Source organism: Miscanthus floridulus, chromosome 18 (assembly GCF_019320115.1).
Source record: "Miscanthus floridulus cultivar M001 chromosome 18, ASM1932011v1, whole genome shotgun sequence".
NCBI lineage: Eukaryota > Viridiplantae > Streptophyta > Magnoliopsida > Poales > Poaceae > Miscanthus > Miscanthus floridulus.
In genome coordinates this window covers 83,292,186-83,364,093 of record NC_089597.1, presented here as the reverse complement: position 1 = coordinate 83,364,093, position 71,908 = coordinate 83,292,186, and the positions used below count along the sequence as shown (strand labels likewise).

The 71,908-nt window shown below is 45.6% G+C and overlaps 4 protein-coding genes and 1 pseudogene across 4 annotated transcripts; 2 read left to right on the top strand and 3 right to left on the bottom strand.

Annotated features, from left to right (window-relative positions):
- The first annotated feature begins 13,451 nt into the window (after positions 1 to 13,451).
- On the top strand, positions 13,452 to 13,979 carry LOC136524107 (uncharacterized mitochondrial protein AtMg00810-like). The gene has a single exon (XM_066517575.1). The coding sequence runs from the start codon at positions 13,452 to 13,454 to the stop codon at positions 13,977 to 13,979; it is 528 nt and encodes a 175-aa protein (XP_066373672.1).
- A 4,338-nt stretch (positions 13,980 to 18,317) lies between these two features.
- LOC136524835 (uncharacterized) lies at positions 18,318 to 19,840 on the top strand. The gene has a single exon (XM_066518077.1). It carries the CDS (start codon positions 18,324 to 18,326, stop codon positions 19,728 to 19,730), a length of 1,407 nt encoding a protein of 468 aa, XP_066374174.1. The 5' UTR covers positions 18,318 to 18,323; the 3' UTR covers positions 19,731 to 19,840.
- A 19,745-nt stretch (positions 19,841 to 39,585) lies between these two features.
- Positions 39,586 to 40,791, bottom strand: LOC136524106 (uncharacterized). Its single transcript, XM_066517574.1, has 5 exons — positions 40,761 to 40,791; positions 40,256 to 40,401; positions 39,960 to 40,175; positions 39,685 to 39,882; positions 39,586 to 39,594 (listed from the first exon to the last, which is right to left on the bottom strand). The coding sequence occupies exons 1-5, from the start codon at positions 40,789 to 40,791 to the stop codon at positions 39,586 to 39,588; spliced, it is 600 nt and encodes a 199-aa protein (XP_066373671.1).
- A 128-nt stretch (positions 40,792 to 40,919) lies between these two features.
- Positions 40,920 to 43,462, bottom strand: LOC136524105 (uncharacterized). The gene is made up of 3 exons (XM_066517573.1): positions 42,223 to 43,462; positions 41,157 to 41,282; positions 40,920 to 40,996 (listed from the first exon to the last, which is right to left on the bottom strand). Exons 1-3 carry the CDS (start codon positions 43,460 to 43,462, stop codon positions 40,920 to 40,922), a joined length of 1,443 nt encoding a protein of 480 aa, XP_066373670.1.
- A 24,208-nt stretch (positions 43,463 to 67,670) lies between these two features.
- LOC136522294 (glutathione S-transferase T2-like) lies at positions 67,671 to 69,501 on the bottom strand (annotated as a pseudogene).
- Between the last annotated feature and the right edge of the window lie 2,407 nt (positions 69,502 to 71,908).

The following is a 71,908-nucleotide window of genomic DNA, read 5'->3' as shown; positions in this document are numbered from 1 at the left end:
TTAGAGTAAGCACATCACCCATTTCATTTTAAAGCTGCAACTTTTCCAGAAATAGGATTTTGAATGCATCTTGATTGAAAACTTCTTGTTTCAGTAATTGTGTATGCAGGTCACTTTCTACTTTCCAGTATTCTTCCATATGAGATGGAGCTACCATATTTCAATAAAAATTCCCAACAGCAGCTTGGAAAGCTCTCACTTGATAGTTGTGCACGACATGTTTCTTTACTAAGGCCTTGTAGAATCTATTTATGGAATCTGACCTTCATGCTAGTGCCTAGTGCTCCAATTGACTATTGGAGTTTCTGTCTATGTAAGTGTATCTTTGCATGAGGACAATTACAGGCGGCATTGTTTGAGGTTGAAATATTTGAGTAATTTAGAGATTAACAACCCCTCTCTGGCCCTCATTCTTCCAAAATGTAGGTCATTTTAGTTATGTTCTAGGTCAAACTTCTCTAACAATTGTTGTGGCCCTCATTATTGTTGTTGTATATCTTGTGCTGATCATTCGAGCACTTTCTGGGCAATTTCATTGCCAGATGCATCCTACTTGTCTTTTTTCCCCTGCTTTTAGAATATTTGAATTTGACTGTCAATTGCTATGGTACTTATTGATTGTGCCTTCCCTTTTCACTTGGTACTTTGGCCTGTTCATTTTGTGCCTTCCCTGCATACTAAATTCAAGTAGTTGTTGTCAGTACCTTTATCTGTTCATAGTATTTTCTACTTATGTAGTGTGTAAACTTTTACTTCTTGCTTCTGATGGAGTTTGGCTACTAATTGTTGTACTAATTGTTGTACAATTCTAATAGTCTTCTCTTTTTTTGATAATCTTAGCATTGCTGCAGCTTGGGGGCATATGACCAGTGGGCCACTGCTGTTTTTTTGGCTATTTTTGCCATCAGCTGCTGCTCTATGTTTGCTAAGTAGCTGTTGCTTTTTTTGCCAAATCTCCCCTCTGCTCTCCTCTCCTTTGTTTTGCCGATGATGAAATTGTCCAAGTCCATACATTATATGGAATATGAGCCAATGATCAAGAACTTGTGAGGAACTTGGCATCATTACCAGCCGCCCCTACATTACCTTCTCCTATCTTCTCTGTTATGATGCCTTGATGCTCCAAGTTCATGATCAAATGATGATTGATACTACACTACTACTTGTTTTTTTTTATATATTGTTGTTTTATAGGACTACTTTGGTTTATAGACCTTTTTTATTTCTTATACCTTCTCGCGTACCTAAAGCACACTTTCTTGCATCTATTAGAACAAAGGGCAAAATAATGTCGCTGACACCAGATAGTGCAGCCCGATGCCTCGAGAATGATGAGTAGCCAACCTATGAGGAGCAAGCACTAGAGGACCAGCTTACTCAAGAGCAATTCGATAACAAGTTAGAAAAGGATCTAGAAGTGATGCTTACTCAGGAGTAGTGTGACGAGGAGGAAGGGAGAGCAGAAGAAAGAGGGGGAGAGGCTGCTGAAGGCGAAGAAGAAGAGGATGATGATGATGAGGACTCAAAAGAGGGATATGTAAGTGTTGAGGATCATTTCCCACGTGAAGCTAGAAGGAGGCCAATGGAGAAAGATTTGGACAAGGATTTTGACCTGAACGAGGAGGTAGGGAAAAAGCCTTAGCTTGTAAATTTTGCTAAAGCTTTGGCTGTGTTACCTCTGCTAACACTTTGACCTATCGTATATATAGGTCCTTCCTGAAACTTGAAAAAGATGACGTCAACGTCCGCGACATCTCGCCAGACAAGACAAAGTAGAGGAAAGGAGAGTAGAGGCAACAACCACAGAGACGGACATTGAGGCCTCTGCTCCACAACCTCAAGACACAACCATGAACATGACTACCAAGCCAAAGAGGAAACGAGGGGATAGAAAAGTAAACCAATATCCAGATAAGGCATGCTATGTGATAATGGAGGTCGGGCCAGCAGGGGAGATCCTTGAGCCGAAGGAATTCAGAGGACGATTCTGTAATGCGATCGAGGGTCTTAGTAAGAGATAAATTGAATGTAGCAATCCCTAACTGGAAAGAGGTACCAGAGAAGAAAAAGGATGAACTATGGGATAAGCAGCTGAAGCTCAATTTTAGATTTCCGGAGGGTAACCACAAACTAGTAAAAAAATATTTTCAGGATCATGGGAGAGTCATTCCGATGTTGGAGGTCGGAGCTCAACAAGAAGTATATCCAAAAGGGGTTAACTCCCTTCAACGAGTTTGGCAACATAACTCCTAGTCAATGAGAGGAGCTCATGGCTTAGAAGACTTCACCAGAGGCATTGGAGCTCAGTGCCCGTAACACCGAGCTTGCGAAGAGGAACAAACACCACCATCATCTAGGCCCCCGGTGGCTACTATGCCAAGGAAGAGCAATTTAGGAAGATGGACGAAGAGGTCGCAGCTTCTGGGAATATCGATGTGAAGAATTTGAAGGTACGCTCAAGAAATTGGATATATGCGAGGAGTACAGAATCATTCGGTAGTAATCTTAAGTTTGATAAGCCGAAGACCCAAGAGGTAGTACCAAGGATACTGAAATATGCTGAAGACATGGAGAATGGCTCATTCAATCCTTCTAGAGAGAGGGACGAGCTTAGCCTTGGCTTGGGAAACAATGAGCACACAGGCCGCACCAAGGGAGCTAGGGAAAAGAATGACCTAGAAGCACGGATTCGAAGAGGACAGGCACATGTACAAGAAACATGGCAGAGACCTGGAGACTAATCTTGAGCTCTAAGTGAAGGCTCTAGTTGTGAAGGCGCTGGAGGAGCAAGGACTATCTATGGAGCCATGGACATTAATGACGTTGCTGAGAGAATTGGCATTAGTTGGCAGCCCTCCAAAAGTTCCTAGCAGCCAAGGTTCCACTACAGCCACCACCTCTATCGATCGCATACGGGAACCAACTAGTTGCACCTTGGTGTTTATTAGCAGCCAACAGAACATTGTGATGAAGGTGGCAACGGGTGTGGCACATCCTCCTAGTGGCTTACACCACATTAATAAGATACCACCAAACTACACTAGGGTCGAGGTGCATACCGTGAAGCCCAAGTTCATGCAGTGGAGGATAGACTATGCAACTCCTGAGGGGCTGGTGTTACTTGGAGACGTAATGGGGCAGTTCATCCTCTAGCACAAATGGGACATTATATTGATTGCTTTTTCGCCGCCTCCCCCTCTCTCAAATTTGGAGCGAGTTGTTGAGGACAGGGAGATATTTTCACCATCTCATGACCACCACATTCCTCCCCGCCTCCTAGCGAGCATGTGCCTAATAAGCCACAACCTTCTCCAGCTTGTACCGAGCAAGTGCATAATGAGATGCCACAGTGTTCTCAACAAGCATAGCCGATACATGAACAACAAGTGCCTTCTAAAGAAGGTGATGCACAAGAAGATGAGGACATGCCTCAATGGGAACTTCAAAAGAAGCATCCAATCACCATAAGACCAATTTATATTCCGATGAAAGACGTCTCGTCGGTGCACAAGTGGTATTCCCATGACCAGTTCAAGCTTGAGAACCAAGTTAAAAAAGTCCCATCACGGGCTTCTGAGGAGGCCATCACTAGCAAACTCCACCAAACAACAAAGCAGTATCCAAATGTTGATGCCATCAAATGGTCAAAGGATTGCTTGAAAACATATGAAAGAGGCAAGCCCTTCCTACCAAACCAGGACATCCAGCACCTACCACTTGGAATGAGAAGGTTCCATGATTGGTACTTATGTGTTCTCCTAACAAGCATAGACCTCGTACAAGCATGCTTCCCCACCGGCACATTTGGAAGCCCAGCCGAGAAAATCATCTTTGACTTCAATGACATGCAGACATGCTTTCACCTCGGATAATGGAAATGAATCTAATTTGCATGTGGTGCCTATAAGTCCTTGTCCTCCCGATATGATATGAATGTAATCTTTGGATTTTGTTGTAACTAACCCACGCCGAGATTTGTAGAATACAAGTGCACATTGTAAAACAAATGCCAAGTGTGAAAGCCGGGTATATAGACCCTCAAGCTATAGCACAAACAAATTTTAATTATCCTAGATAGTGGAAACTGGATGACATAGAGCTAGCTGCTGGAAAGACCCTTTGGGAGAAAGAGGACATCCATGTGAAGAAACTAAGGCAAGAGTCCCTTAAGGTTTCGGCATACATTATCCTGGCTTTTAAAAATCTCCAACAGCACTCTACTATATGGCTACCATACAACTTCGAGTAAGTTTAACTCTATACTTAAAGCTTTGTTCGATATATTTTATTCAATGTAAAAGAGCTTATCTAGTTCTATGATTAACTCCATGCAGCAACTACTGGATTTGTATAGGCGTCGATGTCGGGAGGAGCATGGCATGGGTCTTTGATTCAATAGATAGGGACCCGGTGACATATAAAGACTTCATATCGATTCTCAAGACGTATACATATTGACAATCCTCATTAGCTTATATGTTTGTATACATACTTGTAATGTTCACTTTTAGATGCTAACAAGTTGTATTTGCTAAAATAATTCGAACATGGCATTTAGGTTCTATGTCAATCAACATCACGGAAGGCATGATCTAGTAAGGAAGGAAAGACTAGCTATAAAAACATTATATGCGGTAAGTGTAACTTACTTTAGTACTCCATTACATGGCTGTCAAAAGCATTGCTTAATATTTTCATATGGAAAGCACACAGTGCCCTAAGCAGAAGCCTAGGAGTGTACATTGTGGATACTATGCATGTTCTATGATGAGTAACATCGGTGCATACAGGAGACACCCCTTAAGGGTAAGTTTGAACCTCTTCGCCCGTAGTATAAAAACTTCGCACATGATATGAAATACTAAACTGAAACTTGTTCTCTTGTAGTGGAAAGAACAGAAAGAAATGAAAAAGAGACCCATACAAGGATGACCAACTCTTAGAGCTCGTCGGCGACCTTTGTAATTTCATATTGGACCAGATTATACACGTCAAAGGCACCTACCATGACCGAGATTCTGACTTAGGTAGAAATCCCCAGTACCAACACCTTCGTGAGACTGAAAGGCTAGCTCTAGGCCGTTGATAACAATGTGTATGGAATTTGACATTGGTCTTACCTTGTGGGGTGGTTTGGACTTGTGGAACGAATTAGACTTGTGAATTATATCTATTTAATCATGGATTGTACATATTCTTGTGAATTGGACTTGTAATGGTAGTTTATATAATGCTCTTGTGCTTGTGGTCATATTTGAATTATATATGTTCTGTTCATATTTGAATTATATATGCATATATATATGTTCTGGTCAAATTTGAATTGTAAATTTGATTTTTTTTGGCGAAAAAATGTATTGTAGGGGCGGCTGGTACTACAGCTGCCCCTACAAATCGATGTCGTAGCACCAGCCACCCCTACAAATCGATTTGTAGGCGCAGTCTGGGAACCGCCCCTACAAATGCATGATTTGTAGAGACGGTTTGGCAGGGGCGGCTGGCCAAACCACCCCTACAAATGGTCTTGAACCACCCCTACAAACCCTATGTGACATAGTGACATGTAGTAGGAAGTATGACAAAGTGTTGGAAAGTGTTTGCAAGCTAGCTGCTGATATCATTAGGCCTAAGGATCCTCAGTTTACTACTGTGCATCAAAGGTTGAGAGGTGCTCGTTTTACTCCATACTTTGATAATTGTATTGGAACCATAGATGGGACACATGTATCTGTAACTGTACTAACTGAGAAGGTAGTTCAGTACACGGGAAGGAAAGGAATTACCACTCAGAATGTGTTGGTCGTTTGTGATTTTGATATGAGATTTACTTTTGTGGTGACTGGATGGCCTGTCTCGGTTCATGCTATGAGGGTGTTCAATGATGCAATTGAGAAGTTTGGTGACAAGTTTCCACATTCACCTGAAGGTATACATGTGATCTATGATTTTTTTTTTTGCCTACTTGAATTATTTCGCATGATACTTATTCAAGGATTATATTGTGCAGGAAAAATTTATCTTGTTGACTCAGGATACCCAAACCGACCGGGTTACCTTGCACCCTACAAAATATCATGTCCCTTAATGGAGGTAAGGACCTGTGCCAAGAGGTAAAAAGTTGTTTAATTATGCACATTCTTCATTTAGGAATATCATAGAGAGATCTTTTAGAGTTATAAAGATGAAGTGGAGGTTTTTGTTAGATTTACCTAGCTTTCCAATGCCTAAGCAAAGCAAAATAATTATGGCATTCATGGCATTACATAATTTTCATTAGACAGAGTGGTACGATGAATGATCTCTTTGACTTATGTGATTAAGATGAAAAATATGATCCAAATGGTGAAGCATCTTCTTCTCAAGCAAATAATCCCAATAGATGTTACGGGGACGAAAATCAACGCATGAATCAATTTCATGATTGGATTGCCATTGGTCTGTTTAGTAGGCCGTAGCTGTCAAGAGTGAAATAATTTGTAATAATAAAGATTTTTGTACCTGTGAGTTATAATAACGATTTGTACATTATTTGAGAGTGCAAAATTGTTACTGCTGCTGCCAGGTAGCAGAGCAGCGCGCCTAGCAGCAAGCAGGGGCGCCCAGCGTGGCAAACTTCCCAGCACGCGCGGCCAGCAGTGCGTCCAATGCGCCAAATCTCCTAGGGGTAGGAGTTAGCATTTAATTAGGGACGTTTTGGTCATCCTACACATTATGCTATCAGATTTAGTCCCCTTTAGTCCACGCATCTAAACAGGGGGTGAGTTTAGCTGGCTAAAATTAGCAGCTTCAATCTAAAGCTCTACAATAATTGAGGCAACGAGGGCAGCTAAGAAGCTGACCGGGTCTAGGTGTGCTCTCGCCAGTCGCCATAATATTGCTGCGGCTAGTGCAGAGGCGAGAGCACTCCGCTTCCACTTCTGGGCTGTGGCACCAAGATATGTGGGCAGGCCAGGCGTCCGGTGTGGTTAGGATGGAAACGTGACTTTTGTTGTCAACGGTGTGGGCAGGAGCCGCTGATATTTTATACAAGAAAGCGTAATTGTTATGGGACCCACTACACTCCGATTTTTGTTAACCAATCTGCTCACATATTGCGATTGCATTAATAATAATCTTTAGAGGTGTTGAATCTCTTCTGTGAGATAGGACTATTCATTATTACAAGAAGACGACGGAATCTTATCTTACTATTATTAATAAGCACTTTACAAAAAAGATACATAAATCCAATAAATTATCTTAATAGTCAAAAACATTTGTCCTTTAATTTCAGAAATCATCAACGTAAATAATAGCCATTAGAGATTTATTTTGTTTCATAAAAAACTTACCCAGTCTGCCTTTTAAGAAAAATGCATAAAGTACCCCCTATACATAATCAAAGTAAATCATAAAATTTGTATCTAAATTGCCTACCTCCATTACTGTACTCCCTCCGTTCCAAATTATAAGTCATTCCAACTTTTTTGAAGAGTCAAAGCATCTCAAGTTTAACCAAAATTATAGAGAAGATTATAAAGATTTATGACATCAAATATGTATACTATAAAAATAGAATTAATAAAGAATCTAATGATATTTGTTTGGTATCATAATGTTATTATTTCATTATATAAATTTAGCCAAATTTGAGATGGTTTGACTTTTCAAAAAAGTTAAAATGACTTATAATTTAGGATAGAGGAGTAAAAGATTTTCCATTACTATCATTCTGAAAGATAATTTAAAATAAACCATAGATACTTTTTTTATAAATTACATGTGTCTGCTGTAATGTAAAATGACCCCGTATATTTGCATTTATCTTTTATAGACATAAATTGATAAATTTTAATTTATATATAAATTATCCACCTATAAGCTATCCAGAAAAATAATTCAATCTCTATAGAGTATGCTATATATATATTTATAAATTACAAACTTCTACAATTGTTAAGTTAAAATAAGCATAATGATATTTTCTATCATGTAGATCAAGTAAACATGTATATATAAGAATAAATATTTGTTTTTATAGTTTATCAAGCACAAAGTATTTCCTTAACAAACTACATAGTAATGACACCAACAATTCAATTCAAGTTATATTAATACTCTACCATAATAAGTTTTGTAACTTGTTATTCTAAACAAGTTAAACATTTCACTAAAACATTATGTCATATAAATATTGGTAATTTAATTTTAAGCCCTCTATTTTTTATAATACAATGTTACTATATATATAATTGTTTGATACAACAAATGCAACATGTTAAGTGCCACGGTCCAAGTTTAAACTACTATTTATGCCATTGCAAGAACCAAGAGAATAATGACCTATGATCTTTTTTAGCAAATTTTGAATAAAATAGATATAACAAGCACTAGAGTTTCAACTTAACAAGCACTAAAGTTTCTAACCTTGTCTTCAACCTCGAGCTCTTCCCTGATTATTTGTCATAACACACCACAACCGCCGATTCATTGCTGTCCTTCTCCGACCACCTGTCCCTGCGCGATAAGACCTAGGCGGGGGTAGGCATGGTCGGGATTCTTGCCGCCCTTCTCCATGTCGGGATTCTCGATGTCCTTCTCCATGTCGGGATTCTTGTCGCGATCGCGTCGACAAGCGGCTGCTCATCCGCCCGCGTGAGCCTCGACAAGGACAGCGGTATTCCAAGGTACTTGCATGGGAACACGGTGATCACACATGGGAACACCTGCTGCACCGTCGCGACCATCTCCTCAGTACATCGAATTGGTGTGGCCACGCACTTCTCGATGTTGGTCACCAACCCGGACGCCCCAGCAAATAGCTGTAGGATCTATAGGAGGCAGTCAAGATCCTCGCTGCGGGGGATGAGTAGGAGCACCAGGTCATCAGCATACAGAGAGGCACGGTGTGCAATAGCATGACCAGGGAGTGGTGACAGGGCGTTGCGCCGATCGGCCTCCTTAATGAGGGCGTTCAGCGCTTCGATGGCTATGACAAAAAGCATGGGCGAAATTGGATCGCCCTGCCTCAATCCACGAGCATGGATGATCCTCCTGCCTGGGTGACCGTTCAGCAGCACCTTCGTGCTCGCAGTGGAGAGCAAGATCGCTATCCATTTAGTCCATCTTTTCAGGAATCCAAGGAACTGCAGCACCTCAAGGAGAAAAGCCCAAGCTACTGAATCAAAGGACTTTGCAATGGCAATCTTCAGCAGCACGGACGCAAACCGCTTGCAATGCAGCCATCGGCAGGCCAACTATACGGAGCGAAAGTTGTCGTGGATAGATCGATCTTTGATGAAGGCGCTCTGGTTAGGTGCCACAATCAACTTGAGCTTTGGAGCCAATCGCCTAGCCAGACAATTGGCGAAAAGCTTGCTGAAACTATGCATTAGACTAATTGGCCTGTAATCCTTCAATGTTGTTGGCGACCAATTTTTGTGTAGCAAGATCTGTTAAGTAATCTGCTGCTCTCCTGTATGAACGCACGGCAGGGACAGGCACTAAAAGGCACCTTGCTGTTGCACTGTAGCTACTGTAGGGGCAGACGCCAAAAGGCTCCCTTGCCATATTGTAGCCATAGCAGGGGCATGCACCAAAGTCAGCCCTGCTGTCACATCTAGCACTGTAGTAGTATGGCAGCCTGACATGTCTGTGTACTAGTATTAGATGGGTAGAGTTGTATATATAGCTTCCCACTGCAACTCAGTAAAGAGCGAGTTCAGTTTTACCATCTTCTCTACAGAGCTTCGGCCAACGCTAGTGCTTGTGCCGTGTGTGTGCTCTATTCTCCCTTCCTTCTTCTACCTCTAGCCATAGTGTGTGGTCGGCATCGCCGGTGAGTGGTCGGCTCACCCATTCCGAAGATCGAGGGGCTAACAAGTGGTATCAGAGCCGTACAAGCGTCATTGTCGGACTAACCGCTGGCGATGATGGATAGTTTGGAGATGGGCGACAGCAGCGGCGCTGCTGTGGCTCCCCAGCCACGACAGCAGGTCATTGTGCGCACAGTGCGGGAGGTCAGCGGCACCAGTTGGTCGACGCTGACTCGCACCAACTATGGCGAGTGGGCGGTGACCATGAAGGTCAAGCTCAGAGCCCGATGGCTCTAGAATACTATTGACAAGGGCACCGACAATGAAGAAAATGACATGTCAGCGTTGGAGGCTATCCTCGCTACTGTGCCAGTGGAGTATAGGGAGCCGTTGGGGGCAAAGAACTCTGCTAAGGAGGCGTGGGAGGCCATTGCGGCGATCCGCGTCGGTTTTGACCGTGCAAAGAAGGCGACGGCCCAGCTGCTGAAGCAGGAGTACGCCAACCCCAAGTTTAAGGATGGTGAATCGGTGGAGGACTTCTCCCTCCACCTATAGACGCTCATCAGCAAGCTGAGGAGCCACAGCATCACCATCGACGAAGAAGAGGCGGTCTCCAAGTACCTCCACTCCGTGTCGATGAAGTACATCTAGATCGCTCTTTCCATAGAGGCGATGCTGGACTTGTCCACCCTCACCATTGAGGATGTGACAGGCCGTCTGTGGGCGGTGAACGAGCGCATGGAGCAGGCCATAGCAACAACGGACATCGGCAAGCTGCTGCTGACAGAGGAGGAGTGGGCTACCCAGAGGAACTCTGGAGAAGCCTCCTCTAGCCACGATGGTGATGGTAAGCGCCGCAGCAAGGCTTCTTTGGAGAAGAAGAAGAAGGTCGACCCCAACGCCTACTGGCGCTGCAAGAAGACGGGCCATTGGGCAAAGGAGTGCCCACATCACAAGCAGGCGAAGAAGGCTGAGGCTCATCTGGCGCAGGCTGATGATGATGATGAGGCCACTCTCCTAATGGCGATGTTTTGTGCACTGCACAATGTTGAGGCCAAGGAGAAGGGAGAGGTGATGGCGGTGGAAAGGCTTGGGAAGGCTCTGAAGGCTGTCAACCTCGTCAAACCGCGCGCCCAAGTCCACCTCGAACGTGTGGGTGGTGAATAGGAGCAGTGGTAGTACCTGGACTCTGACACCAGCAACCATATGATGGGCTCCATGGCAGCCTTCTCTGAGCTCGACGATGACGTGACCGGTACGATGAAGTTCGGTGACAACTCAAGGGTGGCGATCCGAGGACGCGACACCATAATCTTCAGGTGCCAGAACAGCGAGCACCATGCGCTAACGGATGTATATTACATCTCGCAGCAGCGTTCAAGCATCATCAGCATTGGCCAACTGGATGAGCGCTGCAGCGAGGTACTGATCAAGGATGGCGTCCTTAAGATCAGGGACTAGGAGCAGCGGCTTCTTGCCAATGTGAAGAGGTCCCGGAATTGGTTGTACATGCTTGACCTCAAGGTGGAGCAGCCCATCTGCTTGGCTGCACGACACACGGAGAAGCCATGGCTATGGCATGCCCGGTATGTACATCTTAGCTTTGACGCTCTCCGTCGGCTAGAGAAGATAGTGACTAGGCTGCCTCACATCAAGCACGTAGGTGAGCTGTATGATAGCTGCCTGGCCAGGAAGCAAAGGAGGTTGTTGTTCCCAAAGATGGCGAAGTACCACGCGGTAGAGACCCTCAAGCTGGTCCATGGTGACCTTTGTGGGCCGATCACGCCGGCAACGCCTGGCGGACACAAGTACTTCATCTTGCTGGTGGACGACTGTAGCCGGTACATGTGGCTGTAGCTTCTGACCAGCAAGATCGAGGTGGTGAAAGCGATCAAGAAGTTCAAGGTGCGCGCGGAGGCGGAGAGCGGTAAGAAGCTACGCGTGCTGAGGACTGATCACGGTAGCGAATTCACTTCGATGGAGTTCGCTACGTACTACATGGATCAGGGTGTGGTATGACACCACACCACGCCATACTTGCCATAGCAGAATGGCATGGTGGAGTGGCGGAACCAGACGGTGGTCAGCATAGCTTGATCCATGATGAAGGCCAAGGGCCTGCCGGTAAGGTTCTGGGGTGAGGCGGTGACCACGGCGGTGTTCATCCTCAACCGCGCGCCCACCAAGGCCCTGAAGGGTAAGACGTCGTTCGAAGCTTGGTATAGGCGTAAGCCGAGCGTGTCCTTCCTATGGACATTTGGCTACATCGCCATGTTAGGAAGACAAAGCCGGTCCTCTCCAAGCTGGAGGACCGGAGCACACCGATGGTGCTCCTGGGCTACGAGGAAGGTACCAAGGTGTATCGGCTCTACGACCCACGCGGAGGCAAGGTGATTGTCTCGCGTGATGTCGTGTTCAACAAGAAGGCGGCCTAGGATTGGGACAGTCCGGGCACGGGGGAAGCTGGCGGCATCACCAGCACCCTCATCGTCGAGCACTTGGTCATCCACGGTGGTGGAGACGCTGGAGAGGAGGTGCCAACCACTCCAGCAATGGAGCCGAGCACTCCTAGGGCAGTGCCGAGCACTCCAGGAGTGGTGCCGAGCACTCCAGGAGTGGTGCCGAGCGGTCCTGCAGTGGTGCCGACCACTCTAGGACGGGTGCCGAACGCTCCCGTAGCGGAGCCGAGAGGCCTTGCAATGGTGTCGACCACTCCAAGATTGGTGCCGAGCACTCCTATAGTGGTGCCAACCACTGTAGGAGTGGTGACGAGCAGTCTAGGAGTAGTGCCGAGCACTGCAGCTGAGGTGCTAAGCACTCCAGGTATTGTGCTGACTCCGGCGGAACAGGGGACTCCATTGACGCCGATCGAGTTCGCCTCACCTCCAAGCGACATCACAGAGTTCATGGATGCTTTCCACGATGGTGAGGAGGTGCGGTTCCATAGGCTGGACGACATTGTTGGTGGCACAGGGTCCTCAGGCTTGGTGGGTCGGCTGCGTAATGACCCAGAGCTGCTTCTCATCAGTGTAAAAGAACCACCCACGTCCGCGCTGACTAAGCGCGATGCAAATTGGCGACGGGCGATGCTGGAGGAGATGAAGGTGATCAAGGAAAACGAGACTTGGGAGCTCGTCGATCCACCTCTTGGATGCCGTCCGATCGGCCTGAAGTGGCTGTACAAGGTCAAGCGGGACGAGCGCGGCGCCATTGTCAAGCACAAGGCGCACCTCGTCGGACAAGGCTTTGTCCAGCGCGAGGGCATCGACCAGTGCACATGGAGTCTATTCGACTACTGCTGGCTTTGGTAGCAGCGAAGGAATGGCGCATCCATCATCTGGACGTAAAATCGGCCTTCCTCAACGGCGAGGTGGCAGAGATGGTCTTCGTCAGGCAACCTCCGGGTTTCACCATCAAGGGAGCGGAGCACATGGTGCTCTGACTGCGCAAGGCGCTCTACGGGCTACGACAGGCCCCGCGAGCGTGGAACACCAAGCTTGACGCCACGATGGGCGAGCTTGGGTTCACGTGGTGCGCAACCGAGCATGCGCTCTACACACGGCGACGGGGGAGGAGGAACTCGTCGTCGGCGTGTATGTGGATGACTTGATCGTCACCGGCGTGCGTGCGGAGGACATCGACAGCTTTAAGCACGAGATGGCGGCTCGTTTTCGAATGAGCATTCTCAGTACGCTCTCCTACTACCTTGGCATCGAGGTGAGACAGGGGAAGGAGGCGCTCATGCTCTTTCAGAGCACGTACACCTTGAAGCTGTTAGAGCAGAGCGGCATGGCTGAGTGCAAGCCGTGCGTGACTCCGATGGAAGAGCGGCTAAAGCTAACGAAGGCCTGTACTGTGGCGAAGATAGATGCAACACTCTACCGGAGCATCGTCGGCTATCTGCACTACCTAGTCCACACGAGGCCAAACATTGCGTTCGCTGTAGGCTACGTCAGCCGCTTCATGGAGGATCCTCGAGAGGATCACTGGGCTATAGTGAAGCGGCTACTACGTTACATCAAGGGGACGATGGATCATGAGATCGTCTTTTCCAAGACCGGCGGAAGTGGGCTCAGCTTACTGTGTTCAGCAATGCAGACATGGCGGGGGACATCGATGAACGGCGGAGCACCTCTGGCGTGCTCGTCTTCCTCGGGTCGGCTCCAATCTCATGATTGTCGCTGAAACAGAAGGTGGTGGCGTTGTCCACATGCGAGGCGGAGTACGTGGCGGCGGCCAAGCTGTGTGGCTACGCCGGCTGCTAGGCGAGCTAACCGGTGTGGAAGCTCACCCACCAGCACTGATGATGGATAACCAGCCCGCCATCGCCCTCTCAAAGAATCAGGTTCTCTACGACTGGAGCAAGCACATCGACGTCAAGTTTCACTTTCTCAGGGACTGTGTCGATGGAGGGCAAATCGTCATCGAGTTCGTCAAAATTGGTCGGCAACTCGCGGACGTCCTCACTAAGCCGCTCAACCATCTTCGGTTCACGGAGTTGAAGAAGATGATCGGCATGGTGGAGGTTCTAGGGTTAGCAGCAGGATTAGAGGAAGAATTGTTAAGTAATCTGCTGCTCCCCTGTACGAACGCGCGGCAGGGACAGGCGCCGAAAGGTTCCCTGATGTTGCACTGTAGCTGCTGCAGGGACAGGCGCCGAAAGGCTCCCCTGCCACACTGTAGCCACAGCAGGGGCAGACGTGTTGTCACATCTAGTCACTGTATGATAGCCTGATATGTCTGTGTATTAGGTTTAGATGGGTAGAGTTGTATATATAGCTTCCCACTACAACTCAGTAAAGAGCGAGTTCAGTTTTGACATCTCCTCTGCAGAGCTCTGACCAACGCTGGTGCTTATGCTGTGTGTGCTCTGTTCTTCCTCACTTCTTCTATCTCTAGCCATAGTGTGTGATTGGCAACACCGGTAAGTGATCGGCTCACCTGTTTCGAAGATCGAGGGGCTAACAAGATCATCAGAGCATCATTGAGCAGATGAAAGCTTCTGGAGTTGAGTGACCATAATGCGTTGAAGGCGTTGACAACGTCGTCCTGGATGGTGTCCCAGGCGACCTTGTAAAAAAGGCCGGTGAACCCATTCGACCCGGGCGTGCAGTCCGGGGGCAGCTCTTTGATTGTTGCCCAAATCTCCTCCTCAGAAAAACAGGAATCACTACCGGCCAAATCCAACTGTGGCAGGGGGCCGTCCAGGTGAAGCGAATGGAGGCGGGAAAACGGTGTGCCTAGAATATTGTTGTAGTAACTGTACACCAGATCTTCCTTAGACCTCGTTCGGTTAGGGCATTTTGATGTCCGGAATCCTTCCGGATAACGAAAACTTATATAAATTAAGTAACGGCCCGCTGAGAATTATTCCCGGTCTCTATTCTCCGGGAAACGAACAGGGCCTTAGTCTCTTCATCCGAAAACCACTGACCCTCGTGCTGGATAGAGGGGATGTAACTCTTCCTGCTACGGTGACAGGCTTGTAGGTGGAAAATTTTGGTGTTAGCATCCCTTCCTCCAAGAACCTGATTCTAGAGCGATGTCGCGCGATCGTACGCGCCAACGACGCCAGGCCGAGGCACTTGTGTTTTAGATCACAATGAAGCGGCCTCTCTTCATCCGACAGCTCCCTGGGCTCCTGAGCGGCGTCGAACTGAGCGACCAGCTCTCGCGCCATGAAGAGTTGGAGCCGAACGCGCTCCCAACATTCCGCATACTCCAGCTCTTGAGTGCATTAGCCGTGCGCCTTAATTTGTAGTCGATCACCCTGCACGCGTCAACGTTGGATAGGGAACAGGACCAAGCCTCCTTCGCGACCTCCTCGAACCCCTCCAGGGGTACCCAGAACCCCTCAAACCGAAACCGCGGCTTAGCCCAGGGCACGGATACAAGGGCGAGTGGTCAGAGCAGTCTGAAGAAAGTGCTCTCAGATGATGATCAGCGAACTGCTCGAACCACTGAACGGTGGCAAAAGCCCTGTCGATCCGCTCCATGGTTGGGCGACGTCGCTGGTTAGTCCAGGTGAACAACCTGCCGTGCAGATAGAGCTCGTCGACCTGCATATCGTCTAAAGCTCGCCGAAAGCGTCGCATGGATCACAAATTCAGCCGGTCGTTGCTCTTGTCCGCAGCTCGATAAATCAAGTTGAAGTCCCCGACAAGCGGCAAGGCACCAGCACAGCCAGCGCGTATCTCCCGGAGCTCGACCAAAAAATCATGCTTTAAGCTTTCATCCACAGGGCCGTACACCGTGGCCAACGACCAAGGCGCGTCGGCCGAACACAAAGGAGCTAAATCAATCCGAATCCGAATCCACACATAACATCCGGCCCATCAGCACGCCCAACAGGCACGCTCTTCCCCAGGCCTGTCCAAAGCTCGAACTCGGCATCAAGGGCCGCCCCCACCATGCCCCGGCGGTGGCAAGTTGAAGGGCAGACGTCGATAGACTGCGCCGGATCCCTGCCGTTACTGACGACCGGGACAGGCGTGCACAGTGCAGCCTCAGCAAGCAATGGGTCGGCATCTGCGCTCTTGACAGGAGAGGGTGAGCTGGCCCGCATGAGGGCGTAGTCAACGGTCGAATCCAAGGAGGGGACGACAGGCGCCCGCCCTGGCGCAGGAGTCCCGCTGCTCTGGTCTTGACAGGGCGTGGCGCCGCGCGGCGATGCGACCGGCTCGACACGCTTCCGCCGCCCAGCGGGAATCTTGCTGCCGTAGCCGCGATAGGACATGGCGCCGCGCGACGACGCGACCGGGCAGGCCACACCCGCGACCAGGATGGCAGCCCTCTTTCCCGTGCGCGGAAAGCGGGCCCGGACCCACGTCCCAACCGAGGCTCATCGCCGGCGGCGAAACGGGTCGTACGCGGCCGCGCACCGCCTCCATCCTGGGTGATAGCCATTGAAGTTGCTGTCGCCACTGTCGTCGCTGTCGTTGCCGGCGTAATACTCATCGTCATCGGACGTTGGAGGAGTATGCCAATCCTGGAACTCGGAACTCGACGATCCGGAGGCGGACCAGGTATCGCAACGCAGGGACCTCGTCATGAATGATCTCATGGGGTCGGAGATAGAGCGGCGAACCACCATCATGCTCCTCCTCCCATTCGGGTACCGCCATGATCTTCTCATCAGGTATGAGATCGGGGTGCGCACACCACGTCGCCACGAAGAGCTCCCGCTCGTCGCCGGGGTCCGCCACCGCCTCGGGGTTCGCGATGTCGACGCGAGCGCAGGAGGAACCCAGAATGGTTTGCGCCACCTCCTTGGAACGAGCATGCGCCGGAATGCCCTTCATACCGACCAACACCCGGAACCGGAAGGCCCCAGCCGACGCCATGAACAGGCGGCTCCATCTCCGCCAGCGCAGGGTGAACTAGGCCTCCGGAGGCGGAGCAGATCCCAGGACAAGCTCGAGGTCCTCGACCCGGGAGAAGCGGACAATGAAATCATCAGGCTTGGTTCGGCGAACGAAGACCCGGTCCTCCGCAATGCCGTAGTGACGACCGAGGTGCTCGAGAACCATCGCCGGAGAGACATGCGTCCGCGTACCAAGCACCAGAGCGACCAGGGCCATGGAGAGCGCATCCTCCGCCGCCTGGAGTTCCGGGGTACGCGGAACGACGACCAGCTCAAGTAGAGGCGTCCGAGCACGTGTACATGGAGAAGCCGGTCGCTCCTGAACCCTTCGCAGAAGGGACCGCGGTGGCTGGGAGGGATGCCGAGGGATTCTCCGCTGCTCCCAGAAGGCCCATCAACGTGCGTCGAGGAGGCCCGGGCCCCCGGCGCATCGGCCGGCTCCTCGCAGACTGGGTCGCCGACCAAGCGGGAGCCATCCCCGTCGACCAAGCGCGAGCCCTCCTCGCCGAGGGCGGGATGCTCCGGCGTAGGCGGCTCGCACACCGGGGGAACCGAGTGCTCGCGGCCAGAGGATGCCGAGCGCGCCGAAACCGTGTCCGCCGAAGCAGCGCGACGCCGAGAGGAGGCCCTACGCCTCTGAGCTCCTCGATGACGACCCGCCCCGCCCACCGGAGAGCGGCCGCGCTTGCTCTCCCAGCGGCGGCGCTCAGCGACCGGGCGCGGGCAGACGCGAGCCTGGTGACCGACCACGTCGCAGTTGAAGCACCTAGGCGGAAGTGTGCAGTCCGCACGAACATGGTCGGTGGCGAAAGCAGTTGAAGCATTTGCCCACAAGGTCCTGAGGGATGGGCCGTCGGGGCGAGGCGGCGCGGCGCCAACACCTGCGAGTCTGCACAGGCCGGAACCCGTCTGCGTCGGGCTCGACGGACATGCGCACTGGATGTACAACAACGGAGGCGAGTCTAGCAGGTAGCTGCTGAGGAGGCCGCGGCAACCAAGTGCAGACAATCCAAGTCCGAACCTCTTGATTTCTGGAAAAAAAAAAAAGTTCCGACTCCGACCCGAATTGGATGGACCAAGCAACCAAGTAGCCGCCTATAAATATCGCGCTCTGTTACCAGCAGCCACGATCGTTTTCGCTGTTGCCCTTCGTCCAAATCCCATCGATGCCTCCAACGCGACGTGCCCGCTCTCCCGGCGCGACGCCGCCGTCGCCCTACGCCATCAAAGGGTGGCTATCCCGCTGCCGCTGCTCAACGAGGAGCCGAAACGGCAGGCGCGTCGCCGCCGGTACCGACGACGACCCCCTGGCCATCCTGCCCGACGAGCTTCTCTTCGAGTCCATCTTCTCCCGGGTGTTCTCGGACGCAGCCGACATCGCCCGGTGCGCCGCCGCGTGTAGGCGCTGGGGTCGCATCGTGGCCGCGCGCGGGGCTACCGCCATCTGCCGCTCCCTGCCGCCGCCTGACCGGCTTCTCCCCCACCTCGCCCTCGGCTTCTTCCACGGAGGCACGGACGACGGCAACACCCGGCGGAGGCTGCTGGCAGCTTCGTCGCAGCCGAGCCCGTGGTTCGTGCCCATGGCGTCCGCCACCCGCCTCATTGGCTCGCCGTTCCCGGGCCTCCTCCTAGGCGGCAGCCTTTTCCACCACGCGCGTCCGGTGGCGTCCCGCAACGGCCTCGTCGTCCTCGAGCTCTGGAGCGTGGGCGCCCGCCGTGCCGAAGACCTCGCCCTCGCCGTGTGCAACCCGATGACGGGCGACGTGGCCCTTCTCCCGCCCCTCGCGGGCCCCGGCCACGACTACGCATGCGCGCTGCTCACCGCGGACGACCTGCTGGATGAACACGGACCGCCTCGCCCTCGCCGGCCGGGACTGTTGTTCAGCCTTGTCCTGGTCTACAACCGCCGCGGCTTCACAGCTCTGCGGTGCTACACCACCTCCTCGTCCTCGGACGGCGACGGAAGCTGGGGGCCGGAAGCCAGGAAACCAGGCGCCAAGATTAAAGGCCACATCCTACGTCATCTAGGCCAGGCCGTCGTGCTCGCCGGGGTGGCCTACTGGCCCATGTACTTAGGGGCTCTGGGCGTGCGCCTGGACGGCGCTGGCGCGGGGGTGGTGGACGTGTGCATGGTGCCATACAGTTCGCCAAACGCCCTGCCGGGCAACCGGCTGCTCGGCACGACGCCAGACGGGAGGCTGAGCTTCATCAGCGTGGGCGTGTTCTTGGACATGTTTAGCTTCAGAGTTGAAACCTTGGACTTGCGAAGCATCGACGACATGAGCACGGCGGCTGACCGATGGGAGAGGCCCAAATTGATCGACCTACACCAGCTGAAGGTGTCGACGACGACGCATATCAAGTTGCGGTGGCTTTGTGAGAAGAGTGGCACGCTGTTCTTTACCGTCGTCGGGGAAGGTGCAAGCACAAGCGGCGCCTTCGCCTTGAACCTCGCGACGATGTCGTTCGAAAAGCTGGCCGATGGCGCCGAGTGCAACTCTTGGACGAGCTTCTGTGGATATGAAATGGACCACACCGCACTCATTGCGTCCATCACAGCTCGCTTCACTTAGCGACTACCAGCTCCCCTCTCGTGAGAGAAATCAGATTTTGGAATGAAATGGTTTTAGTAGTAATATATTCCGCTTTAGTTCAAATATTCAACTCCAGAGAAGATCAAACAAGTAATTTAGACGGCTTCATCTTCATCCTTGTCAGTCTCAAATGAGCTAGCGCATGACTCTAATCATGCCCAGTTTATAATAAGATATATTACTCGATTCTATGATAGTTTATCAGTATCAAATTGCTCAGAGCATTCACACGTACAGTAGCCAACCCATACTCTCTTTTTTAGAATTACATAGTGCAACAACGCACAAGCACCTGCTTTTAATTTTAGAATAAAATATTTTTCTCTTGCTCTTTTGTTGCACGATGTTTTCTTTTGCTACATGAGGAGTACGTTTATTTTTTATAGCTGATGCATGGACTATGTGTCGATTCTTCTCCCTTCTTCAATCAAATTAATTCCGAATCCTCCAATAGGAGTGCCATCATAGGATCGTGGGGTGGCTACCGTGGATGCTCTGAGCAATGTGATACAAGTACGCCAGCCTCAGCTCCTTGTAGCTCCTCCCACGATTCACCCTCTCTTCAGTAGAGGGTGATTTTTTAGTGCGTCGATAGGTGGAGCCCTTTAGTTCCCTCTCATTTGCTTCTCTTCATAAACCCTAGCCACACTCCTCTTCTCACCATGCGATTCATGATAGCGACTGCCCGTGTGGCCCCCTCCCCTAGCTAGCAGTGATGCACGCGACCCCCTCCCTCCTAACTAGCAGCGCTCAGCACCATCCTTCAGCCGCCCCGACCAAGGCCCCAGACCTCACCCTCCCCGTTCCCTTGCTCCGCCAAGTCTGGGCCCCCGCCGCACGTGCGGTGGGCGTGGAGCCATGGAGGCTAGACAAGAACGTCGAGGCAAACGAGGACGCCAGCTGGAGGATGTCGAGGCAGACGAGGACACCACCAATCCGTGAAGGTGAGTCCTAAGTCCTCCTCCCCATCCTATGTTGTAAGTTGTCCCTCTCGATCTATATATGCTACACTCCTTTGATGCTGCCTCTCCATAGTGTGTCCTCCAACCTCACACGTAGCAACCGTCTTTGACTGATGTCGTTGCAGCACTTAGTAGCAACCTACACGGAGGAGGATGACATTCACTCTCCATGAGCGAGGAGGGTGGCCGCCAGTGGATGGGGCATGCAGATCTGGTGGAGGAGGGTGCATCTAGGGTGACGGCCCTAACTATAGCCATGTGTCCAAAACTATGTGTCAGTTCGCGTCAAACACCAAAGAGAGAAGAGAGGCCAAAGGCAAAGTGTGTCACGTCAGTCCCAACTCCCAAACTCCAAAACCATGTGTCAGGCTGTCCGCTCGTGTCAAGCACCACCAGGCAACTTCACAGGGCACTCCTATAGGCAACATACATGGCCACACAGTAAGATTCTATTCCCCACATTTTTTTCTCATTTCTTAGGGCGTCCGCAATGTATATCCAGAACAGGCGGTAAGAAGGTGGACCCAAGAACAAGCGGTAGTAATCCATTCAGACAAACAATGTATATCCAGAAGTAAGGTGGGCTCCACAATAGTAAAATCGCTAATCCAACCTCCTGTGTGAGTCTTCTGCATCGACCCTCGCCCAGTGGCGAAGCTAGAGCCAAATATAGGGGGTGCAAGTAAAGTTTAAACTTTTAACAAAATTTTAGATATAATTCGTAAATTTTGGCAGTTTCATGTTTTTTTTTAAAAAAATATCATATTTTATAAATGTTACCATATCCTATAACACGAGTTTGTACATATCTTCGCAATTTTTTTGCGAGACTCAAATAGAAGCGTACCCTCATATACACGAGCATACACTCATCTCTATAAATGTAGGCACATACACCTTATCTCTATAAACACCTCTGAAATACTAAGTTGGACTTGCAAATCTCAGAGATTGATGAAGCCATCGCACATGTCTCGCTATTTACGGGTACGTCTTTTACTAGTGAAGAAGTGGGACGGCATATCCACATGCATTATTTATCATGGCTCCGACTGCTTGTTATAGTGCACGAAGGCACCCGAACCGGTGAAACAAAAAATAGTAGTTCTAGTGACTCCTCTAGTTCATTTTAATAAGACGGATAGAAATGACTTTTTACTATAGTACACTGAGGAGCCAGAGCCTGAGCTTAATCCAGTTGAAGCGCTACTAAATGGGAACTTAGACAAAAATAAAGATGGGGTGCACAACTTTATTTTCAGTATATGATTTTGCACTGAAGCTAAAATACAAAAATGTGAGAAAAGCTAAAATAACGTTGGTTTCAACAGTGGAGTAATATACTTTTTGCATGCAACTATTAGGACTTTGGCTTGTTTAATCAACCGAGCTAGGGATATATGATATGCTTGATAGCTGGCCTGGGACTAAAACTCTTCTTTTGCCGCTCAACCTTGTTTTGCTGGATCTGTGGGTACATTATTTTTTGGCAAGGGGTACACATATGGTAAAAAAATGATAGTTAGCACTAAGTTTTAATTTTGGCGTGGGTGATCTGCACCCACAGTCACATACATAGCTTTGCCCCTGCCATCACCGCCGCCTCCGCGATGTGTCGATTCCCTCCCCATATGCGGTCGGCTCCTTCTCGCTGATGGCTCCTTGTCCTGCCCTTCTCTCTCTGCCGCGGACAGCGCTCACTCTGTGCCGCAAGGGGCGAGATCGTGGAGGAGCTGCAGCGGTTCCTTGAGCTGGTCTCGGGGGAGCTGGGCCACTGCTCCTCGTCAAGTCCATGGTCGGGGCCTCCTCCACCACTCGGCACGCACATGTCCGGGGCTGCCGCCTGTCTGGCCTGGGAAGTGCCATGGCTGGGTCTGCCACGGAGGAAAGATGATATGGGGTTTTGTACAGAGGAAAATTCATCAGCGGTCCACGAAGTTGGCACAAGGTGTCACTTAGGTCCCTGAACTTTCACAGTGATATCTGTAGGTCTCTAAAGTTGGCAGAGGGTGTCATCTGGATCCCAAACTTTCAAAGTGATCACCGGAGGTCTCTAAACTTGGCAGAGGGTGTCATCCAGGTCCCAAACTTTCAAAGTGATCACCGCAGGTCCCTAAACTTGGCAGAGGGTGTCATCCAGGTCCCAAATACTGTAGCGGTTGGGCACAGAATTTTAAAAAAAGAAATCTAAATTTTGGTAATGTAGCTACATTCTGCAGAAAATTCTAAAAATTGTATCTTTTTAATACGATCTCGCACGAAGATGATTTTTATATAAAAGTTGTAGCTCTCGACGGGATCTACAACTTTCTAGTTTTGAGTTTTTTAATTTGAGGTCGCTAATACACTCAAAAAAATTAAATAAATTTTCAGCAGTATATTAATCGCGTACGAACGCTTGTCGCCTTGAAAAAAACATATCTTTCTTATATGCTATCAAATGGAGATACTTTTTATATGAAAGATGTAGCGCTCGATGAGATCTACAACATTCTAATTTTGAGTTTTTCAATTTGAAGTCTTTAAGATGTTCAAAAAAATTTAAAATGCAAAACCACTATACATGAACTCAAATCAGCATTTTAACTTTTTTAGCATCTTACCGACCTTAAATTAAAAACTCATAATTAGAAAGTTGTAGGTTTCATCGAGCGCTACAATTTTTATATAGAAATTATCTCTATCAGATGACATATAAAGAAGATTTGTTTTTTTTTTCAAGGCGACAAGCGTTCGTACGCGATTAATATACTGCTGAAAATTTATTTAATTTTTTTGAGTGTATTAGCGACCTCAAATTAAAAAACTCAAAACTAAAAAGTTGTAGATCCCGTCGAGAGCTACAACTTTTATATAAAAATCATCTTCGTGCGAGATCGTATTAAAAATATACAATTTTTAGAATTTTTTGCAGAATATAGCTATATTACCAAAATTTAGATTTCTTTTTTTAAAATTCTGTGCCGAATCGCTACAGTATTTGGGACCTGGATGACACCCTTTGCCAAGTTTAGGGACCTGCGGTGATCACTTTGAAAGTTTGGGACCTGGATGACACCCTCTACCAAGTTTAGGGACCTCCGGTGATCACTTTGAAAGTTTGGGACCTCGATGACATCCTCTGCCAACTTTAGGGACCTACAGATATCACTTTGAAAGTTCGGGGACCTAAGTGACACCTTGTGCCAACTTCGTGGACCGCTGGTGAATTTTCCTCTTTTGTACATATTGGATTATGGGATTTTGTGGTTTTGTACATATTGGATTTTACCTGGCCTTTGCCTTTGCCTCAGAATCTTACTTGTACATATTGGATTATGGGATTTTGTAGTTTTCTATTAGATTTTTAAAACTCAATGAGATCTAAAGAAATCGTTAAGGGCCTATTTGGATCCATAGAATTGAATTCATTCCAATAATTATAATTTAGACATAGATTAATTAAGCTAATATTAGTTGTATATGGAATATATTGGTATATTTATTATTAGGCATACAAGGCATGTACTTATACATTGTATTTCTACTGTAGAGAAGTGAGTTGAAGAGTGTGCTATAATTAAAGAGTAGAATTATAGCATAGTAATCTATAGAATCTATTTCCATCTCATACCCTATGAATTTAAGATAGGCTTATTTGTGAGCTTAGAAAAGTTATGGAATATCAAATTCCAAACCAAATAGCCTAATCCATTAAGTAGATTTCAATTCCTCCAAAACAAAAGGATCCAAACGGCCCCTAATACAATTCATAAATATAAATTGTTTTAAATATACAATTGTTGGGTAATGAAATAGGACTGCTCCTACATAATAAGACGAGGGGGCAAATTAGGAAATTTTACACAGCATTGCCGCTGTTGTGGGCACGAGATCGTAGGCAGAGCTGGAGACTTGAACGTCGCGTGCAGGTTTCCATGGGCAGGATTTTGATAGACGTGATTTAGGATGAAAACGGTACAGAAATATCCCGTATCAAACCGTATCGTTTTCTACATTTAATCCGATCGAATTCGTATTTTCGGACAAATTCGAATTCGGTTCGATATTCGGCACCAAATTCGAAATCGGAACACCAAATTCGAAATCGGAACGAAAACGGTTTAGACATTTTTTCGACCGTTTTCTACTTTTAATTCGGAATATTCCGAATTCGAAATTCGGTTGAAACCAAATTTGGCCCACTACAAGTCCAACCTTAGAAAAAATATATCTTTTTCATACGATCTCGGATGAAGATGATTTTTATATGAAAATTGTAGCTCTCGACGAGATCTACAACTTTTTAGTTCTTAGTTTTTTCATTTGATGTCTTGAAGATGTTCAAGAAACTTAAACAAAGTCAGCGATATATTAATCGCGTACATGCGCTTGTTGCCTTAAAAAATCATATCTTCCTTACATCGTGTCGAATGGAGATAATTTTTAAGAAAGTTGTAGGACTTGTTAATTATTATGTACTTGTTAATTGTTATGCACTTGCAATATTCCGTATGGATTTTTCGTATATCGACCGTGTTCGATATAATTCTGCTCGAATTAGTTCGTTTTTGAAATTTTTGATATTCTGTAAGTTCGTGTTCGTTTTCGTGTCCGGCTTTACCGCTTTCGTTTTCGTTTTCGTATTTAAATGTAGAAGTAGAAAATGGTTGAGAGGTTTTTCGACCGTTTTCATCCCTATACGTGATAACGGGATGAGATAGTGCACTGTAGCCTAACCGCGGTCGATAATGCCGGTCGGACAGGAATAGATAGCAACACGACAGGTGGCGCCCAGCCACAGTTTGTGCAACGCGCCGGGGCACCGCGCAATATGTAAAAAAGCCACATATCAATCACGGCACCTACAGAGGCCAGCACTAAAGCGTGTCCATAGTAAAGTTGCTGGTGGAGGTCGCCGGTCCGGCGAGTTCAAGACGCGTCTATAATAAGCGCTTACTACAGACACGTGTTGGTAGAACGCGTCTGTTCTAACGCTGCAGATGCGCATTTGTACAACGTGTCTATAGCTGCATCAATTATTACAGACGCGTGTTGTGATTTCCAAGTCTCGGATAACGGGATCAAACCCTATGGACATGCGTACGTAACACGCTTCTGTAGTAAGATTTCATACTACAGACGCACGCGTCTCTAGTATTCCTACTTGTAGCAGACGTGTCCTGCTCTATACGCGTCTGTACTTTGTGGCAGACGAATGTTCCATACTCGCGTCTGTAATACTTGGCCTGTGGACTTAGCCATTGGCACGTGCTAACGGATAGAGGGAGGTACTTGGCGCGTACGGAATACAGACGCGTGGTGTCGACACGCGTAAGCACCATGGTTCTTCACAAAGACGCGTCTTAATCTTGTTACGGACGTGTCTTCGCAACATGCGTCTCGAGTAAGGACTTACTGCAGACGCGTATAGACACCCACCAGTCTCTGATAAGGTCTTACCACAGACGCGTGTTCGTTTTGTCACAGTCACGTGTTGGTAACGCGCGTCTGTAGTATGTGCTTATCATAGACGTGTCTGTAATAACAGACGCGTTATGGCAGGCGCGTCTGTGATGTGCCAGAACACGTGTCTGTGATGTACTTTTTTTGGCGCAATCTCCAAAGCCCACCTGTCGAGTTGAGCTGGAGATGCCCACGCCAACACGCCCGTGCGTTGTCCAAATGCTGGGATGTGCGCAGCTGTAGTGCTATACTACTGCTACTCGCCTAGCGGCTTAGGGTGACTGGCATATCAACATTGGGAAGAGAGCTCCTTAGCTCGAGAAATGGTTGCCATCTGGCTAATGGCGGCACCAAGTATAGATGGACAACGGGCCGGCATGGCACATCGTGCCTCCCAGGCCGTGCCTCTTAGGGCCACGGGCCTGGCCTTCGGCCAGGCACGGCTCTTCGGGTTGTTTTTCGTGTCAGGCTGGATCGATGAGCACCGCCATTTTAGTAGGTCGGGTCGGCCTGAGACCCACTAAATGCCGACATAGAGAGGGAAGGGGAGGGGAGGCCGTGGCGGTAGGAGCCTACGCAAGCCGCGCGGTCGGCATGGAGGAAGGCCACCACCGCGCGCTGCCACCGCGCTCGATGTCACCGCCATGCTGGAGGCGCCCGGTGGTGCAGGCGGAGGCGAGGAGTCATGAGAGGGCCGCTGGCCGCATGGAGGAGGCTGCTGCTCGCTGGCATCCCTTGGGTGGCGATGTAGAAGGGACCGCTGGCCGTGTGGAGGAGGTGAATGGCGAGCGGAGGGAGACGCAGGGAAAGGGAAGCGAGCAGGGCGCGTGCACGAGTCCTCGACTCGCCTGCGCATTGCCAGTTAGGAGGGAGGGGGTGCTAGGGGAAGTTAGGGTTAGGAATAGAGTGTATTGGGCTGGGGAGTTTGGGATTCTTAACAGGCCGTGCCAGGCACCGGGCCTCCCACTAAATTGCGGGCTGTGCCATGCCAGCTCGCGTGCCTGGGTGTGGTCCAGGCACGGCCCTAAGCATCGGGTCATGCCAGCCCAGACCCACACAACACCGGGCCGTGCCGTGCTTGGGCCGGGCCAAAAAACCATGCTTCGGGCTGAAAGTGCATCTAGCCCTTTTGTGGGTTTTGGATGATTGAATGACAACGTGATTAAAGGACTAACCCGTTTGCTAAGTGTGGACAGGTAATAGGTTATCTCACAGGTACTTAATGAAAGCTAAAATGATGTGTTGTTGTATAAACAATCTAGTTCAAGCACAAGACAACAATGCAAATGGAATTCATATGAAGGCTTATTCATTGTGGGATTTCCATGTACTATGTGAAAGCAAGCTTGTGATTATTAGTTAATGAGACATGAGGGATTGCATATGGAATGGTCTCATATTTGAAGCTTGCTAAATTAAAATGAAAAAGGTAACAATACATATGAATGGATGATTCAACACAAGATGTGACCTGATGGCTTGAGATGGTGAAGATAGCAAGGAAAGGCTTCGAGGTACTAAGCAAGGGTGAAGGGCAAGCGATGGCTTGGCGGCCGAAGAACCTAGCTAGGGTGAAGAAGAAAGTACTTGCATTTAGTTGAGGTACTAATCAAGCTAAGATGGTCATATTGATATGAAGGATCAAATCTATAATGAAGTATTTGATGGAAGTGACTTGATACATTTGGGATTATTCAAATCTGATGAATGGAATCAAGTCACATGCTCAAGATGGCTATGCTCAAGTGAAAAGATCAACATCAACTTGTTAGCACCCTTACTTGATGAAGATTGGAAGGGACGGCATCAATTCAAAAGAAATCAACTCAAGTGGTATAAATTCATTTTTCCTTTGATCTTGAGTTTAATAGGTATGTCGTACTATTAAGAGGGATGCATCATGTTGATAGATAATGATTCATAAGTGCTCAAGCCAATCCATGTGAGTTTTGAGTGTTTGAGCGACAAAAGAGCTAACTGATTTGTTGCTGGTCTGGCAATACCGGACGTGTCCGGTATTCACACCGGACGTGTCCGGTATTTGTCCAGCAGCTGTAAAATTGTTGCTCTCGGGTTGGTTCGTCAGGAGTTCCGACGTTGGTCGGGAGTCCCAGCATGGGTCAGGAGTTCCGACGTCTCGCACTTCAACTGACTCGGAGGGTTCACTGTCCTGGTCATACCGGACGTGTCCGGTATTCAAACCAGACATGTCCAGTATGGATGACCAGAAGCCAACGGCTAGTTTTCAAAAGCCTTGAGGGTCGGGAGTTCCGACGTGAGTCGGGAGTTCCAACATGCGTCGGGAGTTCCGACACCTCACTAACTTTAACTCAGTTACATGTTTTTCAAAATTGCTGAGGGTCGGGGGTTCCGACTTGAGTCGGGAGTTCCGACGGTCGGAAGTCCCGGCATTCTTAGGGAGTTCCGATGCCTCACAACATCACTGTAACTTAGTTACTGTTGGCGCAGTGTGAGTCATACCGGACGTGTCCGGTATTGCAACGGCTATAAAATGGCTAGTTTTCCAAGGGGGCTATAAATACCCCCAAGCCTCCACCTTTGGAGGCTGCTGATTCTGCTGAGATAGACACACATTTTTGAGCCTTGCCAACTCTCCTAAACCCTCTCTTAGTGAGTGTGTGATCCAAATTGCAAAATCAATTTGTGGGTTGAGAAAGAATTTGAAAAAGAGAGCAAGCCACCACTTGAGCACTTGTGCATATTGTCAATCTCATGATTCGCATTTGTTACTCTTGGACTCTTCGGTCCTAGACGGCTAGGCGTCGTCGGAGAGCAACCGAGAGATTGTGGTTGCTTCGAAAAGTTTGTAACGGTCGATTCCGCTGCCTTGGAATCATCTAGTGGAAGGAGGAAAAGGAGTTGGAAAAGACTCCGGCTAGAGTGACCTTCATGGTACCCTCTAGGGCTGACCTTTGCTGGGTCGCCCGCAGCCCCCTCAATGGAGAGTAGGACTCGAACGAGTCCGAACTTCGGTAAAACAAATATCGTGTCTTAATTCGCATTTCATTTGATATTTGTGTTGCTTTAGTTATTCTGCAGGTTCTCTGTGTATTTTACTATCTCTAATAGTTTCCTATAGTTTGGATTGAAGATAGAAATCAAAAGGAGCAAGTTAGGGGCTGTTCCACTGAAGTCGTGAATACCGGACACGTCCGGTATACCTACCGGACACGTCCGGTATTAACCCCTGCGCCAAACTGAATTGAATTGTATTCTAACTCTTTGGTTGTAGGCGTTTGGCTCCTAGATTCATTTAGTATCTTTTATATACTCTGTGGCTAACTTGTGAGGGGTGGTACTCTTTATTTGGAGTTTCCATTTCTGGAAACTCACTTTACTAATCGTTTCCGCTTTTAAAGGTGTTAATTTTCAGAAACGCCTATTCACCCCCCCTCTAGGCGGTATCCTAGGTCCTTTCAATTGGTATCAGAGCAAGGTTCTCACCTAAAGCTTCACCGCCGTGAGAAAAGGATGTCGACGTCTATCGAGTTGGAGCCGGCGCTTCTCCAAAATGATGGTTCAAACTTTCTAACTTGGTCAATACATGTACTCAATGCTTTTAGAGATATTAGTCCTCTTGTTGAGCATATTGTGGATGCAAGCATACCTCTTCCTATAGTTGATTGGAGCAACTACAAAAATTTGTCAAAAGAGGAAGAGATATGCGTGCAACTCAATGCTCAAGCTATTAATATTATTTTGAGTACATTGAGTGTAGAGGTTCAAGATGAGGCAATCTTCAATGGACAACCACCTCCGGAGAGTGCTCATCTCATTTGGACTAGACTTTTTGATTTATATGGAAAATCCAAATGTGATGATGCATTTGAGATCGAGTCAATGGAAAGTATGTCCATTGTGTCTTCATGAAGCAAAGAAGCCTCACAAGACCTCAAGAGTGCCGAGCCGGAGCAAGAAGTGCAAGCAGCGCATGACTTGCTATCTGCCTGCACATACCCGACGTGTCCGGTATGCCTACCGGACGTGTCCGATATGGCCGAGGCAGTAGACCAGCAAGTAGCTGTTTGCAACGATGCTCAAGCCCGGTGGCAACCAAGTGAAGAGTCAACCTCAGTATCTCATGATTCTCATCACTTGTGTCTCATGGCCAAGAAAAACAAGAAGAAGGTTAACAAGAAAGATCAAGAAAAGGAGAAAGCACAAGTAGATGATCAAGATAAGAGTGATGTTGAAGTTGAAGACAACTACAACCTTGATCATCTTAACCATAAAGACAAGTTCATTATCATGAAGATAGTTGAAAAGAATGATGAGCTTGAAGAAGAGATAGAGAAGCAAGAGCAATCGCTTCAAAATCAAGAAAAGTTTCTCATCTCCAAATTGCAAGAGCTAAAGGCAATAAATGAGAGGTATGAAAAATTATCAATTGAGCATGCTTTAGTTACTAAATCCTCTTCTAGTGTTCCACAACTAGAGAAGGAAAACTTCAAGCTCAAGGCAAGGCTAGATGAACTATCAAGCAAGTATAATGTGCTACAAGCAAATTATGTTCATCTAAAGTGCTCTCATGAGGAAGTAGTAGAATCAAGCATTATGCTTGAGGTGGCTCATGAGGTTGTGATTACATCGGTAAAATTTTGTCAACCTCTCACACATCCGCTCACTAGTACACCATCTCAATTAAATATTTCTTGTACTAATGAATGTGCTCCTCAAGCAAGCCAATCTTCGATTGAGCTAAATCTTATAGAAAACATAGAGCTCAAAGAAGAAGTGCAAAGATTAAAGAAAGATGTGATTCGGTTGAAGGGTAAGGAGAAAGCACAACCTTCTCAAGATAACCGTGATAACATGGTGAAGAAGCTTGAGAAGGGTTCCAACCTTGCTTCCTCCAAAGCCCAACAAAAGAATCACATCTCAAGCAAGGCCAACACAACCAAGAGCAAGAAACATGGAAAGAGGATGTGCTATGGTTGTGGATTGTATGGACATGAGTGGGCTATGTGTCCACACAAGAGTTGGGCCGACAAGGTTGAAGCCGCCAATCAAAAAGCTTCTACCAAGGAGGCCAAGCAAATGAAGAGTCATGGACAAAGTGCTTGTCTCATGAGCAAGAAATTAGGGCATCCTACCAAGAAATGCCAAATGTACAATGAAGCAAGAAAGGAAGCCCAAGTTGCAACTAGAAGATGCTATGGGTGCAATGAGATGGGCCACAAGGTTGATAGATGTCCATACAAGCAAAGCAAGCATAGAGCATACAAAGGCCGCATATGCTATGCCTGTAGAAGAAAGGGGCATCTAAGCTATGAATGCCCAAATGGTAAAACTCCTAAGCCAAACACATTTGTTTATAATGATATGATTAGGAAGACCACAAATGGAGTTAGCACTAGTAAGGTGATGTGTTCACCACAAACTAATGCTAAAGCCATTTGGGTGCCTAAGCACTTGTTGACTAACTCAAAAGGACCCAACAAGAGTTGGGTACCAAAGTGTGCTTAGGTTAATGATGTAGGTACTTGGTGATGAGATGAAGGTTTCGGGGTGGTTGAGCAAGCAATTTGATAATATTCACTCAATCTATCAACCAATTCTTATCATAATCCCTTATATGGTTGACCCGAAGATAATTCAATAAACATATCATATATTTCATCCTCACCATTGGTAACAAGTACCTAAACCTTGTAGGATAGTCACTTTGTTCGTTTCGTGTTCTATAGTTCACAAATAGGTACATTTGTGAAATAATGAAAGTGGCTAATAAGATTCAATTAAAAGGAATTCTACTTTACCATATGATGCTTTTAACGGCTCTCTAGTAAAGCAATTCATTTGTTGAGATGCAAGTTTACAATAAATACTAGAGCTAAAATTACAAGCAGTGAATTAATTGGTTCTGTCCTGAACCTATCGGACATGTCCGGTATTACTATCGGACGTGTCCGGTATGGCCAGGGACAGAAAGTCAGTGCTTCTGTTCTGTGTATTCCGGACGTGTCCGGTATTACAGGAACCAGAACACTAATTGGATTCCAACTGAGTTTTTGATTCATATATGTTCATATATCACTAATTCACTAAGAAGCTTGTGATTTATTAAATCTAAGTGGATTGTGAGCATCTCCCGAACTTAATTTTAAATATGGCAATTTTATTTAGTTTATGGTCAAAATAGAAAATTGACTCCTAAATTCTTAAAAGAATAAAGTGCTTGTTGAAAGTCATTCAAATTACTTGAAGCACTTATTTAGGGGGGAGCTAAATTTCTATTTTTGCACCATTGTGAACTAACAAATTTATCTAGCATTCTCTGTAGTTCTTTGAATGAAAATGTATCTAGCATGATTATTTGGCAATTGAGGTCAACATAAAGATCATCATGCTATTTATCCTCTTAGTGGTATTCCTGTGGGCTCAAGGCAAAGGTATGTGTTTACATACATATATTGTAAGTGCATTTAAGGCCCTTTGTATGTTAGAATGTGCATTTGTGTGACATAGGAGAGATGTTTTTCAAAACCACTAACTAGCATGAGTAGGAAGTGTGAAGTTGAAAAATTATTTGAATCTTGGTCTTTGTGACCTAGCCTTGTCATGTGATGATTATAGCTCTCCTTGATTGTTTGATTGACTAATCACACATGATATGGCTTTCTTAAGTCCACAATCTACTCTGTCTCTCTCTATCTCTCTCAAGCAAGCGAAATCTTGTATATGCTAAATATTTGGAAAAGAGAAAATCATTTTACGGCATTGGATAAGGAAAGTGATGATACTCAGATTGGATCAACATTATATACCTTTTTGGACTAAGAAATAACAGAAAAGGGGATTGGAAGAGAGAAAACACATTTTGGAATAAATTGGGCCAGCCCGTGTATACCGGACGTGTCCGGTATGATACCGGACGTGTCCGGTATGAGCGGGACTATAAAAACAGAAGTACCCCTTCGGCCCAGACTTGTCTGTCTCCTTCCAACCAACCAGTCGATGCCCTTCTTCCCACCTAGGGCGACCGAGGATTTCACCAAGGAAAAGAGAGAGAGGGAGATTGCATTGGAGAAGGCTTGGATCAAGGATTGAAGGCCCATGGATTTGGAATTCACATCGCTCTCTCTTATCTCCTCTCAAGGTACCCTAATCACGGACCTCGTCCGATCTACTTGGTAAATACATGATTTGGAAATTCCTTCGATCAATATGCTGCATTGGTGATGTAGAAGCAATGCCCAAAGTTTGGTATTAATCCATGTTGGTTTGAATCAAGGAACCCTGGTTAGGGTTGCTGGTCGCCCATACCGGATGTGTCCGGTATACTACCGGACGTGTCCGGTATGGCCCAGCAGAGCAGGATCTCTGCTTCCTTTGATTTAATCCTATCCTAGAATTGTATATTAGGCATAGTTTCTTCAGTATCTATGTTTTACAAACCTTGTGACAATGGTGTGTCGAGGTGATTGTAAAACCTTGGATAAAAGAATCTATGTCTAATTACAATTCAAAAATAAGCTATGGGCATGTATCTAAAATTCTATGAAAATCTTTGGATACAGGACAGCAGCCATGAGTGGACGACAGGAGCCGAGGTCCAAGCATAGGCATGATCCAGCACTTGAGAAGTACAAGAAGGTGAGACAGGATATGCATCCTGGATTCAAGCCAACCAGCAGGAGGTCTACCAGGGCTGCCTCTAGTGCAGTAGCTCAGTATGTAGAGGGGTCTGGGAGCTCTTCTTCTGACATAGACACTGATGAGTTCAGAGTGGAGTCTAGAGAAGAAAGAAAGAGGAAGAGCACTGACAGAGGATCAGATGGTGACAGCTCAGATGAGGAGCAGGAGATTAAGGAGGAGGAGTCAGTTCCTCCAGCTCAGCACCAGCCTGGTCAGGGGATGCATTATGGTCTTCTTGAGACACGTCTGCCAAATGTGCCCTCCTATGTTCCTAGGGTTGACTACAGGGGAAAGGGTATGACCAGGAGAGCTAGAGATGAGCGAAGGGTTGATCCGAGAGGCTTACCTAAGGTTCAGTACGATCACCGCTTCCAGACAGCCTTTCACCTAGATTTCTACTCCAGTGTGATTCTCACCAGGAACCCAGTGATTGCCAGGTCTCAGTGGATTGACTAACAATATATTAGAGAGTTGTAGAAGGCCTCAGTTGATCATGCCATTGCCATCTGCCAGAGCATAGGAGTTTATGAGATCATGGAGTTCCAGCATGACTGGAACACAGAGGTAGTAGCTCAGTTCTATGCTACTCTATTCGTTGAGGAGGATGAGAGGCGGATGCACTGGATGCTTGAGGGTCAGTGGTACAGTGTTGACTATGATGTATTTGCCGCCCAGCTTGGCTTCTTAGAGGATGATCTCCAGAGGGACAGGATTCACACCGAGCAGGTGTTACCCCCTAAGCAGCTCGCATATATGTATCCTCCTGGTGGTGAGAGAGGAGCTGTGGGAAATGTTCTAGGTCTTCACCCTACCTACAGATACCTGGACAGGATGTTCAGGAAGACTATTGACTACAAGGGTGGAGACAAGGGCAACATTGCAGATTATTCTAGGAACCTACTCCATAGGATGGCACCTGATGCTCGGCCTTTCAGCGTGTTTGACTTTATTTGGTCTGAGATTAGGAGTGTGGGAGAGAGACCCCTCAAGGGCTATGGTTTCACTCCTTATATCATGCATATGATTGAGCAGGTGACTGGGCACACATTCGAGTATGATAAGATTCACAAGGCCCTGAAGATTATTGCAGATCTGCCTGAGACAGGGTTACCTCCAGCAGGACCAGGAGGAGGAGCAGCAGCACCAGAGGCAGATGCACCTGGGAGTGGTGCACCAGTAGGAGCTTCACCTTCACCACGTGCTCCTTCACATTCTACTTCACGCCGTGGCAGTCCTCCCTCGCCTATCCGCAGGCTTTTCAGCTCCATATTTGGGATGTGCCGTGACATCCAAACTCGGCAGCAGAAGGAGAGGGAGGCTAGGAGAAAGGACACTCGAACCTTAAAGCAAATTGCTTCTAGGCTTGAGCTTGATCCTCCTAGGTCTCCTCTATCAGATGAGGCAGCTAGTGAGCCAGAGACTGAGGAGCAGCAGCAGGCTAGATATGACAGAGAGTATGTTGAGTTCATACAGCGACAGCAGCAGCAGCAGGCACCTGAGCACCCTGACACTCTACCACTTCAGGCTCGTGTGCCTACTCACTCTCAGCCATGTCCCAGCACTGCCGATGACTATGCTACAGATTGGTGGAGTGAATTGACAGGTGGTGGCGGCTACTACGGCTCTGGTGGCTACGACCCATCTGGTGCCGGTGGTTCTCGTCCGGCTGGTGTTACCCGCTCTGATGACGAAGATGCTGGGAGAGACGATGATGATGATGAGTGATGCCAGAGATTAGTGACAGCTTGTAGCCCCTTTGTCCTTAGTATGTCATTGTTGGACCTTTGTGGTGATAGATGACAAAAGGGGAGAGAGACTGATTAAAGCTTCAGGATAGTTTCATTTGCTTATCTTTGTACCTAAAGATATGTACTGCAGGCTGTAGTTTGTTTTTGAGCTTCATTGATTATATCTTGTGAGAGATGAGACTTATGCTTTATCTATGTATCTCTTGAGACATGATCTTTATCTATATATCAGTGGTTTCTGGACTTGAGAAAATTTGTAATGAGTGCTATGTGTGAATTACATGTGTCATATTTATTTTCATAAGGACTATGCATGCTAGAATGAAAATATTTGATGTGATGCCTTTATATTGATTCTTGTATGACATATCTTGTCATATGCATCACGGTTTCTCTTTGTCACATACACATGCACCCCACAGATGCAATGATTTAAGGGGAGTCTCCTATTTGTTTTAGTATGTGCAATTGACATTTGAGGACAGTTTGTGAATTCTAATCATAAGCACATATTAAGGGGAAGCCTCTTATAAATCATTGAACCCAAAAGTTTAAATGTTTATATCATCTTATAAGCTTTAATCAAGTTGTCATCAATCACCAAAAAGGGGGAGATTGAAAGTGCATCTAGCCCTTTAGTGGGTTTTGGATGATTGAATGACAACGTGATTAAAGGACAAACCCGTTTGCTAAGTGTGGACAGGTAATAGGTTATCTCACAGGTACTTAATGAAAGCCAAAATGATGTGTTGTTGTATAAACAATCTCGTTCAAGCACAAGACAACAATGCAAATGGAATTCATGTGAAGGCTTATTCATTGTGGGATTTCCATGTACTATGTGAAAGCAAGCTCGTGATTATTAGTTAATGAGACATGAGGGATTGCATATGGAATGGTCTCATATTTGAAGCTTGCTAAATTAAAATGAAAAAGGTAACAATACATATGAATGGATGATTCAACACAAGATGTGAGGTGGCTTGAGATGGTGAAGATAGCAAGGAAAGGCTTCGAGGTACTAAGCAAGGGTGAAGGGCAAGCGACGGCTTGGCAGCCGAAGAACCTAGCTAGGGTGAAGAAGAAAGTACTTGCATTTAGTTGAGGTACTAATCAAGCTAAGATGGTCATATTGATATGAAGGATCAAATCTATAATGAAGTATTTGATGGAAGTGACTTGATACATTTGGGATTATTCAAATCTGATGAATGGAATCAAGTCACATGCTCAAGATGGCTATGCTCAAGTGAAAAGATCAACATCAACTTGTTAGCACCCTTACTTGATGAAGATTGGAAGGGACGGCATCAATTCAAAAGAAATCAACTCAAGTGGTATAAATTCATTTTTCCTTTGATTTTGAGTTTAATAGGTATGCCGTACTATTAAGAGGGATGCATCATGTCGATAGATAATGATTCAAAAGTGCTCAAGCCAATCCATGTGAGTTTTGAGTGTTTGAGCGACAAAAGAGCTAACTGATTTGTTGCTGGTCTGGCAATACCGGACGTGTCCGGTATTTGTCCAGCAGCTGTAAAATTGTTGCTCTCGGGTTGGTTCGTCGGGAGTTCCGACGTTGGTCGGGAGTCCCGGCATGGGTCGGGAATTCCGACGTCTCGCACTTCAACTGACTCGGAGGGTTCACTGTCCTGGTCATACCGGACGTGTCCGGTATGGATGACCAGAAGCCAACGGCTAGTTTTCAAAAGCCTTGAGGGTCGGGAGTTCCGACGTGAGTCGGGAGTTCCGATGGTCGGGAGTTCCGACATACGTCGGGAGTTCCGACACCTCACTAACTTTAACTCAGTTACATGTTTTTCAAAATTGCTGAGGGTCGGGGGTTCCGACTTGAGTCGGGAGTTCCGACGGTCGGAAGTCCCGGCATTCTTCGGGAGTTTCGACGCCTCACAACATCACTGTAACTTAGTTACCGTTGGCGCAGTGTAAGTCATACCGGACGTGTCCGGTATGCATACCGGACGTGTCCGGTATTGCAACGGCTATAAAACGGCTAGTTTTCCAAGGGGGCTATAAATACCCCCAAGCCTCCACCTTTGGAGGCTGCTGATTCTGCTGAGATAGACACACGTTTTTGAGCCTTGCCAACTCTCCTAAACCCTCTCTTAGTGAGTGTGTGATCCAAATTGCAAAATCAATTTGTGGGTTGAGAAAGAATTTAAAAAAGAGAGCAAGCCACCACTTGAGCACTTGTGCATATTGTCAATCTCGTGATTCGCATTTGTTACTCTTGGACTCTTCGGTCCTAGACGGCTAGGCGTCGCTGGAGAGCAACCGAGAGATTGTGGTTGCTTCGGAAAGTTTGTAACGGTCGATTCCGCCGCCTTGGAATCATCTAGTGGAAGGGGGAAAAGGAGTTGGAAAAGACTCCGGCTAGAGTGACCTTCGTGGTACCCTCTAGGGCTGACCTTTGCTGGGTTGCCCGTAGCCCCCTCAACAGAGAGTAGGACTCGAACGAGTCCGAACTTCGGTAAAACAAATATCGTGTCTTAATTCGCATTTCATTTGATATTTGTGTTGCTTTAGTTATTCTGCAGGTTCTCTGTGTATTTTACTATCTCTAATAGTTTCCTGCAGTTTGGATTGAAGATAGAAATCAAAAGGAGCAAGTTAGGGGCTGTTCCACTGAAGTCGTGAATACCGGACACGTCCGGTATACCTACCGGACACGTCCGGTATTAACCCCTGCACCAAACTGAATTGAATTGTATTCTAACTCTTTGGTTGTAGGCGTTTGGCTCCTAGATTCATTTAGTATCTTTTATATACTCTGTGGCTAACTTATGAGGGGTGGTACTCTTTATTTGGAGTTTCTATTTTTGGAAACTCACTTTACTAATCGTTTTCGCTTTTAAAGATGTTAATTTTCAGAAACGCCTACTCACCCCCCTTCTAGGCGACATCCTAGGTCCTTTCATGGGCTAGACCGTGCCGTGGGCTGCATGTTCATCTATACACCGGAGCTGCAGATTTGGATTGTTTAGTTGCCGCATTACCAGATCGGGAGGCATAACTTGTGTTCTCCGTTGATCGGGAAAAAAAAAACAAAAAAAACCTTGTGTTCTCCGTTCTTCCACGTGAAGCGGAACTCTTGCACGTCGCGCGTGCGTTGGGATGGATATCAGCGGATGCCCACCCCTAATAATTAGCGACGTGCGTGTGTGCATAACCTGAGAAGCCCACACATTATCACATGAACTGGGTTCGTAGGTTTGCGATGCTTGGATCGGGAAGCAGTTTTCTTTCTCCCTTCTCTTGTCTAGTTTTAGCCCATACGTGTTGAATTGGCCAGGCTGCTGCCGCCGAGCCGCCCGTCGCGGAGGGCGGCTAGAAGCGGGCCAGGCTGCTGCTCGACGGTGACATCATGGTGGCGCTCGGCCCCGAGGCCGTCGACTTCGCCAGGTTCTACAGCGGCGGCAGCGGCGTGTTCGGCGACGTCGCCGTGGATGATGCCACGGGGTCCGCCGGCGGCGGGTACTGATTGACGACGACCATGTGCCGCCGCCCAGTGTCAGCAGCTTGGCCCGCTTCTGCTGCTGTTTCTGCCGACTGACTTCTTGCCAGTGCCATTGCAGCGTGGCCGTGGCCGCCGCTTGGAACGCCCAAGAGGCAAGAGCGGCGGGAGCCGTCGTATGGAATGGAAGCATGGCAGGGGCCTATGGTGCAACAATTGTCTTTGTATAAACCGTTTCAAATCAATGAGCAAAGGCGCAGACAAGATGAACATAGAAAAAGGATCTGTGCCTAAGTCCAGAACGAAATTTGTATGTACCAAAATAAAAAGTCAAATAACTTTGGGACAACCAAAGCAGAGGATGCATAAACCTACATTCTATTATGCCCCAATCGCATACTCACAGCCAAGAAAGGGATACTTACAGCCAACAAACGTATACTCACAGCAAATACTGAAGTTTGGCCGCACATCAGAAACAATGCGATGCCGCGGCTGCAATCAAACCGTACCAATCGGCGGGTCAGGTCCAATAGAAACAATCGTCACTCATCCTATCAAACCATTACAGTTCGATTATCAGTTAAAAGACACACAACCATCGGTAGTCCCAGAATAGAAAATCGTCACTCATCCTATCAAACAATCGCTTCGGGTGGAGGAGCTGGGGCCGCCGCCGCCGCTTGCTCGTGATGGTGTAGGTCGTGATCAGCACAATGTGCTGAGGCGTAGGCCCTCCTACAAATGATGCAGAACCTGTCTCGGACTTCAGGTTGGTCGAAGTCACACTGAAGCAGCGCGTTGACGACATGAGTGTTTTGTCCAAACGGCCTATGAAGAGCCTGACAGCACAAGAACACAAATCGGTACCCAAATTCATAACGATTCAGAACCCAATTCTTTATGTGAACCAACTTACCTTGCATTTCACACTGCAGTAATCGCTTTTTGCCTTCACTAGGCGACGGCATTGAAGACAGTTGTCCACATTCCTCCGGTCTTGCGTTGGCTCGTGCAGCATAATATATTTCCGGCCAGCATACATCTTTCTCTGAATAAGCTGCCAATTATATCCCATGGCGTTGACTTTAATATCTCGAGCATCTACCGCTGCGCCGTCTTTGGTCATACATATCTGTAAAGCAAGGATTATTTGTCTGCCCTTCACACATACACCATGCTGCCGTGAAAATGGTGGAAGGGTATTCAACTTACCCTGACTATGGCGCCTGGAGCAACACCGTGATGGAGGTTTTTGTGATTGGGGCAGCATGAAAGACATACCCCAGAGCCACAAATGCTACAAAAAGCCTCCTTCCTGCACAACGAGCCCAGGCCACTCTGTGCTAATGCTACATTATCTGCATGCATGCAAAAGAGCAGCAATACTTAAGGGTCAGCAAGCAATAATCATCATTCCAAATGCAAATGCTAGTGGAAGTCATAGTCATGATTCATGAATCAAATCTGAGCAAGAGGAATATATAATGACTGATGCCAAACAGAAGCAGTGTTCTGTTCATGCCAAGATTCAGACTAATTCAGTGATTCTATTCTAAATGAGCATTCCAAATCCAAATGCCAAAAGAGTATGCAAAAGAGCAGCAATTAAGGGTCAAGCAAGCAATCAGCAATCTGCATTCCAAATCCATATGCTAGCGGAAGCCATAGTAATGATTCAAGAATCAAATCTTCTTTGCAAGAGGAATTTGTAAACAACCGATGTTAAACTGAAGCAGTGTTCTGTACATGCCAAATTCAGTGACTCTATTCTATCATCTATAGACGTTGTGCAGTTGTAATCCAAGTGTACATAACAGAGCAGTACATATACGGAAGTAATGAACATATTTGTCAATGGTAAAACAAAGGCAATGAATCAGAGAAGCGTGCACATGTCACAAGGATCCCTTGTAATCCGGTCATACAGTAAGACAGTAAGCATGCCAACTGAAACTGAAAATGCGATCATATCCATCAATTCGGCACAAAGCAGTTCAAATATTACTACTGTTACTAGCATGCACATAGGCCGATATGAATGTTGGCAACGACCTAGCCAGCCTAGGTATGATCACGCACAATTTACAATTGAATGCCGAGCATGCAGACACACAGAGAGCATCAAGTCGAGATTCCCAGCAGCCATGCATGCTGCATTCGATCGATTCAGTAACCGTAGGCAAGGCAAGTGGATGCATCAAAACTGAGCAACTAATGGGGATGTGCGTGCGCATACCATCTGGTGTAGAGTCGTTCTCTCCCGGAAGAGCGGGTGGCGGTGGGGGCAGTTCCCAGGCATCCAGCTTTGAGCCCAAAACATTATCTGCATGCATGCAAAAGAGCAGCAATACTTAAGGGTCAGCAAGCAATCATCATTCCAAATCCAAATGCTAGTGGAAGTCATAGTCATGATTCATGAATCAAATATGAACAAGAGGAATACATAGTGACTAATGCCAAACAGAAGCAGTGTTCTGTTCATGCCAGATTCAGACTATTTCAGTGATTCTATTCTAAATGAGCATTCCAAACCCAAATGCTAAAAGAGCATGCAAAAGAGCAGCAATTAATGGTCAAGCAAGCAATCAACAATCAGCATTCCAAAACAAAATACTCTCGGAAGTTATAGTCATGATTCATGAATCAAATCTTTTTCGCAAGAGGAATATATAAAGAACTGATGCCAAACAGAAGCAGTGTTCTGTACATGCCAAATTCAGACTAATTCAGTGACTCTATTCTATCATCTATACACGCGTGCAGTTGTAATCCTTGCGTACATAACAGAGTAGTACATCTACGGAAGTTATGAACATATTTCTCAATGATAAGACAAAGGCATGAATCGGAGAAGCGCACACATGTCACGAGGATCTCTTGCAATCTGGACAAACACAGTAAGCATGCCAACTAAAACTGGAAATCAACCAGTTCAGATACTACTGTAACTAGCATGCACATAGGCCAATATGAATGTTAGCAACGACCTAGCCAGCCTAGGTATGAGTATGATCACGCACAATTTACAGTTGAATGCCGAGCATGCAGACACACAGTGAGCATCAAATCAAGATTTCCAGCAGCCATATGCATGCTGCATTCGATCGATCCAGTAACCGTAGGTAAGGCAAGTGGATGCCTCAGAGCTGAGCAACTAGTGCGGATGTACGCGTGCATACCATCTGGTGAAGAGTCGTCGTCGCCTGGAAGCGTGGCTGGCGGTGGCGGTAGCTCCCAGGCATCGACAATGGGGCGGGAGGATGGGAACCTGAGTTGATCACGGTCTATCAGGCATTCCTTGCAGGCAACGACATTCTTCTCGCGCATGTCCAAGCCGAAGAGCTTCGAGCCCTGGAAGAAGTAGACGACGTAGTGGTCGTTGGGGTCGATGAGGGCGACGTGGGGCACCTCGTCCGGCAGCAGGCCCGCGTCGGTGTAGGTCTTGTTCTCCCAGATTTCGGCGAAGGCCACCTCGTACTCGAACGTCCATGCGTTGGGGCCCTCCGGGTCGTCGAGCGTCCACATCCGGACGGTGGGGTTAGCCGCGGGTACGTCGACGAGGTCGTCGTAGGAGAGGCCGCGGATCTCGACGAAGCGCAGCTTGCCCTCGCTGGGCCTGACGCAGCGGCGCTGGTCGATGAGGGTCCTGATGCGGGGGTCGAAGGCGGCGGCGGTATTCTCAATCGTCTCGCAGGCGGCCGGGAGAGGGAGGAAGCGCAGCTCGGGGCTCTCGGCGAGGGGCGTGCAGGGGTCGCAGAAGAACACGCCATAGGCGAGGGCGAGCCACCAGAGGCGGCCGTCGTGGGCGAGCACGCCGGTCTCGGAGAAGGGGCTGCGCATGCGGACCTGTTGCCGCGCCCGGGTGAGCTGTCTGGTGAACCACCGGCCTTCGGCGGTGGAGTAGCACACGAGACCAATCAGGAACCTGTTGGGGTAATCTTCGGAGGTGGTGGCGTGGAGCTGGGCGACCACGTAGTGGCCGTGGTGGTGCGGGTCGGCGATGAGGCCGATGTTGCGGCGGATGTTGAGTCCGGAGGACAGGGGGAGGAAGGTGACGGTACGTCTGTGGGTGTCGCAGAGGAGGAAGTCCGGCCGGTTGCCTTTGACGACCTGGAGGAGGATGCAGGCGGAGCGGTCGGCGGCGAGGATGTAGGCGTACAGCGGCTCATCGTTGCGCCTGGGGTCGGGGGCGACGCGGGGGTGCAGCACTTGCAGGTAGGAGGGCAGCGGCGGGTCGTTGAGGTCGAGCAGCATGTCGGTGCCGACGGCGATCTCCTTGGCCCGCTCGTCGTCGTTGCCGAGGAGGACGGGGACGGAGACGAGCGCCACCCACTTGCGCTGCGGCTCCGACTCGGGCTCCTGCTCCGCTTCCTGGCCGGCACGCGACGACTCCGCCACATCTGGCGCCGACGACGCCATGGCTGGCGGCGAGGCGCTGCACTGGTTGGGGGCGCTTGGGGTGGGAGGGGGGCGAGTCGGTTGTGTTGGTTTGATTTGAATTCGTGATCGGCGCGGCTACTGGCTGCTCGAGGAAGGGGATGAGCTAGGATTTTATAGACCGGGGGGGAGATGCTGCCGATGCGCATCCACGGCAGCAGGCGACCGGACCCACGTCCACGGGGGCGTTCATTCCTCTGCTCCAGCAAACATTCCCAAGTCCCAACCGCCGCTTGCACAGCACGGAACAGGGTGGGGTCCACGTGAGGTCACCCGAGGAAGGATCTGGATGCACGCGGTAGCGAGGGCGATCGTATCACGAGTGTATCTATCGGCGCTGCTGCTTGTATGCATCCCTCCGATGGGCCGTGCTGTATACGAGTCCATGAGCATTAGTATTTTTTTTTAATTTCCCACTTGGATTACGGGTGTCTTGTTTTGCTCTCTACACCTAGCTAGAAATATGTTGAAGATGTGCATATTACAAGCGTTGGTTTGTACATGGAAGACAATAGATATACGTAGGGTTCTGTAGTATGCTCTGATTGCGTTGGTACTTGTGCTGGTATTGCTTCTGGAACTCCAATCGCAGTAATAATGTTTAGAACCTCAGGTGCAGGAGGCACAGGTGCTGAAATCACGCCTTAGTTGGACCCCAAAGTCCAAAAAGTTATTATAGTACCTGTCACATCGAATGTTTGCGTCCCGTGTATGGAGCATTAAATGTAGACGAAAAGAAAAACTAATTGCACAGTTTGGTGGGAAATTGCGAGACGAACGTTTTAAGCCTAATTAGTCAATGTTTGGATACTATTTGCCAAATAAAAACGAAGGTGCTACAGTAGCCCCAAATTCCAAATTTCGCAAACTAAACAAGTGCTCACACGATTGGCCTCATAGCTGTCCTTGTCAGAATCGTGTCAGAAGAACTACTCGAGGAACCCTGTGGAGTATACATATCATCGCTGTCTGAGTTCTCAAACGTATAACTGTAATTCACAACTCTCCTTTGCCTCTTGCCATGGCCTAGATCCACCTTGGGAGTAGCTGGCTTCACAACTTTCAGGTTCTCGATTTCAGGGGAACCAGGTTCCTTGTCTTCCACGGCATGTGCAAAGCTTACATTGCTCCTACGGTTATCCTAGCGCCCAGATGTCTGGCACGAGCGCGCATCTGAACGCACCTCGGGGGCGTTCGATCGTCGTAACAGGAACCATCCGATCCCGACCAAATCAGCGTAACGATTCAATTCAGAAACAATACGAGCGAACCAAAAATCTGGAGATCGAGCTATCTATAATGCTAGCTATTTATATTTTTAATACTTCACGGATAATACTATGCATCATCTTTGTGGAGGCTTCATAACATATAGCACTAAACATCTCATCTGAAAAAACATGTCATCTAAGTGCGCTCGAACTTTTTAGTGGCCTCTAGATAACGACCATGTCTGTGTACCATTATAAAAGATGGTACACATACCTGTATACCATTATAAAAGATGGTCATTATCTAGGGGTCATTAAAAAGTTTGAGCGCATCTAGGTGCTACTGGCCGGAACTTTTTTGTCGCACAAGCCATTCGGTTCATTTTCTCTGGTGACGGTGTCAAACAGGTGGATGAAATGACCATTTTGCCCCCCAATTCAGTTGGATTTCTAATTTTGTTCAGTTTTCTTCTGTGCCACTCACTCGTCCTTGGACGCTAGCCTCTTGTGCTCTAGCCTCGCCAAGGGCCATCGTGCCCATGTGTCATCTTGGCGAGACGCCATCTTCGCGACGCTGAAAGCTCTAGTTTGGTTTTGGATAATTGATGAAACCCTAAGTGCTAACCTAGTTTATCAAGATGATTATGAGATAGGTAGCACTACTCCAAGTGATGAAGCAATGTCAAAGATCATGACAATGGTGATGGCATGGTGATGGTCAAATGCTTAAACTTGGAAAAGAAGAAAGAGAAAAACAAAAGGCTCAAGGCAAAGGTATAAAATGTAAGAGCCATTTTGTTTTAGTGATCAAGACACTTAGTGAGTATGATCACATTTTGGATAGATAGCCGTACTATTAAGAGGAGTAAAACTCGTATCGAAATGCGGTTATCAAAGTGCCACAAGATTCTCTAACTCATTGCATATGCATTTAGGATCTAGTGGAGTGCTAACACCCTTGAAAATGTTTGTGAAAATATGCTAACACATGTGCACAAGGTGATACACTTGGTGGTTGGCACATTGGAGCAAGGGTGAAGAAGTTAGAAGTGAAAACGAGTTGGTCGTGAAGACGCTGGCGTAGGTCAACTGACCGGACGCTGGGTCTGAAAGCACCGGACGCTGGCAGCGTGCGTCCGGTCGAACTGGTCGATCGGCACAGTACCTAGGGTATTGCACCGGACGCTGGTCTGTGTCCGGTCGAGGTGGACCAGACACGTCCGATCAAAGAAAAACGCCTCGGGGAGCTTACTGGAAACGACCGAACGCTGGGGCTTCAGCGTCCGGTCAGTTTTGCCGATGCGTCCGGCCAGTTTCGTAGCCGTTGGAATCTGACGAACAGCATTTGAAGCAAGTGACACATGGCGTCCATTGGACGACCGGACGCTGAGTCCAGGGTCCGGTCAGTATGACCGGAGCGTCCAGTCAGAGTGCGTTTTGCTCAGTGAAGGGGTATAACGGCTCTATTTGATTGGGGCTCTATTTATAGCCCCATGGCCGGCTCAAGGGAGGTACTCTTGCACATTTTCATTGACATAGCAACCTTGTGAGCTTAGCCAAAGTCCTCCCACTCATCTCCATCATTGATCCATCATCATTGTGAGATTGGGAGAGAATCCAAGTGCATTGCTTAAGTGATTGCATCTAGAGGCACTTGGTATTCGTGTTGCGCTGTGGATTTCGCTTGTTACTCTTGGTGGTTGCCATCACCTAGACGGTTGGAGCAGCGGTGAAGGATCGGCACGAGTTGGTGATTGTTCGTGGCCGCCTTCAGCGATTGTGAGGGGAGTTGTACCTTCCCCGGCGGAGTGCCGAAAGGTAACTCTAGTAAATTGCTCGTGTCATTGAGTTACCTCACTTGTGGGTCAGTTCTTGCGGTGTCCTATCGTGTGGATGAGGTTTATGGAACACCTCTTAGCCGCCGAACCACCAAGTGTTGGTCGACACAACGGGGACGTAGCGTGTTGGTAAGCACGCGAACCTCGAGAGAAAATCGATTGCCTCTTGTCATTTGCATTCTCCCGGTGATTGGCTTGATCTTCATATTATGATTGGTTCATCCCCTACACGGCGGTATAATCACCCTACTTATTTACATTCTTGCAAACTAATTGATACAAGCTCTTTAGTGTAACTAGAATTGAGAGCTTGCTTGATTATTTACATTCATTTAGTTGAGCTCTTTAGAGTAGCAAGTTTCCGTGCCTAAGTAATCATTGCAACTAAAATTGTTGGATAGGTGGCTTGCAACCCTTGTAGAGCTAGAGCAAGTTTGCATTACGCTATTTGTCATACTAATCAAATTGCTCTAGTTGATTTGTAGATTTTTAAATAGGCTATTCACCCCCCCCTCTAGCCATACTAGGACCTTTCAAGTGGTATCAGAGCCGTGGTCACCGTTTGATTAAAGGCTTAACAACCTCGGTGTCAAATTATGGCTCAAGTTGTGTTCAACCATGTGGGGGGCAAACCACCATTCTTTGATGGCACATGCTATGGTTATTGGAAGAGAGATGAGGATGTATCTTGGTTCAATCAATGATCAAGTATGGGAAGTGACCGAGAATGACTATGCTATCATTGATCCCGATGATCCAACAAATCAAGATAAGATCAACAAGCAATGCAATACAATGGCTCTCAACACCATATACAATGCCATTGATTCCAAGGTGTTTGAGCAAATCAAGGATTGTGATAGAGCAAATGAGGTGTGGAAGAGATTGGAGGAAACATATGAGGGCACACCGGCGGTGAAGAGTGCTAAGTTGTATATCCTCAAGGATAAATTGACAAGCTTAGGGAACGAGCGCTAGCTCGTTTGGTCGAGCACTCCAGGTGAGAGCGACGCCACCCGGGCTCGAACCCGATGCCCACCTCCTTTCTTACGAGTATCTGGGAGACTCCCTCGTGTTTTCAAAAAAAATTGACAAGCTTCAAGATGAAGGAAGATGAGAACATTCCAGAGATGTTCCATCGATTGCAAGTCATTGTCAATGACTTGAAGGTATTGGGAGAGAAGATCAAGGATGATGATGTCTCCCATCGATTCTTGATGTGCTTACCTCCAAGATTTGAGATGTTAAGATTGCTCATCATAAGAGAAGGATTGAAGGATATTACCCCCAATCAAGTACTAGGTGATGTCATGACACAAGAGACATACCATGTGAAAAGGGAGGGGAATGACAAGGAGGACAAGAAGGAAGAAGAGGACAAGAAGAAGAAAAGCATAGCATTCAAGGCTAGTTCATCATCATATAAAAACAAGGGCAAGTCCAAGAAAGAATCAAGTGATGATGAAAATCTAAGTGATATTGATGATGAGGCTATGGCTCTCTTTGTGCGCAAGATGGGCAAGTTCATGAAGAAGAAGGGCTATGGTGCAAGAAAGAGAAGAGATCGCACCAAGAAGAAAGAGTATGTGAGAAGATGCTACAATTGCAAGAGCCCTGATCATATAGTAGCAAATTGTCCATACAATAGTGACAATGATGAGGATGAGAAGAAGAAGCACAAGGAGGATAAGAAAGAAAAGAAGGAGAAGAAGGAGAAGAGAATGACCTTCCAAAAGAAGAAGAAGGGTGGAGGCTATGTAGTCACTTGGGATAGTGATGGCTCATCGGATAGTAATGACTCTAGTGATGATGGCAAGAAGTCTATCAAGAGAGCACTAGCAAGCATCGTCATCAATGACAAGCCCTCCATCTTCGACACTCCATCAACATGCCTCATGGCAAAGCCTACCAATATAAAATATGATGAGAGTGATGATGATGAATGTGAAAGTGACTCTTGTAGGAATGATAATGATGATGATGATGATGAGGAGGAGGAGGAGGAGTACTCCAAGGAGGAGCTCTTGGACATGTGTGAGCAAGTGCATGCTTGCAATGAGATGAAGAGAAAGGAGTGCAAAGAATTGCGTAAGAAAGTAAAATTTCTTGAGCAATCCTTTGATGAGCTCAACGCCACTCATGAGGGGCTAGTGGATGCACATGAGAAGCTTAGCAAAGCTCACTCTAAGCTTGAAAAGGCTCACTCCTCTCTCATTGAGCAAGTCAAGAAGGAGGAAGCCAAGAAGGAGCAAGTGATAGTAACATGTGATGTGGGACTAACATGTGATCTTATTAATGAATCTTTTCATGAACCCATTATTGTTGCTCCCACTAACACTTCTTGTAGCACAACCATTACCACTCCACCTATGAATGATACATCACTAATGGTGGAAAATGAAACCCTCAAGAAGGAGGTGAATGAGCTCACTCGTGCCTTAGGCAATGCCTATGGTGGAGATGCCCGCTTGCTAAAGTGCTTGGGTAGCCAAAGGTTTTCTCTCAACAAAGAGGAATTAGGCTATACCCCCAAGAAAGACAAGGCGGCCTTTGTCACTCCCAAAGCTAGCTTTGTAAAGGGCAATGGTCGGTTTTGTAATAGATGCAAGCAAGTTGGGCATATAGAGCAAAATTGCAAGACTAACAAGAACAAGCTACCTAATATATCCTCAATCAAATTTGATTCTTGTTACATGCTTTATAAGGGTGCCAATGGTGTGAAGGCTAAGTTCATTGGTACACCAATTGTGGGCCCAAAGAAGAAGGCCATTTGGGTACCAAAGACCTTGGTGACTAACCTACAAGGACCCAAGCAAGTTTGGGTACCTAAAAAGAATTGATCTTCTTTTGTAGGTAAATTATAAAGCTAGAGGAATGCATTGGGTCCTTGATAGTGGGTGCACATAACACATGACCGGTGATTCAAGAATATTCAATTCAATCAATGAAAGCAAGAGCAATGGGATTGATAGTATCACATTTGGTGACAATGACAAAGGCAAGGTCAAAGGGCTTGGTAAGATTGTAATATCCAATGACTTGAGCATTTCCAATGTGCTACTAGTAGAGAGCTTGAACTTCAACTTATTGTCGGTAGCTCAATTGTGTGATCTTGGATTTAAGTGCATATTTGGTGCGGATGATGTAGAGATCATAAGTGCAGATGGCTCTAACTTGATATTCAAAGGATTTAGATATGAGAATCTGTACTTAGTTGATTTCAATGCTAGAGAAGCTCAATTGTCAACATGTTTGATCACTAAGTCTAGCATGGGTTGGTTATGGCATAGAAGGCTTGGTCATGTTGGAATGAAACAATTGAACAAATTGATTAAGCATGACTTAGTTAGAGGCTTGAAAGATGTCACATTTGAGAAGGATAAGCTATGTAGTGCATGTCAAGCCGGAAAGCAAGTTGGTAATACACATCCTAAGAAGAGCATAATGAGCACATCTAAGGCATTTGAGTTGATGCACATGGACTTGTTTGGACCAACCACATACACTAGCATTGGTGGAAACAAATATGGATTTGTGATTGTGGATGATTTCACTAGATACACATGGGTGTTCTTTCTTGTTGATAAGAGTGATGTGTTTGCAACATTCAAATCATTTGTCAAAGGCATTCACAATGAGTTTGAAACCATAATCAAGAAAGTTAGAAGTGACAATGGTAGTGAATTCAAGAACACTAGAGTTGATGAGTTGTGTGATGAATTTGGAATTAGACATCAATTCTCGGCCAAGTATACTCCTCAATCAAATAGACTAGTTGAAAGAAAGAATAGAACCTTGATTGATATGACAAGATCAATGTTGAGTGAGTACAATGTGAGTCATTCATTTTGAGCCGAAGCAATCAACACGGCTTGCTACTATAGCAACCGACTCTATTGTCACCCTATGATGGAGAAGACACCTTATGAGCTATTGAATGGAAGAAAGCCCAACATAGCATACTTTCGGGTTTTTGGTTGTAAATGCTATATATTGAAGAAAGGCACTAGATTGAGCAAGTTTGAAAAGAAATGTGATGAATGTTTCTTGCTTGGTTACTCCACTACTAGCAAGGCTTATAGAGTTTGGAATTTGGCTAGTGGTACTCTTGAGGAGGTTCATGATGTGGAGTTTGATGAAACAAATGGTTCCCAATAGGAAGATGAGAATCTAGATGATATAAGAGGCACTCAATTGGTCAATGCAATGAAGAACATGGACATTGGTGAGTTAAGGCCTAGAGAGGTGATTGATGTTGAAGATGACAAGAATCAAGTGCTCTCTAACTCAAATGTGCAAGCTAATGGTTCTCATGATCAAATTCAAGCAAGCACTAGTGATGACAACATGCAAGATCAACAAATGGCTAGTTCATCATCTCAACCAAGTGATCAATCAAATGCTAGCAATCAAGTGCAAGTGCTTCAACCAACCAATGTTGCAAGAGATCATCCATTGGACACTATCATTGGTGATATTTTAAGAGGTGTGCAAACAAGATCAAGATTGGCTTCATTTTGTGAGCATTTCTCATTTGTGTCATCCATTAAACCTAAGAAGATAGATGAAGCTTTGAGGGATGTTGATTGGATCAATGCTATGCATGAAGAGCTAAACAACTTCACAAGAAATCATGTATGGAATTTAATTGAGAGGCCTAAGGGTCATAATGTGATTGGAACTAAGTGGGTCTTTCGGAACAAGCAAGATTAAGATGGGATAGTAATAAGGAACAAAGCAAGATTAGTGGCTCAAGGTTACACTCAAGTTGAAGGTCTTGACTTTGGAGAAACATATGCCCCGGTTGCAAGATTGGAAGCAATTAGGATCTTGCTAGCTTATGCTTGTGCCCACAACATCAAGTTGTACCAAATGGATGTGAAAAGTGCATTTCTCAATGGGTACATCAATGAGCTTGTGTATGTTGAGCAACCTCCTGGTTTTGAAGATGAAAAGAAACCCAACCATGTGTTTAAGTTGAGAAAGGCTTTGTATGGATTGAAACAAGCACCTAGAGCATGGTATGAGAGATTGAGGGATTTCCTACTCTCTAAGGGATTCAAGATGGGAAAGGTTGACACCACTCTCTTCACCAAGAAGCTTGGAAATGACTTGTTTATAATGCAAATCTATGTTAATGACATCATTTTTGGATCAACAAATCAAGAATTTTGTGAGGAGTTTGGCAAGATGATGGCAAGTGAGTTTGAGATGTCTATGATTGGAGAACTTAGTTACTTCCTTGGTCTTCAAATCAAGCAAATGAAGAATGGCACATTTGTGAGTCAAGGCAAGTATATCAAGGACATGCTCAAGAAGTTTGAAATGGATGAAAGTAAAGCTATTAGTACACCAATGGGGACAAGTGGAAGCTTAGATAGTGATGCTAGTGGCAACATGGTGGATCAAAAGATGTATCGGTCTATGATTGGAAGTCTACTCTATGTGACCGCATCAAGACCGGATGTGATGTTTAGTGTATGCATATGTGCAAGATTTTAAACCACACCAAGAGAAAGTCATTTGAAGGCAACAAAGAGAATATTGAGGTACTTAAAGCATACACAACATGTTGGATTATGGTATCCCAAAGGAGCAAGATTTGAGTTGATTGGATATTTGGATTCCGATTATGCGGGATGCAAAGTTGAGAGAAAGAGCACATCAGGCACATGTCAACTATTGGGAAGATCACTTGTGTCTTGGTCATCAAAGAAGCAAAATAGTGTAGCACTTTCAACCGCCGAAGTGGAGTACATTTTGGCCGGTAGTTGTGCTCAATTACTTTGGATGAAGGCTATTTTGAGTGACTTTGGAATCAAGTTCAAGCAAGTGCTATTGCTATGTGACAATGAAAGTGCCGTGAAGCTCACCAACAACCTGGTTCAACACTCAAGAATAAAGCATATAGATGTCCGTCATCACTTTATAAGAGATCACCAACAAAAAGGGGACATTTGCATAGAGAGTGTGGGTACCGAAGATCAACTTGCCGACATATTCACCAAGCCACTTGATGAGAAGAGGTTTTGCAAGCTAAGGAATGAATTGAACATACTTGACTTCTCCAATATGTGTTGATGCACCCCCATTATATGACATGCCTCTCCTTCGAGCAAAGCAAGGTAAAGTTGATTGACATGTCATCCATCCATTACTAAGGACTTGTTTAGTGCATCTAGTCATTCCTATCATGTCCTAGACTCATTCATGAAAATCAAATGAATTTGATGCTTATATGGTATCACTATTGCTTGTATGTTTGAAATGATCTAGTGGTAGCATATGACATGTTTGCGGGCTTGTAAACCTAGTGTTTGATTTAGAAAATGAGCTATAAGTGTTTAACTCAACATGGTACAAGATAACCCTTATTTGGAGGTGTGAAGAAGCTTGTCCTTGGATCAAACCGAGTTAAATATCTTTTGCAAGTAATCTAGATTGAACCAAATTGGGAAAATGATCCTTATTTCACATAGTGTCACCCCAACCTATCCATAATTTAAGCTCACCTTTTGTGCCAATTGTTGACAAAGGGGGAGAGAAACAAAGATATGAGTGTTAGGGGAGAGATATAATAAAGGAAAGGGATCAATTAAAATTTTGAGCACACAAGTAGGGAGAGCAAGCTCATAAACTTGTATGATGCATTTGAATGAACATTTCATATATTTGCTTGCATGTTACAAGTTCTTAATTTCAATATCCATGCTTGTGTGGTGTATGCTAGTTATAGGTTTGAATGATGAAATGAAAAACTAGCATGCATAGACTAAAGTAACTAGACTCATGCTCACATTATGAAAACTAGACCCTTACTTTTAATGTTGATCTCATGGGGTATTCTAGTGATTGTGTATGTCTAGTTACTAATGATGCTAAGGATAGTATATTGGTGCACTCCGATTGGTATCACGCTTCAAAGATCTATCTCTTATACCTTAGCATCATTTGGTAGAAATTGACTCCTATATTTCCTATCTAAGCATATGTGCAAAGCTACATTCCAAACTCTTAGCACATATGTAGGGGGAGCAATTACTACCATTTGGAGTTCATGAAACTTGCCCATATCCTTTACACATGGTAAATATGCTTGGGCAAGCAACATTGATTCAAATGAACTTTAATTCATATCTTTGTATAAGGGTTGTCATCAATTACCAAAAAGGGGGAGATTGAAAGCTCTAGTTTGGTTTTGGATAATTGATGAAACCCTAAGTGCTAACCTAGTTTATCAAGATGATTATGAGATAGGTAGCACTACTCCAAGTGATGAAGCAATGGCAAAGATCATGACAATGGTGATGGCATGGTGATGGTCAAATGCTTAAACTTGGAAAAGAAGAAAGAGAAAAACAAAAGGCTCAAGGCAAAGGTATAAAATGTAGGAGCCATTTTGTTTTAGTGATCAAGACACTTAGTGAGTGTGATCACATTTTGGATAGATAGCCGTACTATTAAGAGGAGTGAAACTCGTATCGAAATGCGGTTATCAAAGTGCCACAAGATTCTCTAACTCATTGCATATGCATTTAGGATCTAGTGGAGTGCTAACACCCTTGAAAATGTTTGTGAAAATATGCTAACACATGTGCACAAGGTGATACACTTGGTGGTTGGCACATTAGAGCAAGGGTGAAGAAGTTAGAAGTGAAAACAAGTTGGTCGCAAAGACGCTGGCGTCGGTCAACTGACCGGACGCTGGGTCTGAAAGCACCGAACACTGGCAGCGTGCGTCCGGTCGAACTGGTCGATCGGCACAGTACCTAGGGTATTGCACCGGACGCTGGTCTGTGTCCGGTCGAGGTGGACCGGACGCGTCTAGTCAAAGAAATACGCCTCGGGGAGCTTACTGGAAACGACCGGACGCTGGGGCTTCAACGTTCGGTCAGTTTTGCCGGTGCTTCTGGTCAGTTTTGTGGCCGTTGGAATCTGATGAACCGCATTTGAAGCAAGTGACGTGTGGCGTCCATCGGGCGACCAGACGCTGAGTCTAGGGTCCGGTCAGTATGACCGAAGCGTCCGGTCAGAGCGTGTTTTGCCTAGTGAAGGGGTATAACGGCTCTATTTGATTGGGGCTCTATTTATAGCCCCATGGCTGGCTCAAGGGAGGTACTCTTGCACATTTTCATTAACATAGCAACCTTGTGAGCTTAGCCAAAGTCCTCCCACTCATCTCCATCATTGATCCATCATCATTGTGAGATTGGGAGAGAATCCAAGTGCATTGCTTGAGTGATTGCATCTAGAGGCACTTGGTATTCGTGTTGCACTGCGGATTTCGCTTGTTACTCTTGGTGGTTGCCACCACCTAGACGGTTGGAGCAGCGGTGAAGGATCGGCACGAGTTGGTGATTGTTCGTGGCCGCCTTCGGTGATTGTGAGGGGAGTTGTACCTTCCCCGGCGGAGTGCCAAAAGGTAACTCTAGTAAATTGCTCGTGTCATTGAGTTACCTCACTTGTGGGTCGGTTCTTGTGGTGTCCTATCATGTGGACGAGGTTTGTGGCACACCTCTTAGCCGCCGAACCACCAAGTGTTGGTCGACACAACGGGGACGTAGCGTGTTGGCAAGCACGCGAACCTCGGGAGAAAATCGATTGCCTCTTGTCATTTGTATTCTCTCGGTGATTGGCTTGATCTTCATATTGTGATTGGTTCATCCCCTATACGGCGGTATAATCACCCTACTTATTTACATTCTTTCAAACTAGTTGATACAAGCTCTTTAGTGTAATTAGAATTGAGAGCTTGCTTGATTATTTACATTCATTTAGTTGAGCTCTTTAGAGTAGCAAGTTTGCATGCCTAAGTAATCATTGTAACTAGAATTATTGGATAGGTGGCTTGCAACCCTTGTAGAGCTAGAGCAAGTTTGCATTACGCTATTTGTCATACTAATCAAATTGCTCTAGTTGATTTGTAGATTTTTAAATAGGCTATTCACCCCCCCTCTAGCCATACTAGGACCTTTCAGACGCCCACCGCGATGATGACGGGAGGATGTACACAGCGAGCTCGACCGCCCCAACCATGTCCACCACCCTCCCCACCAGCAGCAGTGGGCGTTGTCGAGGAATCCGTAGCAGTGTCATTGACGGCCTCGGCCATGGTCCTCGCGATCGTGACCTCGGCCTCTATGGGCATGCCGCGCGTGCCTGCCTGGCGCCCTCGTACGCCAAGGCGATGGTGAGATGCTTGAGGCCCCTCCTGTCCTACCTCTGCATGCGCGACTGAGGCTAGCTTGGTGGTGTCACGCCTGTGCACGGCGACGTGGAGCTCCGCGCATGCTGCTGGTGCGCGACCAGCACCATGAGGAATGTGCCGAAGGCATCAGCCAGGATGAGGAAGCCATCCAGCAGACCTTCAGCGTCGACGGTAGCGCGGGCCAGCGTGGCCTAAGCTAGTGGGAGGTGCAGCATCTCGTCCAGCACGCAGAGGAGCGCGTGCACGTGTGCTAGTGACAGCAGGTACTTGTGCCCTGGGTTGGACGTCCACGACCAACAGCAGTTGCGAGTACGTCGGAGTTGCTTGCACTACTACAAAAAATGTTTGTAGCAACGGGACAATTTTTTTATAGAGGTGACTAGTGATGGAGCCGCCCCTACAGTGGGCATGCTCGGGACCGACGAGACCAGCTGCCCCTACAAATGGCACAGTAGGAGCAGCTGGTGATACGAGCCGCCCCTACAAATGGGTCAATTTGTAAGGGCGGCTCACTCACCAGCCGTCCCTGGTCTTACCATTTGTAGGGGCCGCTCAATCACCAGCCACCCCTACAAATGACCCACGTATAAAAACCTGCAGCCCCTTCTTCCTCCTTAGGTCACTCACTCCAACCCGTAAAAAAAAGGTAGGAAGGCCTTGGGCACCTTCCAAAAATTGCTCTACTAAGGGGGAAGGTTTTAGTCTCAAATCTTTTGGTGGAGAGGTTGTAGAAGGTAAGAAATATTATTCCACACTTTTTTGAAGTTTTAATGGTTGGTTAGTGAGTAATTAGAATTTTGCTTTTCTCTCTCTTCTATGGTGCTTGAGCTACTTATGAAGCAAATTAGACCCAAGTTTTGAATGTACTAGGGTAAATTAGGTAGGGGAACAAGATCATACCCTTATTTGGTCCATGTTTCTTAATTTTAGTGAACAATTACTTAGTTTTATGGATGTTTCATGCGCATGTAGATCTAGATCTAGATCTAGAGTTTGGTTTTTTTATTAATTTCATTTTTGTAAATTTATGTTTGATGAAATTGGACTAGGGTTTGCATGAAAGATATTGGGTAAAATATTAATTGTTGCTAATTATTGTCTTTGAAATTGTTTATTGTAATCAACAAATAAGTATTTTAATTATTTATGGATAAATAGGCCATTAATTAATTTTCCTCTACCATGGTATGTTTGAATGCTTCATGTAATTATATTTGATTTATATTCATATATATCTGAAGTATATATAATTATTCTCAAGTAATTATTAATTTGATTCATTTTTATATATATCTGAATAAGTAGTCCTTTAATGTTTTTTGTTGTTGTTGTAAAAGATGGAGTACATGAACTCTTGGATGTATGGTTCATTAAGGTTCAAGGTAGGTTTTCGTGAAGAGGTGGATGAATTTATTGAAGCCACAGAGAAGCATGCAACGACGTTGATAGAGAATAAGGATACAATTATTTGTCCCTGTAAAGATTGCAAGAACCGTATGGCATAGACAGATGTGACTATCATCAGATCACATTTGATTATGCGAGGATTTGTTGAGGACTACATAGTGTGGATTCTTCATGGTGAAACGGTTATTGATAACAGCGAGGATGAGGAGGAATACGATGATGAAACCCTATAATCCCTGTCCCAATATTCAGCAGAGCTTGATGCACGAATGGATCCCGAGTTTGGCAATGAACAAGGTGGTGATGCTGGTGGTTGGGATGGTAACGACAAAGGTGGTGCCAATAATGATGGCTGAGCACGTGTCGGGGATGAAGATGATTTAGAGGACATGATTCGAGCCCTTGGACCAGAGATTTTACTAAAGAGACCGAAAGGTCTAGAAATTTTGGAAAGGGTGACAAAAACATCGAAGGAGACTGTCTATGGTGTTGAAAAGGGATGTCCGACACATTGGACATTGGTACGTTTTATGCTTGAGCTACTCATCCTAAAGGCTAAGTACGGTTGGTCAGACTGTAGTTTCAATGATCTATTGCGTCTCCTGTCATGGATACTGCCACAACTAAACTCAGTTCCCACCAACACATACCAAGCGAAGAAGGTCATAAGTCCATTGATAATGGGGGTTGAAAAAAGTCCATGCATGCCCCAACCACTGTATCCTTTTTCATGGCAAAACGTTCAAGTTACTAGATAAATGTCCCCGATGTGGGGCCAGCCGGTATAAGAACAATGACCTTTATGGTGGGGACAAAGCCTTCATGGGGGAAAAGAGGAATAAGAAGGGTACGAAAAAGGTGGTACAAGAATCTCAGCCCCTAGAGAATACTCTATTAGGCAATGATGCAAAGCAGAGAAGAATTTATGCCTTGGTAATGTGGTACCTGCCAGTGACCGACCGCTTGAGACGTATCTTCCTAAACCCTAAAGAAGCCACGCTCATGACATGGTGGGATGATGAGCGCAAGGTGGATGATGATAAGATTGCACACCCAGCTGATTATAGTCAGTGGCAAAGGATCGATGAGAAGCACAAAGAATTCAGCGATGACCCAAGGAATGTACGGTTTGACTTGAGCACCGATGGAATGAATCCCTTCAATGAGAGGATGAGCGACCACAGCACTTGGCCAGTGATCTTGACTTGAGCAATAATATTTGTTACTACCAATGATTACCCCACGTTGTTTGCTTTGTCTAGATAGATCAAAGGGAAGACGGGATGCTTAGTTTGCTTGGATAGTACTACATGGGTGTTCCTAGATGCATCCAAGAAGATAGTTTACCTAAGGAACCGGTGCTTCTTAAAGACAAGTCACAAGTACCGCAATAAATTATTCTTTAGATTTTATGACAACACCCTAGAGATTGAACCCCCTCTGGAGAGACGTCATAATGGAGAACACGTGTATAGAATGGTGAAAAACATAAGCATCGTCTATGGAAAGAAGAATCCAGATGGGACGAACAAAGATAGAAGCAGACCTCCTATCGAAGGCGTACCTTTCAAGAAACAATCGATCTTGTTTCAGTATCTGTCTTATTGGCTAGACTTAGAGGTCCCCCAAGCCATTGATGTTATGCACATGCAGAAGAATGTCTTTGAGAGTCTCATTGCTACCTTGATGGACACAGGCAAGTCAAAGGATGGTCTGAAATCATAGAAAGACATGGTGCAGCTAAATGTGATGCCATAGCTTCACTCGGTACCTGAGGCTAATGGAAAATACACTCTACCCGCGGCGTGCTTCAACCTAACACCAGAAGAGAAGAGAGCTATATGCACTTTCCTGAGGGAGGTCAAAGTCCCGACTGGGTTTTCAGCGAATATGAAGAAGCTAGTGTCGATGAAGGACTTGTCAATAACACACTGCAAGGCTCACGATTGTCATGTGATGTCGACAATGTTTCTACCTATTGCAATCAAGTCTATAAAGCTAGAGTTCTTGAAAATGGCCATCACCCGCATGTGCTTCTTCTTTTCGAAGATCTCACAGAAGACGATTGACAAGAAAGAGCTGAGTGACCTACATGAATTTGTGATGGAGACACAAAACCAACTAGAGATGTGTTTACCTCCTGCTTTTTTTTATATAATACCACATCTCATGATTGACATGGTTCATCAGATACAGGCGCTAGGCCCTTGCTACTTGCATGAAATGTGGTCCTACGAGCGGTTCATGTCGGTTCTAAGCCGATACGTGCATAATCGAGCATACCTAGAGGGCTCCATGATAGAGGATTACAGTACTGAAGAAGTCGTCGAGTGCTGTTAAGAGTACCTAAAAGTATAAAAAGGGATTGGTAAACCCGATTCTCGTCACAAGGGTAGGCTAGCTGGGAAGGGCACCAGTGATAGAAAAGTGTTCATCGACCATGATTACAAAGAAGTGAGTCGGGTGCATTACAATGTCTTGCAGAGTAAACAACTGATGCAACCGTACATTGATGAACACTTGGCTATCAATCGGTACACGTACTATACCCACGCAAAGGATAGTAAATATGTGAACCAAAACAGCGGCGTTCGAATAGAAGCTCTCGATAGAGTGGGGCAAAAGCTCCAATACTTTGGCATAATTGAAGAGATATGGGAACTTGACTATGGAAGCGATATAACGGTGGCCCTGTTTTGATGCCGCTGGATCAAACAACACCAACTAAACGAGATCGGATTGAGAGTCCTAGACCTTGAGAATCTAGGCTACCAAGATGACCCTTGGGTGCTCGCTTCACGTGTCGCACAAGTTTTCTATATGCCTGATCCACAAAGTAACCTCCCTCTGAAGAAGAAGACAAAGCACATGGTTGCCTCCGGGAAACAGCATATTATTGGAGTTGATGGCGTGGACGATGTTGATGCTTACAATAACTACGATGAGATGCCGCTATTCACAGACTTTTCTAAGAAGATCTGTGTTGTGGAAAAGAACCTACCCAAAGACATATTGCCATGGGAACAAAAAAGGTGTCAAGAGAAAAGTCGTTACAGCAGGCTAGCTAGTTGTTAAACGTGGAGTGTTTATGTAAGTGTGTGTGTTTGTAAGACTTTATCTATGCATGTGTGTGAGACTATATATTTTGTATGTGTGTGAGACTATATATTTATGTATGTGTGTGAGACTACCCTTTGCAACGTCCAGATGAACCTATTGCAACATCCACTCTATTACTATTAAAACAACTGTAACACACAGATACTTGAAACATGCACTTATTACTACTGCAACATGTTCGGACTACTATTGAAACACTTAAAACAAGCACTTAACACTTTATGAAATTAAGAAATGACCAAAATAAAAGTTGGAGATCTTGACGAGTTATACAACTTTTATATTCATCACATTTATAGCTGAAATCATTTAGTGGTTGAAAATCAGGTTTAAAGTTGTCATTTTTTGATATTCAAAATTTGAATTGTCCAAAATTAGTGACAAAGATAAATGACCAGACTAAAATGATAGAGCATGATTTTAGAAAATTTTAGAAAAAAATCCATCATATTTAGAGTTAGTATGAGGGAGAAAAACTAGTTACAAGTTTTAGCCATAGATTAGAAAGAGAAATCATATTTGTTCATCATTGATCATCATGAACAGTTGTGATTTTTCTTTTTAATCTCTGGGTAAATTTGGTAACTAGTCTTTCTCCCTCATACCAACTCCAAATGCGATGATTTTTTTCCTAAAATTTTCTAAAATCATGCCCTATCAAGTTACTGTGTTGATTTGGTCATTCTTTTCGTTTGACAAAGTTTGAGTAATTCAAATTTTCAAATTTAAAAAAATGACAAGTTCTAACAAGATTTTGAAACACCAAATGATTTTGGCTGAAAAAGTGATGAATACAAAATATGCATAACTTATCAAGATCTATAACTTTTATTTTGGTTATTTTTTCATCTGACAAAGTGATAGTAAACATTGTTTACAAATCAACATGTCTCTAATATAGTTCATGAAACTATGAGTGATATGTGAATTTGTGAACAATGTTTACTAATACTTTGTCAAATGAAGAAGTGACCAAAATAAAAGTTGTAGATAGTGATGAGTTCAACAACTTTTATGTTCACGACTTTTGTAGTTGAAATCATTTAAGGTTTCAAAATCGTGTTTGAAGTTGCTAGAATACTAGTGGAAAAGCGGCAGCTTTAGCATAAGCATGAATCATTTTTAATTGATTTAAGGTGTGTTGACTAAATGCAATACCCGAACTTGCTATTCCTTTGAATTTCCAAAAATCCAGAATTCTGATAGACACTAGAAATAGTTGTTACAAGTTGTCATTTTGAAACTCTGCAGTCTCAACATGCATCCCTTGTACTGAAAAGCTTAGTCAACTATGACCTTATTAGTCGGAGAGATTTAGCAAGCACTTGTCTGAACTTGTTATGCTAGATGATGATGTGTGAGTCATATATTCAGTGCATGTCGATATACAAGATTTTATACTCTGTTCAAATGTTCAGACTACACACACTGTTTGATTCAAGAAGAGATATGCATTTGATGAACTTATTGAATGTCCTCTCTTAGTAAATAGCACTATACACCCCTGTTTTCTTACTTTGTTTCGTGCTTAGTGTTCCTAGACCCTAGTGATGTACTGTCATAGTCAGAGTCGAGATAATCACCACTAGAGGGTGTCCTGGGTGGAATCAGTTATTAAGGATGAGAAACTGGATCATCATGAAATAGAAGTACAGATGTAGATGAGAAATTAGATGGACTGATTCTTGCTTTGATCAAATGAGGAGACTGCCACAACCTTATATAAGCTAATAAATCCAATCCTGATGCTAAAAGCCTGGAGCTAACAACCTTATCTTGTATCTAGCTAACAATCCCATTTTTAATCTTATCTCTCTAACCAAACTAATCCAGTCTCCTTCTGTACATGAGGGTTGGTTCATGGACATGCTGGCTCATACCCCCCTTCATCCACACCCATGACATGTACCAAGGATTACAATCGGGGTATTGTTTAGTTGGCCAACAGTGCATCTGAATTACCAAGATACGCAACATAGCAGATGTTTAGCTAGAAAGAAATTGAGCACAGCCAGGACTGAAAGCAAAATGACAGTTTCCTTTGGTGTTTTACAAACATAGAAAAATTGATGAGTGATTTGCTTAAGTGGTACTTCTGCAATGCTATGATGCTATTTTTTCTCTGACACAAGCAATACAAAAATTAGTTGGCAGTGAGTACTGAAAACTGAAACATGGAGCAGTGCTCTGCTTCTCTCTCAGCAAATTACGTTTTGCAATCTGATGCTAGCTGTGTATGTCCTGTCGTCAAGCCTGCCTGCCATTCACAACTCGTGGTTCAAACCTTGTACCAAAATTTGTATTGGATTATACCGTGTTGTATATTAGTTTTTTGGCCAGACATACTCTGGATCTGCCACGGGTTTAGTCACGGTAGGATGAAATAGTATGCAGCCTATGGAAGCATGTCAAAAGACTCTGTGCACTGAGAACTACTATGTCATGATGGCTGATGGAATGCAATCCTAGTAGCTCATGAGAAGGCAGCTATGGCATTGTTACCACAGATCTATGTTCGGGAGTAACTGACATGCACATATACTTTGTTGTTCATTTAGTAAATCAGAAAGGAAAACGTTGTTAACTTTTTTAGTAGCTCTAGTTTTCTGTTGCCGTTATTTTTCCTGGCTGAATGAGCATGTTTGCCTTATTGGTAGTTTTGGGGCCTCTACCACCAGCCTCTTTAGGCTTGCTTGACAAATAAATTTTTTCACCGAATTATGGGTCAGCAGCTAAAAAATTATTTTTGCAAGAATTTTTACTTTTTGCAATTATGGGTGAGCAGCTAAAAAATTATCAAATTCTTATCCATTCTATAGAACATACTGTGCATTTGGTTGTGGTGTGCATACTGTTTTGATATTTCAGTGCTGTATGGACTTTGAACCAACTTGAATTTAGTAGCTGACCAGCTGTCATGATTATGCCAAATAATTAAGGTTATTTATTCAATGATGACAAATTAACACCCTATTCTAAACTGGGGCCGAGTGTGGTTCATCTTTTATTTTCAGATTGAGAAGTCATTTTGCAATTATGTTTGATTATGAGTTTTGGTAGCTATTCCATGTAAAATGATTATGCAAACTGGTTGGTTTTGTGTTGTTTTCTATGCTATATTCTTGTCTCTATCTAATTTTGTAGAAATTTACGGTATGTCTACAGTCATGCTGATCATCTGGAGCATCACAAGAGTCCTTTCATATTTCTTTTCTAACCTGCATACAGTGAACACCAGTTAACTCTATCATAATCCAGCTTTACGATCAACTCTTTCTCTTTTGTTCTGATCTCATCATTAAAAATTTGGAAGCGTTAAGGTTCAATTCTCACAGGCGAAGCTATCTGATGTGGCTAGTTCTTTCTTGTTCTCCTTACGAAACTTCCTTCTATCTTACAGATCTATCAGGCAACAGAAAAAAGAAATTCTAATGCATATGAGGTAGCTCATATGATGATCGAATGGCCCCCTACTTATAAGCAGCTATCGTTTTTTGCCACCTTTCCTATCCTCTATGTTTGGAAAGCAGCAGCTGCTTTTTTATACATTTTCCTCTCTATGTTTGTTAAGCAGCTGTTGCTTTTTTTTTGCCAAATTTCCCCTCTCCTCTCCTTCCCTTTGTTTTGTCGATGATGAAATTATCTAAGTCCATACATTATATGGAATATGAGCTGATGATTAAGAACTTGTGAGGAACTTGACATCATTACCAGCCGCTCCTACTGTCTTTTTCTATATGCTCACTGTTTTTTATATATGCTCACTGTGTTTATGATGCCTTTATGCTTCAAGTTCTTTATCAAATGATGATTGACATGTTTCTGAGGCCTCTACCTCTACTACTACTCTTACTACTCATTTTGTGAGTTAGTTTGAACTTGATTGATAGCTATTTTCTTCACTTCCACTAGGAAATGGACCCTTGCTATGTTGTTTTCAACGGGAAGAAACTTGGGATTTATATGTCTTGGCATGAGGCTAGTGAACATGTGCTTGGGTTCAAAAATGCTATACAAGTACAACAACTATGACCATACACTTAGAGATTTCAATGCCTATGTTGGAGCAGCAACTACCTCCTCTAATCTGGTCCCAACTGATTATGGTGAAAGCATCCCCTCAGAGTGGTAAGAGTGGTTCTTGCAAGAATGTGGTGATTATTAGTCTGTTGGTGATGGTGTTTGGACTTTAGATGAGGCTTTCCATGAGCTACCAATGCAACTGCAATACTTAGGCCTGTAATGACACAATTAGATGGTCGATATAGTTGGATAACATAATTGTATGATGATTTAATTATGGTGTCTGAGGCCTATTAGTTTGGATAACACTAATTTATGTTGGCAGCGATATTTTGGTTGCACAAGCAACATTATCTATTAATAATACTGATGCTGCTTTGTAGACCCTCCTCTTCTAGTCCTACTACTTCTACTCTTCTCCTCTCCTGTCCTCTGCTCCTACTTCTCCTACTCCTCTCCTCTCCTGTTCCTCTACTATAACTGTTTTTCTTGACATAAATTTAGGAGAAGATATGGCTGAACTCCCTTCGCCGGATCTACCAAATAATTATGTGTATGATCTGGGCTTCCAACCAGCATTGGGGAGGGCAAACCACCCATATCCAAGCATAATAAGTAACATGTTTTAAAGACACCTCTATAGATATTTTGTTCTGATATATATAATTCTTAAATGTAGACAATTCATCATATACCATGGTTCAGAGAGACACTCTCAAATTTTAGGGTTGATTTTCTCAATGTTGATATATTCCCTATAGATGGTCGACTCAAGCAATGTTGAATTGGCTTTTCTATTCTCGCTAGGGCGCGTAACCAACAAGGTATGATTTTATACATCGATAGGACGAGCATTGGTCAACCTCATAACATTACTGCGCAAAAAATATACTATGCAAGCATGTTTAAGGGCACTTCAAAATATTAGGTACAATATTCCTACATACTCCTCCATGAGGATTGCTGCTTTGAATGTGGGCCTCCACCACGATATTGGATTGTTTTGTGCAAAGCTTGCTGAGGACAACATGATTGATGTGGTCAGTCTCATAACTTATATCCAGATCAATTGTTATGTCTATATATATGCATGGTTCTTATAACCATATTTTTCCCAACACTTGCATATTCAGGAGAACGACGTAACATACGTAAGTTGTAGCTTTGAAGCCATTTTAAACCAGGCCATGTATCACTTGGATCGTTATAAATGAAAATATGGTGGCCCTGTTCTCACTTCAGAGGGAATCCAGGAAAAAATTCTTGTGAGTAGGAGTGAAGATTCTCGACCAATGTTGATCGTCGTCAGTAGACCTTGTGAACGATCTTGTGAAGCAAGGGAGAGTGCACTAGTAAATACATTGCGCTACATCAGTGACATTTTGGCATATAAAATGAATGATCTGCACTTCTTCGAGTACGTGGTACGACGTTAGAAAATTCTAGGAAGTTAAATTACTGTTAGTTGTAATAATGAACTGATCTAAATTATTATGGTTTATAATAAACAAATTTAAATTATTATGTGTTTGTAATGAATGGGTTTGTAATGAAGTAATTTAAATTATTATGGGTTTGTAATGCATATATCTTCTTGTCAATTAGTTGTTGATATAATGTCCTTGTGAATTATATTATATATATATATATGTATATATGTTCTGGTCATATTTAAATTTTTAAATTTCAATTTTTTGTGTATGAAAATGTACTGTAGGGGCGGTTCTAGAGTGAACCACCCCTACAAATAGGAATTATAGGGGCGGCTGGTGTTACAACCGTCCCTACAAATTATTTTTTAGAGGCGGCTGGTGTTACCAACCGCCCCTATAAATACAATTATAGAGGCGGCTGATGACACAAGCCGCCTCTACAAATTGATTTATAGGGACGGCCTGGGAACCGCCCCTACAAACCCTTAATTTGTAGAGATGGTGTGGTAGGGGCGGCTGGCAAAACCGCCTCTACAAACCATCGTCAGCCGCCCCTACAAATGCTTAATGTAGTAGTGTTGGTGCACCTCGGCTCCTATGTCGCTTGGGCTAGGCAGAATGGTTAGTAAATAGCGGCACTGTACATACGTCTTGATGGCTTCGCTAGCTGCGTGAACGGTAGCCACGATGGAACTGATCGAGCTCGGTGACAAGCCAAGCGTGAAGCGTGTGTACGTGTGGCGTGAATGGTCATCGACTCATCATCTTCCACGCGCCCATGCCGCGGGACCTATCCGAGCAGGAAGAGCTGGCGCTCCAGTGTGAGCTCACCTTCCTGCCGTCGAGGTCGAGCATGGCCTCGCCGTAGCACGACTGCCTCAACATGCTCCCGATGAGTGCACGCGTCCGTCCAGCCTTCCGGCGCGGGCCATCAGGTCCACCATGCAGCTGTTGGGCGCGACCTTGTGCTCCAACCGCATGCGGTCGAAGCACCACAACCCGTCCTCGTCGAGCAGCCTGGCGCGGCTACAGTCGTTCAGCACGCTTAGGTACCCGGTGTTCCTCAGCCAGGGACGTCTGCATAACGGTGTTTAGCCTCGCGGTGTTCCTCACTAGGGTGCAGTGAAGGTTCCGCTGACCATGGAGCTATCTTCGCATGCATGAGAGCTCCATGCCGCCCGGCCAACCCGAGAGCATGCACGCCGTGAGCAGCGGGCCACGGTCGAGGCCCAGCTTGATGTGCCAGGCAACGGGCGCGTTCCCAACCTCGCCCACGCGCTCTGCGTCTGAGACGGACGGCGCTGCCGCCGCCTCCAGAAAGGGCTACGGAGAGAGACGGGTTTGGGAGAGACAGCCACCGGGCTATTTTGGACAATTTATCTGCCCGGTCCTATATGTCAGAGCTCCCAAACCATGAAAATCAAACAGAATGGAGACAGAATGGCTTGAGCGACAAAAAAAGTTTCGACCAGTGACACCTAGGTACGCTCGAACTTTTTAATGGCACGTAGATAACGACCATCTTTTATAATGGTATACAGGAAAAACTCTCACTAAAGATAAGCAAACTGATAGCAAATACACTGCCATGACGACATGGACAACGTTTTGAACAGAACAATAAAATAAAATGTCCATACGGTTACTACGTGATGAACTAATTAATAACCATGACACAAGCCAAACATGTTTATTATATTTCAGGCCACAAAAGCAAATTGAACAGCTAGCTGCATCATTGAGGAAGAAGCACCAAAAGCCAAAAGTCATCTCTGAACCAACAACCTCTGTCAGAGCATGCTAGAAATGCCAATCAACCTCATATCAACGATTCTGAAAAAAAGGAAACAAATGGTAAGTCAGCGTACTCAATATAATTCCCAATGCATTTATACTACATGTTGATTGAATGTAAGCAAAAATGGCAGTCAACAAAAATAACAAACTACCTTAGTTACTGTTGCCAGCTAATTTGTCCCTTAGAATCTTCAGGCCAATCACATGCTCAGCCCTAATATCCTCTGTCATCTTCCTAGTGTCCATACTCATTCCAGTAAAGCAGCCTCCCTCCTAAGCCTTACTGTTTCAACCTTCCTATCAGAATTGCGTTCCTGGGCCTCTAAGAACTCTTCCTGTCGTTTTTTTGCTGCAGCTTGAATGTCAAAGAATTTCATCAAGTCTTCATCTAAAACAGCATTATCATTGTTGACTCTACCTTTACCATTGCGCGTTGTTTCTTAGCTTGTTTTGTCCCTATAGGACGTTCCTTTTCTCCTACACCTTTTGGCGTCCCTGAGATGTCAATTGCCTCATCTTCATCATCCAAACTCCTTCTATTTGGTTTTTCAAGTTCTTCCAAGACTACATGCCACTTGGGTTCATCACGAAGAACCTTCCAGCAGTGTAAAACTGTGAATGGGCCTTCCTTAGGATAGTCATCCAAATAAAACTGCTTAGCCATGTCTCTTAGCTGGTCATCTGAATATCCGCTACGATAAACTGAGGTAGCCTTCTTCCAACAAGCATAGAAAAATCCCACCCATCTCTTAATTTTTTGCCAGCAATCTTTGAGACGTTTCACCTCTTCTTTGGTTTGTAGGTGTAGTGCTATTGTATAGTTCATGTACATCACCCCAGTAGCTCTCATTTTTCTTGCATTTCCCATTGATTGGGTCATTCGAGTGAATCAGCCATGTACTGACCTGAATTTAGCATACATGATTAGTTGTAAGTTCATATATTTGTGAAGGTACAAAAAGAAAGCCAACGATCAGTGCAAAAGTTAGTGATAAAATTTTACTTACTAGCCTCTCGTCCTCCTCTTTATCAAATACAACACACTTTGCAGTCCTGACATTGTTTCCATCATCTAAGTTGACAGTTTTGCCTTTCGATCTTTTTTTAGCATTTTGGTTTCCTGAATCACTACTTTGTGGTTCTAATTGAGATCCTTTCCCATAGGTGGCCATGGTGCCGAAACATGAGGAATGAATGGTTGCTGTCCAGTTTGGAAAAAGCTCATAAAACCGCCAGGTGGATAGTAATCCATACCACTGAAAAATCAAGTAACCCATAAAACATCAGTGTTACTTCTACTGGAACTAATACAACTACTAAACTAACTATTTCTAGCAGTAAAGTACACAAAACATATTGGCTACTGTTAAAACTTGGAACAATCATTCAGGCTGCAAGTACAACAAAATGAGACTTACCAATTTGCGGATGTGGCCCCTAACGATGTGGCTTGTGGCAAAGGTCGAGGCCACCATGCTGTAGAGCAGTCATGGCGTCATACCATCAGTTGAGAGGAAAAAAATTATCGAGAAAAAAAACGACAAGAGGGCAACATAAGCAATGTGGGGCTAGACCATGGGGATTTTGCAAAGGTACATAGGAGGAAGTGTGAACAGATTTTGCACAGCTAACATGGATCTACAAGTAATCTTGTATAAAGAAATAAATCTCCAAGTGGATTACCTGATTGGCCTCCTGGAGTAGGAACAGTAGCACCACCACAAAGAAGCGCAGGAATATGAGCAGATGAATGAAGCGTAGGAGCAGGAGCAGATCCGGTCAGATATGCAGGAGCAGGTCTGTCCTGATCTGGTGGCGGAGCCATCTGACGCTTGGTTCGCTGGTTCATCACCGGTAGCCACGAATGGATTTAGGATACAATTCGATCTAGGGTTCAGACTGGGGAAGAGAGGTCGTTGAAAAAGGAGGGATACGGGGAGGGGCTAACCTTGCTTTTGCAGAGCAAATAAATCGGAGAAGGCTGCGTCAGTCAGCATACCATCGGTCACCGACCAGGTGTGAGTCGACGTCGGTCAAATTGGTGCCACCGATCTTTCGCACCGTGCACACAACGACCTTGGCTGGGCAGCTACAGTAGCGTCGCTGCTATCGTCCATCTTCAAACCGTCTATCATCGCCAGCGGTTAGTCCGACGACGATGTTTGTATGGTTCCGATACCACTTGTTAGCCTACAGGATCACCGGCACGGGTGAGTAGACCACTCACCAGTTTTCGACCACGACTATCGTTGTCCGACAATACACTATGACTAGAGGTAGAAGAAGGAAGAGAGAATAGAGCGCACACACTTCAAGAGCACCAGCGTTGGCCGGAGCTCTGTAGAGGAGATGACAAAACTGAACTCTCTCTTTACTGAGTTGCAGTGGCAAACTATATATACAACTATATCTATCTAATCCTAGTTAGGGATGAAAATGGATCGGATACGGACGGATATCACCAATATTACATTTGTTTTCGTATTTCTGTCCGGATTCGGATTCGAATACGGATAGTGTCAACTATGTCGGATAGGATACGATCGGATATTGACATCATAAATATGCGATTTGAGTATTCGGATACGGATACAGTATCGGATGTTGGATATCCGGACTCGGATACGGACAGATCTCAACCCCTCTAAACGGATTCGGTTTCGAATACGGTCGGAAAATATCCGTACCGTTTTCATCCCTAATCCTAGTACATATATATCAGGCTCACATGTTGCTACAGTGACTAGATGTAACAGCAGTATTGACTTTGACGTATACCCCTGCTGTGGCTATAGTGCGGCAGAAGAGCCATTCGGCGCCTGCCCCTGCTGTGGCTACAGTACCACAGCAGGAAGCCTTTTTGGTATCATCTTCCCTGTCGTGTGTTCACGCAGGCAGATTATCTACCAGAGAGCTCGTTGAAAAAGGAGGGATATGGGGAGGGACTACCCTGGCTTTTGCAGAGCAAATAAATCGGAGAAGGCTGCGTGAGTAGCTAGATTGAGGAGGATTCACGCGTGCAGCCATGGAGGATTCCGCGCAACGGAGGATTCGCGCACGCAGCGAATCCGAGTGCGGTAGAAAATGCCAGAAGAAGAGCTAGTGGAAGGCGATAAGGCCAGCGATTTGGCGCATGGTGCTGTGTACGAGATGAGCGACAGGAGAGTCGCTGGCTCGATTTTTTTTTGCACGTTCTCTTTCCTCCACATAGGATGCATGCTGACATGTACATTTAAATAGCTAGCTGAGTCAGCTTTGTTGGGGACGCCCTCAGAACTAGGGTGAAGCCTGAGAAAATTCACATTGGCCTCGTCATCATAGTGGACTGAAGTGGCACCGACCTTTTTCATGTCAATAATTGGCTTTGCTCTATGGAGCAGTATAGACTGCAACTCAACTGCATTTGGCTTTTTACAACAGTTCATTAATATATTCTCTATATCCGACTTCTGCTTGGACTTCTGCAATATCTTCTATTCAACTGAACACTTTGTAATGAGCTGGTAGACAACTACTGGTTGGATCTATCCAATCCAGTGAGGTAGACTGGGCCTGCAAGTCCATAAATGGGTTGAAGTCAGAGATCACCAACAATTAGTGCCCACAGGACTATAAGTCTGCATGGAAGAGAATACAACAAGCTACTAGCATAAATAATTGCTTTATCACCAAGGTCACCAGCCCAAGTTGACATAAAAAATATCTGAATATGAATGGTTCACTTTCAGCTCTGTTAAATTCTTTTATGGTTTCCAATTTTGATGAGAGCAATGTCTTTTATGGTTTCCTATTTTGATGAGAGCAATGCCTGGCCATCAATGTTGACCAGTGCCAACACAAGCATGAAGTGGATGAAAGGGAAATCAGACTCTTATGTCAACGTTGTCCAAAATGCAGTACATGAACATGTTAATTGTTAAGATGAAACAATCAAGATTATCCATGACGCATGTGGGCTCCTTTTTATGTAATTGATAGGCCCTCTGCCCAGGTCGTGTTTTTTAACAGAAAGACTCCATATAACAGGAAAACAGTGAAGACCGGATGATAGAAAGCATTTATCAAAGAACCATACCGTTTATATTTGTACCCCATGTAAGAAAGAAAACCCTCAAGATTATCAAGGTCATGGTCATTTGCGAGAAGATTAGTACATGGTTTCCTCTTTTTTTCAGTCTTGTAAGCAACTGGACATCAGAAATTAAGAAATATTAACCCGTGTCCTCAACTGAAAATTGAGCGTGTCCAGATCGGAAACAACGAGGATTTCGAAGATGTCCTTTTGAAGTATTGGAAGCAACTGGTCTCTCATGGGAAGGCCAACAGGCAGAAAGGAAACGGAACCAAAGAACAGAGAAAATGAATTAGCTAAATAAAAGAAGAATATAAGA

Excerpts from the sequence above, each read along its gene's own strand:
- LOC136524107 (XM_066517575.1), top strand. The coding sequence starts at position 13,452 with ATGGCGGCTCGTTTTCGAATGAGCATTCTCAGTACGCTCTCCTACTAC.
- LOC136524835 (XM_066518077.1), top strand. The coding sequence starts at position 18,324 with ATGCCTCCAACGCGACGTGCCCGCTCTCCCGGCGCGACGCCGCCGTCG.
- LOC136524106 (XM_066517574.1), bottom strand. The coding sequence starts at position 40,791 with ATGTACAGAACACTGCTTCAGTTTAACATCG. Across the intron at positions 40,402-40,760 it reads ACTGCTTCAGTTTAACATCG|ATAATGTAGCATTAGCACAG; the intron begins GTTGTTTACAAA and ends GCATGCATGCAG. Across the intron at positions 39,883-39,959 it reads ACTGCAGTGTGAAATGCAAG|GCTCTTCATAGGCCGTTTGG; the intron begins GTAAGTTGGTTC and ends TTGTGCTGTCAG.
- LOC136524105 (XM_066517573.1), bottom strand. The coding sequence starts at position 43,462 with ATGGCGTCGTCGGCGCCAGATGTGGCGGAGTCGTCGCGTGCCGGCCAG. Across the intron at positions 41,283-42,222 it reads CGACGACTCTTCACCAGATG|ATGGTATGCGCACGCACATC; the intron begins GTATGCACGCGT and ends ACTCTACACCAG. Across the intron at positions 40,997-41,156 it reads ATCTCGACTTGATGCTCTCT|TTTCAGTTGGCATGCTTACT; the intron begins GTGTGTCTGCAT and ends TCGCATTTTCAG.